Source organism: Mus musculus, chromosome 7, assembly GCF_000001635.26.
Source record: "Mus musculus strain C57BL/6J chromosome 7, GRCm38.p6 C57BL/6J".
NCBI classification, from domain to species: Eukaryota; Metazoa; Chordata; class Mammalia; order Rodentia; family Muridae; genus Mus; species Mus musculus.
This window is the reverse complement of record NC_000073.6, coordinates 38,486,179-38,558,267: the sequence shown is the minus strand read 5'-3', so window position 1 is coordinate 38,558,267 and position 72,089 is coordinate 38,486,179. Positions and strand designations below refer to the sequence as shown.

The 72,089-nt window shown below is 42.0% G+C and overlaps 1 protein-coding gene, 1 long non-coding RNA gene and 1 pseudogene across 3 annotated transcripts; 2 read left to right on the top strand and 1 right to left on the bottom strand.

The window, feature by feature from the left end:
• Nucleotides 1-20,963: 20,963 nt before the first annotated feature.
• Nucleotides 20,964-29,932, bottom strand: Gm29087. 2 transcript variants are annotated; one of them, XR_391301.3, is made up of 3 exons: nt 29,764-29,932; nt 29,304-29,450; nt 20,964-21,399 (listed from the first exon to the last, which is right to left on the bottom strand). It is a non-coding gene; the product is annotated as a predicted gene 29087 (long non-coding RNA). The 2 variants fall into 2 exon arrangements; XR_391302.3 differs by having other exon boundaries at nt 29,775-29,932.
• Nucleotides 29,933-30,074: 142 nt separating this feature from the next.
• On the top strand, nt 30,075-40,129 carry Gm5591 (predicted gene 5591). The gene is made up of 3 exons (NM_001013810.2): nt 30,075-30,213; nt 35,632-36,387; nt 37,584-40,129. The coding sequence occupies exons 1-3, from the start codon at nt 30,207-30,209 to the stop codon at nt 39,386-39,388; spliced, it is 2,568 nt and encodes an 855-aa protein (NP_001013832.1). The 5' UTR covers nt 30,075-30,206; the 3' UTR covers nt 39,389-40,129.
• Nucleotides 40,130-53,071: 12,942 nt separating this feature from the next.
• Nucleotides 53,072-70,296, top strand: Gm6819 (annotated as a pseudogene).
• Nucleotides 70,297-72,089: the final 1,793 nt, after the last annotated feature.

Here is a 72,089-nt window from a genome sequence, read left to right as displayed (position 1 = left end):
CATACATTACAGGATAACCATGCTACAAAGCACAGAACTGAAGAAACTAAGGAATACCGTCCAAAGAAAAATTCCAATGAATCTCACTCAGAAGGGGAACAAAATAATCATCAAAGATGGATGGATGGGTGACTGGGTAGAAGAGAAGGTGAGGTGGGAATGTGGACAGGGATCAGCTGTGAGGAGAGAGGGTGTGGGGGAGGGCTATGTGTGAGAACTGCAATTGATGGACATCTCTGGGAGCAGCTGGAGACCTGGGATGGAGGAGGTTCAGGGAGTCTATGGAGGTGATCCTAGATGAGACTTACCAACAGGGGATATGGGGACTGAAGTGGCCACCTCCTATAGCCTGGTAGGAAATCCAGTGAAGGTATTGGGACATAAACCTACCCACAAAAGCTTCATCCCAAAATTTTCCCTGCATACAAATATATATGAATTAAATTGGAGCAGAGATTGAGGGAATTGATGAACATTACTGACTCAAATTGAGATCCATCCCATTAAAAAAAGCCAATCAGTTATACTATGAATGATACTCTACTATGCTTGCAGGCAAGAGCATAGCACAACTGTCTCCTGAGAGGCTTCATCCAGCACCAGACTGTAGCAGAATCAAAGAACAAATCCAAATATAGGAAGGTGCACCAGGAGTCTTGTGTCAGAGTGGAGGATAGAATTGATTGAACCAGAGGGGTCAAAACCACCACAAGAATACCAACAAAGTTAAATAACCTGGACCCATGGGGGCTCAAAGCATCTAAACAATTAAAAAAAAAAGAACATGCAGGAACTAGACTTAGGCTACATACACATTTGTAGTAGATGTACAAGTTGGTCTTTATGTAGATCCCCTAACAATTGGAGCAGAGCCTGTTTGTGACTCTCTTGCCTGCCACCGAATATCCTTCCCCTAGCTAGACTGCCTACTCAGGTCTCATTGAGAGAGGATTCTTTTTGTCCTATTGGGATTAGATGCCCCAAGATTCATGGTACACAGGAGGAGCTTCCCCTTCTCTGAGTTGATGGATAGAGAGATCTTTAAGGGTGGGACTTGAAAGAGGGAAGGGACAAGGAGCCATAATCCAAATGTAAAAGGAAGGAAGGAAGGAAGGAAGGAAGGAAGGAAGGAAGGAAGGAAGGAAGGAAGGAAGGAAGGAAGGAAGGAAGGAAGGAAGGAAGGAAGGAAGGGAAAAAAGAAAAGGAGGGAAGGAAGAAGGTAGAAAGGGAGGGAGGGTGTGAGGGAGGGAGGGAGGAAGGAAGGAAGGAAGGAAGGAAGGAAGGAAGGAAGGAAGGAAGGAAGGAAGGAAGGAAGGAAGGAAGGAAGGAAGGAAGGAAAGAAGGAAGGAAGACTAGTGCAGCTTATATCAAATATTGACCCTCACATACTAATAGTGGGGTGTTTAATTCCCCACTCATCACTACACAAGTCACCCAGACAAAAACTAAATAGAGAAATGTTGGAGATAAGAAATATGATAAAAGAAATGGATCCAACATATATTTATGGGACATTTCACCAAAACACAAAAGGATATACTTTCTTCTCTGTACCTCATGGAATATTTTTCAAACTTAACCACATACTCTGACTCAGAGCAACTCAAAGAACCCTATGTATCCCATCAGACTGCCACAGATTAAACTTAGAAATAAAGAACAACAGAAACAACAGAGAACTTAAAAACTTATGGAACCTCAACACCTCTCAACTGAATGAAAAAATTCATCAAAACAGGAAGAAAGGAATGTAGCAGGGATGGCAGGTCTGCTCCTATGTAAACTCTGGGGACTCTGCAGCTCAAACGCCATCTCCTGCAGGAGGACCCAATCAAGGACTGTCTGTGACACCAGCATTCCTGCAGGAGGACCTAATTGAGGACTGCCTGAGAGAACAAGGATTTCTGGGGAAAATAATGCCAGGCAATTAGGAACTGCTGTTTAGAATAGATACTTTCTTTGGACCAAAGGGGGCTAGGGTGGAGGGTATTAAAGGAGCTTGCAACAGTGCTCAGATGAACTTGTTGCAGCATTTCTCATCTTCTCCTGTAATCTGTGTTGTTGACTCTGTGCCAATCGTCCTGAAACCCCAAGAGCAGGTAGGGTCTGTCAGAGAGCTGTCCAGAGCACAGGCCATATCTGGCGCCCAACGTGGTCGATGGACTACTTCATTATTCTCATTTTGTGGCTGCCTGCAAACCTCCTTTTTCTGGTGGCTCGTTTTTGCCTGTTGCTGCAAGGATTGTGCTCTTGGTTTGGCCTGATCTGCTCTTCTCGCTGTGCTGGTGTTGTGCTCCCTTCAGTTGCTTCTTCCGTGAGTTGTACCCTTAGTGTTTTATGTTCTGGGTTCTGTGAAGGTGAGAGCTTGGACCTCATTTCTGACTTCTTTGTCTTTTCTGTCCACCCAAGTAATCTTGCCTTTGTTCTCAGTTCTGTTCAAGAGTGAGCATGAGGTAAGCATGCAACTAGTGTGACACAAGAGTGAGGTGAGCATGAGAGGAGCATGAGGTGCACGTGAGGTGAGCGTGCAGTAAGCTTTGCAGTAGCCATCTTTTTGTTTTTCTTCATTTTTGAGTGAGCATGCTGTGGCAAGCATGTAGCCAGCATGCAATGAGTGTGCAGTGGCCATTATTTTCCTTCTTTGTCTTTGCGTGGTCTTACTGCGGTGCCATCTTTTCTGTCTTCTTTGTCTTTGAATGTTTTTCACTTTTGGTCTGGATTTGTCTTGGTATCTGATATAGGAACTGGTTTTCCATGTTTTGGTACCAGGGATTGGCTCCCAAATGCCTTTTCCTTCCTTGGGTACACCATCTAGGCATAAGACCTGTGAGCTACACCGGAGAGAGTCCCCTGCTTAGTACACCATGGCTTTCATCACTTCTGTCATATTTGTCACATATGTTCATCATTTGTTTCTTTTGTGCTTTTCATCATGGGTTCTCCCCCTCTACCACCAAGGAACCCCTGATTGGGGCTCTGAAAACTCTTCTGGTTACTTGTGGTCTCAAGGTAAAGACTTACAACCTGGACCAATTTTGGGAGGAGGCTGCCATATTGTCCGCTTGGATATCTCTGGAGAACATGTGGAACCCTGGTTTCCTGGATTCGGGTTCTCTTCCTTGCCTGTAAGCATGAGGTACAGTCTGGGATTATCCCTCCTTTGTTCTTTGTTCCCATCCTTCTTACAGTCATCACCAGTCTTAAGAATTCTTCCCAGAAAAGCAATGGCTTCCTATAGCAAACACTGCCAGGATCAGGATAATATTCACCTTTTCATTACTGATCCCATCCCACTTTCTCGAGCAAACAGGTTGATTTTAGCAACGAGGATGAGGGTGCCTCTGCTCCAGCTCTCCAGCTGTCAGGATTCAAGCCATTCCCTAGTGCTACTGTCCAAAGTCCCTCACTCACTAGTCCTTCCACTCTGGTCCCATTAGAAGTACCCCCAGCTTACCCATGGCGTGATTCATGGGTACTTTCATGGTAATCTAATTTATGGTACCATATTAGGCATGGAACTTCACATTGCCCTTAATGATTACAAATCCCCAAAGGATCCCCCAAGCATATCACATCCACCCCTGCCTTGCTGTTCAAGGGTCGCTCAAATGACCACTGTCATCGGACTTCCTATCCCTTGGGAGCACTGTCAGGCTGAACTTGGTATAAAATTTGCTGGGGACTATGCAATATTGTCATCTATCTTCACACTTGGTATGTGGAGGTTTACCTTACATGATGCTTCCAATATTACTCCCAATGTTAAGAGGGATTCCACTAGATTCTGATATGATTGATTTATGCTTCCTTAGTCTCCTACAAAGTCTAGTAGGACTTTAGTGGGACATATTTCCACTTAAACTGGTTGGTGAAAATGTGGACTGGGGCAACCCCACTGAATGTTATCATTGGGAATGAGGTTGGCTGGAAAGAAACCCCAGTCTGTGTCTGACCCTCCCCCTTTACATTCTGGCCATTAATACTTCCATTGTCAGAGACAGCCTTGACTAATTCGATGAGAAATATCTCCTGACTGCCTGTTGGATGGGGTATTCAACAATAGCTATCCTGATGAGGGAACAAGCCACTATTTGGATGCATGTGGTAAATATCACCCACTTTCATGCCATCACTCTGATGACACAGACTCACTTATAACTGCTATACCAGGGAAAGTGGGATTTTGATATTACAGCTATTATCATTGCAGCCATCATTGCAGGTATTTCTGGGGCCACAACAGCTCCTGTTGCTTTGACCCAGACAGCCACTATAGCAGAGACTACCAATGCTATAGTCTCTAAATCAGCTGAGGCACTGCAGGCATAAGAGTTACTAAATCAACATCTTTATCAAGCCATCCACATTTTAAAACAACATATTGACTCACTGGCAGAAGAGTTGGCCCTTTTTAGGGACATGTTTCTATTGGCATGTGACCCCAGGTTTCACACAATCTGCCTAACCCCTTACTAGGTACATAATACCACTGAAGTCCTAAAACAATATCTTAAAGATACTTGGTCAAATGAATTCCTTAACTATTCTGTGCTGTTAAGGGAGAACATAGCCAGTTTCAATATGGCCAGTGTATCTCTGCTTTCACTTGATGCCAGATTCTTGGAAAAGTGTGAGACAATAGCTGTTTGATTCCCTCTTGGATAGCCACTTATGTTATGGTGGGAGGAATGGTGTAATAATTATTATTTTAAGTGTTTCACACAGCATATCTCCAGACAGCATTCAATAAATAAGGTGACATTCCAGGTGCTGATGGCTCCTGAAAATCCTTATTGCACAACCCCTCCCCCAAGGAAGTGATGAAAGCATGAATGGCAGAGATCCATGAGACCATCCTGTAGGCCGTTCCTCATCTCCCCCTTGTATGACATGCCTCTGGAGTGATATCTCTTTGAGGGCTGGAAGTCAATCCTGGAAAATAGGACAACCTAAGACAGGTACAGTCCAGTATGCTGGGAGTCCTGTGAGGTAGGGTCAGTAATGTCAAGGCAGTGGCACCCCAGCTCCCACTAGGCTGTCAAAATCTAAAAACAAAAGGGTGATATGTATCAGGAATGGCAAGACTGCTTCTATGTAAATGGTGTGGTCCATGCAGCTGAAAAAGCTATCTCCTGCAGGAGGACCTAATTGAGGACTGACTGTGGCACCAGCATTCCTGTAGAAGGACCCAATTAAAGACTACCTGAGAGAGTAAACACTGCTAGTGCAAATAATGCCAGGTAATCAGGTACTTCTGTTTGGAATAGATACTTTCTAGGGACCAAAGGGGGCATGGGTGGAGGGTATTAAAGGAGCTTACAGCAGTGCTCAGATGAGCTTCCTGCAGCATTTCTCATCTTCTCCTGGAGTCTGTGTTGTTGGCTCTCTGCCAATCGCCCTCAACCCCCAAGAGCAGTTAGAGTTGGATGGAGAGCTGTCCAGGGCACAGGCAATGAGGAAAGATATTAAAGGGTTACTAGAATTCAAGGAAAAAAAAATGAAGACATAGCATCCCCAAACTTGTGGCAGAAAATTCACACCAGTAAAACCAAAAGAGGAGAATCTCTGTCTCTGTCTCTCTCTCTCTCTCTCTCTCTCTGTCTCTCTCTCTCTCTCTCTCTCACACACACACACAAAGAGATAGAGAGAGAAAGAGACACAGAGACAGAGACATAGACACAGAGAGAGACAGAAATACAGAGAGAGTGACAGGGAAAGAGACAGACACTATGACAACCAGCACCAAAATAACATGAGGAAACAATCATTGGTTATTAATATCCCTCAACATCAATGGAGATGATTCCCCAGTAGAAAAAAACAGGCTAACAAAGTAGATGCATAGACAGGATCCAACATTCTGTTGCACAAAAGAAACAGGCCTTAGCAACAAAGATGGACATTACCTCAGTGTAAAGAGTGGAAAGCAATTTTCAATCAAACAGACCCAAGAAATGAGCTGGAGAGCCATTCTAGCATCTGATAAAGTAGACTTCCAATCAAAAGTAATCAAAAGATACAGGGAAGGATGCTTCATACTCATCCAATTCTGAAAACACATGCCCCAAATGTAAGGGCATTTACATTCATAAAAGAAACATTGCTAAAGCTTAAATCACACCACCACACAATAATAGTGAGGGACTTCAACACCCCACTCTTAACAATTAACAGGTTATCATGAAAACAAAGTCAACAGAGAATAATGAAGCTAACAGGTTATGAATCATGTGGACCTAACAGATATTTAATAGAACATTTTACCCCAGTACGAAACAATGGACCTTATTCTCAGCACCTCATGGATCCTTCTCCAAAACTGACAACATACTTAGTCATAAAGCAAGACTTTGTCAACAGATAAAGAAGATTGAAATAATCCCTTATATCATATTAGATCACCATGGATTTAAGCTGGACTCCAACAAGAAAAGAAACAGCAGAAAGCCTACAAACTCATGGAAACTGAACAACTTTCTACTCAGTGACCACTGGGACAGGAAGAAGTAAAGAAAACATTAACGGGTTCCTAAAATTGAATGAATATGAAGGCACAACATAACCAAGAGGAAAGCTATAGCACCAAGTGCTCTCAAAGTGAAAAAGACTTGTAGCAGGGAGGACTACCTGTGAATGGACAATCATACCAACCCACTGACAAAACATCTGTCCCAAAATTTGTCTTGCATACAAAAAGTATAGGGACAAAGATGGAGCAGAGAGTGGAGGAATGGCCAGTCTATAATTGAACCAACTTGCAATCCATTCTATGAGGAACAACCAATCCCCAATGGACAGAGAGAGAGAAGGGACTGAAGGAGTTGAAGACTTTTGCAACCCCATAGGAAGAACACGAATATCAACCAACCAGACACCCCAGAACTCCCAGGGAATAAGCCATTAAAAAAGGAGTACACATGGGTCCAGCTGCATATGTAGCAGAGGATGGCCTTGTCATGCATAAATGGAAGGAGAGGTCCTTTGTCCTATGAAGGCTTGATAGATGCCCCAGTGCAAAGGAATCGAGGGTGAGGAGGTGGGTGGGTGTAGGAACACCATCATAGAAGCAGGGGAAGGGACGATGTGATAGGGTGTTTCCAGGAGGAAGGGAAACTGGGAAAGGAGATAACATTTGAAATATAAATAAAGAAAATATCCAATAAAAATAAATTTAGCATTTACAAAGTAAAATAAAGAAATAAAAATGCAAAAACAATACAGTGCTATGCTTGCAGAGAATAACCTAGCATCACTGCCTTCTTAGAGACTCCACTCATCAGTTGATGGAACAGACACAAAAACCAACAGCCAAACGTTAGAGGGAGCATGGGAAATCTTGTGAAAGAGTTGGTTGGGGGAGGGATGGAGGAATCCAAAGGGCATATACTCGGTAAGAAGACCAACAAAGTCAATTATGTGAACCCTTTGGGGCTCCCAGGGACTGACCTAGTGGTTCAAAAGGCATACAAGACCTGGAGCTGGAAAAATAAACTGGAGAGATCTCATAATAGCAAACCTGAATGCCATAGAACAAAAGGAATCAAGCACAGGCAAGAGGAGTAGATAGCACAAAATAATCAAACTCAGGGCTTAAATCAATATATTAGAAACAAAAACAACAATTCAAAGAAGCAACAAAACCAACAGCTGAATCCTTGAGAAAAACAGCAAATGAACAAACCATTAGCCAAACTAACTAAAAGGCAGAGAGACAATAACCAAATTAACAAAATCGAAAAGGAGAACATATCAACAGAGACTTAGGAAATCCAAAGTATCACTATGCCTTTCTCAAAACTTGTACTCCACAAAACTGGAAAATCTAAATGAAATGGACAATTTTCTGGAATGATTCCACTTACCAAAGTTAAATTAAGACCAGGTAAACAATCTGAACAGTCTTATAATCCCTACAATAATAGAAGCAGCCAATAAAAGTCTCCTAATCACAAAAAGTCAAGGCCCAGATGGTTTTAGTGCAGAATTAATCCAGATTTTCAAAGAAGACCTAACATTAATACTCCTCACCTATTCCATAAAATAGAAACAGAAGGAACATTGCTACACCCTTTCTATGGGGCCACAGTCAGCCTGATACTAAATCACACAAGGATTCAACAAGGAAAAATATTTTCAGGTCAATTTCTCTTATGAACATTGATGCAAAAATACTCAGTAAAATACTAGCAAACCAAATCTGAGCACACACAAAAACATCATCCAACATGTTCAAGTTAGCTTCATCTCAGGAATACAGGGATTGTTCAATATACATGAAACCATCAATATAACCTACTATATAAACAAACAGAAAGAAATACAAGTGTTTGAGCATCTTAGAAGATGCTGACACAACCTTTGATTTATGACTCCTTTCCTACCATCAGTTAAGCATGTTCAACTTGGAAATAACAGATTTGCTTCATCTCAGTATATTTTAATTGGTTCTATTTGGTTCCTTTCTATTGGAAGCTTGTTGTTTTCTACTGAAAGACAGAAAGGGAATAGATACTGATGACTGGATGGCCAAGAGAGAGTAGAACAAGGGAAACTAAACTCGGGATATAGGCTATGAAAAAAGAAGTTATTTTCTTTTTTATACAACATTAATTTACTTATATACATAAGTACACTGACACTATCTTCAGACACACCAGAAAAAGGCATTGGATCCCATTACAGATAGTTGTGAACCACCTTGTGGTTGCTGGGAATTGAACTCAGGACCTCTGCTTGAACACTGAGCCAGTCTCCAGCCCAACAAGCCTTTTTCAACAAAAGGAAAAGTAAATAAACAAATGTGCAAAAATTTAAAACAATGCACAAAAGGTATAAGATGACAAAATAAAATGCAAATCACACCCTATTATCTTTCCCTTTTCCCCTCTCTTTCTGTCTCCTTTTTCCTTTTCCCATACTTCTCTCTATCCCTCTCATCTCAGAGTGGTCCATCCAGTCCTGGTGATGGTCTACTCATTTTGGGTGCTGCAATAGGACTGTACTAGTTAGTTTTGTGTCAACTTGACACAGCTGGAGTTATCACAGAGAAAGGGGTTTCAGTTGAGGAAATGCCTCCATGAGATAAACTGTAAGGCATTTTCTCAATTAGTGATCAAGGGGGAAAGGCTCCCCGTGGGTGGGACCATCTCTGGGCTGGTAGTCTTGAGTTCTATAAGAGAGTAGGCTGTGCAAGCCAGGGTAAGCAAGCCAGTAAGGAACATCCCTCCATGGCCTCTGCATCTGCTCCTGTTTCCTGACCTGCTTGAGTTCCACTCCTAACTTCCTTTCTGATGAACAGCAGTATGGAACTATAAGCTGAATAAACCCTTTCCTCCCCAACTTGCTTCTTGGTCATGATGTTTGTGCAGGAATAGAAACCCTGACGAAGACAAGGACAATGTTAGTTTCTTAAATATAACAAACTGTGAGCCTACATTCAGGCAGGCATGCTCTTGGCAAATGTGGCACATTATCTGACAAGTGATGTGTCAGGAAGAAATCTCATTTCTGGTGACATATGGTAATGGAAACTTAGTACTGAGATTTCTCCCAAAACTACAAGACATTATACTATCTGCATAGATGGGCATCTCTACTGAGCTGGTCATACAGCTACATGCAACAGCACTAGCTCAGTGTGAAAGCTCCGGACAAAAAGTTCTCATGTAATTGCTGGAGGAAAGATTAAGTGGCTCTAGTGTCATTTTAATAATCACTAATGGACCCTGCCATGTGAGTTAGTGCTTTATGACTTAGTAGGAATACGAAGTATACGTGAATGCATACTAGACCCATTCTGTGAACCATAGTCTAAGAACACACAGGGGAGTCATAGAAATTAGAGATATAACACAAGACAAAATGAGGAAAGATAGATTTCCGCACATTTCCTCAAAATGCTAAACACATTCCTATCTGTGAAAATACACTGAGATAGGGAAAGAGTTTGTCTTTTACTCACAAATAAGCTAAAATACCCACAATGAATTTTTCATATAAGACAGCACCCTGTACCAGCTAATACCTTCTTTGTTTTTCCAGCTGTTCTATTCTCTGTCTGGTGCTAGACAGCCATTTTTGGATGAGCTAAGCCATAGCCAGGTAGTTCAATATAATTATCCTCCTGTCTATAGACAGACACACAGTCAGATTCATTCTATCAGTTTTTTCCTCTAGAAAACCCTGAATAGATTCTGGTTATGCAATATGAGAGCCAAATACAAGTGTGCTGCAATCAAAACTGACAGGGAAATATGTCTCTAATAGAGCAAATTAAAATCCTTTTTGTAAATACCCAGGAGTGGTATTGCCTTGGTCATATGGTAGATTCAATTTTAGTTGTTTGAAGAACCAACATTATGATCCTACTGTGTGGTAATTCTAGCAATGAAAACACATGGTGTCTCTTAAAGGTGAATAAAAACTATACTACTAACCAGCTGCTGCATGGGGAACTTGTGCAAATGGCACAGCCCTAAATCTCACTGTCTTTAGACTTTTAAGTACAACAGCTATATCCTGAGTGACACTTCAGTTAGCTAGAATAGTTATCAAGAAGCAGAGCTATAGAAGCCGAAAGGCAAGGCTGGCACATTCAGGTACTTTCCTGGATCCTGGAACTGTGGACTGGGTGTTTAATAGGTTAGGTCTTTGCTGCCATTTTGCAGATGTTGGGGGGGTGGCTACCTGCCCGGTTCTAAGGTTCACATGGGGTCCAGCATGGAATCAGGTATGTAAATGTGTAAGGACTTATTTGAACTTCTATACATGATGAAAAAGTTTATATCCTCAGCAGTGATGCAAGAGACTTTTTTTCAGTTTATTTTCTTGACAGAGTTTGTCATGTCTTCATTTAAGTAGTGCCACTCTGACTTGGGTAAAATGAATCTCAATTTAGCCTTTATTTGTACTTTGATGAACAGTGAGGTTGAACATGCTTTTCATTTTATTTTGGCCAGTCGATTTTCATCTTTTTTAAACAAGCTTTTAATTAGTGATCTGAGTTACTAATGAGGTCATTGTTTGTTACTTTTTTAGTTCCCTCCACTCTAGATATTAATCCTCTCTATAAGATGTAACAGTATATAGTCTTTCTTCCATTCTGTGGCCAGCCACTTCACTGATATTTCTCTTGGCTGGCAGAACCTTTTTGAGTTCATGAGATTGCATTTGTTAATGGCTGGCATCATCTCCTGAATGCAGAAGGACCTTTCAGTCTTTGCTTTGCTCTGTATTTGAAGAGCATCCTCGATTTTTTTTCTTCAAATTTTCAAGTATCATATTAAAATCTTAGGTGCATTTGTATTTGAGTATTATACTCGGTAAGGGACAGAAATCTACTTCATAAAATTTAGAAGTTCATTTTCTAGCTTAATATTCTGAAGGTTCTATTTCCAGATGATGTGGTCCTGCACTTTGGGTTTATGATAGGTGTGCCGAGTGGCAGAGACAGAAGGCACTGCTTACCTCATAGGCCATTCCCCCAGCAGTGCCCTCCCAACAAGCCTTTAAAATGGGGCTTAGAGGGCCATTTAAGACCAGGTCATTGCACCTGAACATTCAGCATTCCCACCCACTTCCCAACCAGCTGTCAAAACATTGCTCGTATCCCTTCAACTTATAAGTATTTCTCATGAAAGTGACAATTCCTCAAGCCTCTCTTAGACGAGAGAGAGAGAGAGAGAGAGAGAGAGAGAGAGAGAGAGAGAGAGAGAGAGAGAGAGAGAGAGAGAACCACAGTTGGTCAGCACTCAGACTAAAACCCTGTTGGTACCTTTAATGTTGAACTATCTCTGACTTTGTATACTTGATACTTCAATTGTCACCTCTCAACTTTTTTTTCTCACAATGAGGACAAAATGTAGGGCTTGAGAAAGAAAAGGCACACTGGGCGTTGGGGTGAGGTGGCTTCCATCTGAAACAGAAGGGGCAGTGGCTGCTGTCAGCTTTGCTCTCATTTTCTTGTCACTACAGCCGAAAGATCATAAATGGGCATTCATGTGTCATCGGGGAATGTCAGGTATGGCATGGTTGCAAATGTGACTGCATGGCACAGTGTTAGCTGATGGAGCACCGTCAACCTGAATAATTCATCTCTGTCTTTCTGGTGAAAGACGGTGTTGCTCTGTCTTGTATGCTTGTTTGTTTTGCCTTTTTCTTTACCATATTTCTCCTCAAATACAACGCTGGTAAAAATTTCTGGGAAAGTGATTGAGGGTGTTATGAGAAAGGAAATGGCTCCGACGTCTATAAAGAACAGACTTATTTGGTGCTGGCCATTCAAGCAGTCAACCCAGGCATATCGGGACAAGCAGCCCTTGATGCTGAGGCTGACTGTGTTAACTGTTCTCTGTGAAACTTCAGCCAACTCATGATGATTGCATAGTTTCCAGGAAATATCTGAAGCGGGAAATGTTTTTTAAGAAATCTGAAGCTTTAGTAGTTTAGAAAATTGAACATCGAAAATGAAAGAAAATGAACATTGGGCCTTGTCACTAAGGACAGGGATGTCCACAGAAATTTCAAGGCACAAGATAGAAGAAGGAATAGCTGGGTCTCCTGAATTAGTGAGCAATGGTGGAACCCCTACAAGGAGTGATCTCTAATAACAGAAAGTTTGATCCAGAAATATTGGGGAAAATGGGAAGATATATGTATGATAGATGGATAAAAGGGTTTAGACACTGCACGGGAGCTGTTGGATTAGGGAACTGACCTTCCTGGAAAGATGAGAACACACTGATTTGAACCCCTGGCATCCCCTGCCTAAGGAAATTAGGGTGCAAGTTCTAAGAGATTGAATTCAGTCTTGTGAGGAAGCCCTGGGGGAAGCTGCCAGAGGAATTAACATTGCACATGGAAAAGAGTTCGAAAAGCACTATACAAATAGATATTTGGATGAGCTTAACAAACTGGCAGGAGAGATTTTGCAAATTTAGACATGCTAAAAATATGAATATTTCTCTGAACTGTTTAGCAACTTTCTGTTTTCATGCCAATGCCATAATGGCAAGCTTATGCCCAGATGATCTATGATTTGCAGGCTTTTCTGAGAGTTAAAATTAATGTACAACTTGCTTTTGCAGACACTGAACTATGAATTTATGTATGCACTGTGCTTTCTGGTGACATATTTACATAGGGATTTTTGGGGGTAAAGTATTTAAAAAGCCTTTTGATTTTGTTTTATTTTATAACAAGGAAGTGTGTCATCAATAAAAGACTGAGGTGAACTCAGAGAGAAAACCTGAAAGCTGTCTCCAAGCACAGGTTCAGAACAATGAGTCCCCTGTCAACATACACCTGCATCGTTGCCCAAAACTACGATGTCACACAGATCCAACTTGATACCCCCAAAATGACTGAGGCTGGTCCTCAGCAGGGGAGCAATTTTTAAACATCAGTGTTCAGCGACAAGCTACCAGGGATGAGTGCCCACTTCAGTATCTGTTAACTAGATAGGTAAAAGAAAAAAATCTCCTGGACACCTGTTAACGATGTGTCTGCTTTAGATTTCACACTGTGATCCATCACACAGCTTTATCCCTTCCTAATAGTGCCCATCACAGAGCTCATATACTAAAAATTAATATCACCCATTGAAATCCAGGAATATGGTCAACAAGGCATAACTTTTTCTACTCAATGGTACTCATCAGTTACCTAATTAAAGAGAACAGCCTCTCTGATCAACAGAATGAATTTTGGTGCAGCACTCGTACCCCTTGAGGCTGGTTCTCTGCTTGACATTCAGCAATAACAGTGGGTCACCTTGAAAGAACAGTGAGAAATTCGTTTGTACTATGCGACTCCAGAAGAGAGTGCTTGCATCTCCAGGGAAGGGAGGGAAACACTCTGAAAAGTACAGTGCTTGGAACAGAGAACTCAGCCAAGAGCAAACAAAACTCAGCAGGCCTGCCTCAGTCTGGCAAGTGAAAGAGGCCATTTCAGGGAGGTGGTAAGCAGGGGTGAGCTCTCCACACAGTGTCCCCCCCACACACATTGCCTTCCTGCAGCCCTTTAAGGAGACCCCTGGTAGGCAGAGTCCAGTCCACTGGCACCATTGCCAAAATGAAAGGAAATAAACAATTTGTCCCTAGTTAGATCCAGCTGAGCTAAGTCAAGCCCCCATGTACTGACCTAGTAAGAGGGGATGCTAACTCATCTACAGTTAAGAGGGAAGAAGTGGGAGCAGCATATAGAGTTAGTCTAGTTGTCGACCAATTTGCATCTTTACCACCTCCCTTATTCCCCTTCACACTCAGACTCTTTCACTGACACAGACTACAGATTTGCCTTGTGATATGGCAGGGTTTATTTATTACCCTCTCCAGATAATTTGCTTTTCAGAATACAGCCCTGAAGAAAGCCTGGCAATTCTCCTGATGGAAGGAATCTCCTCCGTGCTGTTGGAATCTTGGATCCCGCAATTCCCTGACACCATAGCTTACTTGTCAACACACTGATAAAGACATGGAATCTAGCACTGTATGTTGTTCCCTGGAAGTGCACCACTTAGGAAGCTACCTGAGCTTGGGCCAGCTGCTCAGTCATTGTATGAACACAGCCCCCTGCATCAGCACTGAGGGGCCCAGACATCCCTCCTGCCTTAATCCCCACTTACATGAACTTGTCACCCATATTGAGGACAAGGGAAGAGTGCAATCACAGCCTAGATGGCACCAGGAAATGTCATCATACGGGCGTTAAGTGCCAAAATAGATAAATCATCTCAGTTTGGTATCAATGTCCCTAAATGACTTCAGCTCCCTCTGTCTGATCTGTCTGCCTGTTATAGGATAATGATGCGTGCTGTTTAAATTCATGAACTCATGGTCATATATAGTGCTCAATGGTAAACACACATACTGTTCAATGCAAAGATGCTGCAGATAGGAATAGAAAAGAGGGGAAAGGTTCCTTTCAAAAATAAGAAAAATAAACACGACAGAGACAGAGTGACAAGCCAATCCCCTTACATTCATAGGAGCAGCCCAATGTTGGAAATCTACCTGCCATCCTGTCCTCTAGGAGAGGTAAACTCCTGCCTTTCTACCCCCTTGAGCAGCCACCAGTTCATGAGTATCATCTGCAACCATGCCTCTTCTCCTCCTTTCTCTCTTCTCTTAACCTCTGTCTCCTTGAAGCTACCTGGCTCTGTTGAGGTGGTAAATCCCAATCCAGCTTCATTGTTTACAGAGAAAAAGCTGATCCTGACTGCTCCAGGTTCCTACTCATAAGGACCAGCTGGGATCCTCAGATATACTGGGGAAACCTGATTTTTACCGGGCAGAGAGGGAAATCACTCCCTGACTCTGGAAGACCCAGCTCTTTTTCATTCCTGAAGCTCACTGACATCTAGTGGACACCTAACTGCAGAAGACTCCTGCAGAATTGATTGCTAGTATTTTTCCAAGCTGACCACTTCCATGTCAAAGCTCTCCAGGGAGAGATCTCAGAGCAGGCAGAATTATTGCTAGGCCTGATAGTGCAAACCTGTTGTCTCACTAGAGATGCTAAGCCAGGGAGATCACAGCTTCAAAGCTAGCCTAGGCAAGGGGCCCTGGGCTCAAAATAAAACACACACACATAAAAAAAGGAAGGTACGATCCGGGTGTGGTGGCATACACCTTTAATCCCAGCACTTCGAGGAGGAGGCGGGTGGATTTCTGAGTTCCAGGCCAGCCTGGTCTACAGAGTGAGTTCCAGGACGGCTAGTGCTACACAGAGAAACCCTGTCCAGAAAAACCAAAAAAAAAAAAAAAAACCAAAAAAAAAATAGAAGGTACAAACAGTTGCAGAACAGTTGCTTAGCACATTGTAAGCTGTATTGTGTCCTGATTTTGAGGTTGATTTATGCTTGCTAATTATTACTGTGTTAACTTTACACACTCAGCCACCATCATGAACAATGAGCAGTCTTTAGCATTTTTGTGTATCAGTTGTTCATTTATTCATTCCATCTTTTCCTGTAATCTACTTTATGTATTTGTCATAGTATCTGATGGTTCTTTCTTCCAGGTCAGGTATCTGGTCTACAGAGTGAGTTCCAGGAGAGCCAGGGCTACAGAGAGAAACGCTGTCTTGACAAAAACGAATGTCCGTATTGATCTCAGTTGCAGAACAGTTGCCTAGCATGTGTTCACACAAGTGAGGACATCCACAGCTCTGCCCTCTCCTGATCTCACATGCAGTTTCCAGTGTCTGATGGGTCTGTTCTCTCCTGGTCTCACCTGCAATTTCTTGCTTCTGCATATTTTCCTTCTACATATCTTTTGCACATATTCCTCTATACTGTGTTTAAATTTTTAAGCTGCATGTTGCACATTAAAGGACAGATGAGGCAGGAGAAGCTAAAAGTATTTCCACCTCACAGAAAGCACACGCCTTTTACACTGTTGGAAGCAGCTATGCTGAAGGGGGCTCTCTTCTTCACAGGACTAGGCTTAAGTAGCCCCAGGTCCATGGTGGCTGGAAAGGAAGCCTCTTCTCTTCCTCTAACCAGGGCTTAGGACACCATCAACACAGCCAAACTCTACGTTTTGCTTTCACTTCTCTCTCACTTCCCAGAATTATAAACCAGCATGGAAGCTGCACAGGGAAATCTGAGACCCACAGTCAGCAGCTACTTCTCTAAGACTGGATTTCTCAGAAAGGCCAGTGCAAGTGTGAACTGAGTGAGTGCCCATGCAGCCTACAGAGAGGGCCTTGGAAAACCCTCCAGGGTCTAGAAGCCCTCCCAATCCAAACAAGCTCAAATTGCTGTGAACCTATAATAGGTAGGTAGATAGATAGATAGATAGATAGATAGATAGATAGATAGATAGATAGATAGATAGATAGATAGATTGATAGATAGATAGATAGATAGATAGATAGATAGATAGATAGATAGATAGATAGATAGATAGATAGACTCTGTTGTGGATTCTACTGATGCTGTTTGTATTTTGATGCTAATTCTGAATCCCCAGGAGAGGCTGCCTCAGAACAGAAGTGAATCTCACACTCAGTGACTTCATGTGAACCTCCTCCCCATTTTAACTTGTAAAATAAAAGGCTAGAGCCAGTGATTGGGCAGTGGAAGCAAAAAGTTTCAGAGAGAGAGAGGGAGAGAAAAGAGGAGAGAGAGACAAGGAGAGGAAAACTGAAGACGAGAAGATGGAAGGGAAATGGAGCAAAAGCAGGTGGTCTAGAGAAACGTCAAGTTATAAGCGATCTCATAGCTGGGGAACAGTGCAGTGGTAAATCTGCCCAATCTAGGTGCCCAGCTTACATTCATATTAATTGAGTTGTGTTTTCATTGCATGGGCTTATGGGACTTGGAGCTTTACTGCAACAAATTGGCACCCATCATATTGATTAGAACTCAACTAACCTGAGATAAAAGCTCACTGCCCCCCAACCACACCCCTGAATACACAGCTGGACCAGCGATCTAGGCTGCAGCAGTGTGTGGATTGAAAGCTGACTGGGTCTGTCTGAGGGGCCTACAGAGAACTGCAGAGAGGCTCTTTACCCTAACCCCTAGGCAGAGAGCTATGTCCAGGGGCAACACCCCAGGCTGGAACTGGACCTAGGCACTGCCCTGTAAGAATCGCAGGGAGGGACAGGAGTCCCTTGAGCTTAACTGCCTGGGAGGTAGTTTTTGGACAGACACAGTGAACTGATTGGGGCATCTATGCCCGGGAGAGTCTTTGTTCAATTCCCCCTACCCACCCTCCTACCCAGTCTACACAGGAAAGGGATAGCCAAACTGGATCTCCCGACTGCTTGTTTGACCTGCAGGCTTCCTGAGACCCACACACAAGCACACACTGCCAGCTGCAACCCAAACAGAAGCATAGAAGGCTCAGTCTTTCTACAGTCATCCCCTCCCTGTGAATAAAGAATCAGACGGAACTGCACTGTTCCAAATTGAACAGCAGAGGGAGACACTGGTACTAAGGGCTTCAGATCAGGTAATACATCGATAACAAAGAGAGAAATATAACTTTTTTGATACTTAAAGATGAGAAACAAAATAAATAACTTTTATGGGATGATATTTTGAATGATTTGACATGGACAAATTTAAAGGAAATAGCCCTTTTGTCATTTACCAGTATTGCAATATATATTCTCTTGATTTATTATGTCTTCTCAAAAGACAGAGCCCTAGATAAGAAATTCTTTGCCTTGAAAAAGAGATTACAGCCTAGCAAATCAAAACAAGGCAGATGCTGCAATATCAGAATGACAACTTAAAGAGAAGTAAGATACTGAAATCAAGGCCTAGAACAGAAAATACAGGAAATTATAGAGCAGCATGAACAACAGAAAGAGAAATTTAAGACTTGGCAAAGTGGCCTAGAGGAAACACTAGAGTTGAAGACATGGAAAATTATGGATCAGAAAAAGAGACAGAAAGATGAAGATGGGAGACAGGAGCTGGAAAAGATGCTAGATCAAAAGATACAACAGCTCCAAGATCATACTGAAAAGCAAAGGGAAGATAATAAGGATTGGAAGCAAAACTTGGAGAACAACACTTTAAAATTAATCAATCAAAATAAAGTGGACAGCAGAGTATCAGAATTGCAATATAAAGACAAAATCAAACTATGGAGGCAGAACCTTGAGCAGAGAATACAGGAGCCCAAGGAACAGGAGGAGACAAAGGGAGAGCTATGAAGCATGTGCACAGACCTTAAGGGGAGAATATGAAACTTCAATTAAGGAAAATACTCAGGTAGAAACATAAGATAAATTTAGAGAAAGCCAACCAAAGGCTGTTAGAAAGCAAACTTTAGTCTATCCAGTTCATGTACAATAACGACCTCCAGACAATGATCATCCAGAAGTTTATCAGGAATTTGAATGGCAACCTGTGGGTCTGTTAGAACTGAGGAAATCTAAGGAAAGTGTCACTAATTTTGGAATGCATTTGCCAACTGTAAAACAAATCCTGACTTCTTGGACTATTAAAAATAGTCAAATCCCCCAAGACTGGGAAGATATGGCAAGAGAAATACAAGAACCTGCCACACATTTTCAATGGTTCTCCTGGTGGAGAGAAGAGGCGAGGAAGAGAGCATGACAAAATAGAGAGATTTCCACAGACCAGCTACTCGTTGAAGGATTCTGCCTCAACTACATCGAAGCTGCTTCTTTTAAAGACTTGCTTTCAGAACTTTTCTAAAGCAGCTAGCTTGCCTATCCAGCCTTTCAGACTGTCATAGTCAGGATGCCACCTAAGCAATGAACTTTCTCAGCACAGAGCAACTGGAAGACAAATGATGCCAGCGAGCTCTCCTTGGACAAAGCCAACTTTCCTATTTCCCTTTGAACCCCCAGAAAAAGATTCTTCTCCCCAATTCAGCTGGAAGCAGACAAAAGCAGATTGCTGTCCCAGTTCCTTATGTTGGGGGGCATGGTTCTGCCTTTTTTATGAATTATAGATATGTTGTCCTTTTAAGGGGTACTTTATAAATGTAGATTTGGACAGGGAGGGAACTAGAGAGCTTAAAATCAGGGATTTCTACCTTTCCTTTCCTCTTCTCTATCCTTCCTTCTCAGGTAAAGGGGAAGTGGATAGAAGAGAAAAGGGGAATAGAGAAATGTCATCGAAGTTAGAGAAATAGAAAAATAGGGATAGGTTATCAAATTTACTCTTAAAACATTACATACCTATATCTTACATTGGTAGAAATCTTTATAATTGATAGAAAGTTGAAGTTTATAATCTCTTTCCATTGGTATAGAATTTATTTGACACAAATGTAAGGTTTTCAATGGTATGAATTTATTGACATAAAAATTGGGATTAATATTGTTACTCTCATGTAGGCATTTTGCTGTACAACACATAGCTGGGTAATACAGTAGTATAATGATAGATCTACCCAATCTATGTGTGCAGCTTGAACTCATATTAATTGAGTAGTGTTTTATTGCACGGGCTTATTGGGTTTGAAGCTTTACCAAAACATTCCTCAATGAGGTCAGCCCACAGCAAGACAATTCAGTTATCCTAAAGAACCTACTGAAAACCCGGAATGTGGTTCACATCTTTAATCCCAGCACTCAAAAGTTAGAGGCAGACATAACTCTTGGAGGTCAAGACCAGCCTGGTCTACATAATGAGTTCCAGGACATCCAGAGGTACAGAGTCCCTGTCCTGGAAAAGAAAATTTACTAAAGTGTTACTGTATAGAGTACAGGGTGAAAATAGCCTTCAAAAGTTACTCTCATGTAGGCATTGTGCTGTAAAACACATAGCTGGGTAATATAGTAGTATAGTGATAGATCTACCCAATCTATGTGTACAGCTTGAACTCATATTAATTGAGTAGTGTTTTATTGCACGGGCTTATTGGGTTTGAAGCATTACCAAAAACATTCCTCAATGAGGTCAGCCCACAGCAAGACCCTTCAGTTATCCTAAAGAACCTACTGAAAACCCGGAATGTGGTTCACATCTTTAATCCCAGCACTCAAAAGTTAGAGGCAGACATAACTCTTGGAGGTCAAGACCAGCCTGGTCTACATAATGAGTTCCAGGACATCCAGAGGTACAGAGTCCCTGTCCTGGAATAGAAAATTTACTAAAGTGTCACTGTATAGAGTACAGGGTGAAAATAGCCTTCAAGAGTAATTTTCATAGGTTGAAAGGTTCAGGATTACAATTGAAAAACTGATGTTGGGCTATACATGTATGTGTCAAGGTCTTTACTGTTGACAATTCTAAGTATTAAACTATGGTGCCACCTCTGGAGCATGGGTGCACATGTGATCAGTCCTGCAATTTCTACTGACAATGTATCTGCTTATTCAATGTGGGAAAGGGGTTCCTAGGAAAAATGCCCAGTGTTGAGCTGGGGCAAGTGCCACAGTGGAACTGTTGATTAGTAAGTGGGAAACCTGGGATCTATCCCCACCATTGTGGAACATAACAACAAGAATGGAGGGATTTAAGGTCGGGTGATAGTCTCTTGATTTTCTTGTGGCTTTGGGAGACACTATTAAGGTGAAGAATGGGGCCAGCAAAATGGATCAGTGAGCTGGCTCTAAAGCCTGACAACCTGAGTTCAATATTCTAAACTCACATAATTTCCATGATGTAGCTACTGTTGTCCTCTGACATCCACACACACGGCATGTTGAACACACACACGTGCATACACACAAACACAACACATAGTCAACCAACCTGAGGAATGCTGGCACCACCGAGTCCATGTTCTCCTCTACCCGAGACCTCCAGCTCCACTTGCAAGGCCTCTCTACTGAGACCAGGATTGCATCAAGTGCAAAGCAGCTCCAGGAAGTTCATACTCTTGGGCGTTGTACTTTTGAGGACATTAGGATTGCAGGGTATCTTCTGTCAAGCAGTGCTGTCTCTGAGTATTCCAAGCCAACCTATGGAGCAAGCACAGAATACGCAGTCCAACATACAAAGTAACCCAGAGTCTAAAATATCTTGAAAAACATTTATATTTCATATCAATTTCCAGCTTTAAGTTTTCAGATTAGGGTTGTCCAATCAAAAAAATCCATGCTGATATTCAAAGCATCTAGAAGACTCCGAAGTGCGAGACACTTCTTGTTCCATACATTTTGAATAAGAAATACTCATATGCTGTTGTTCAAAAGCTGTTCACACAAGGATTTCTTGAATGAAGACACAAAAATCTCCCTCTCTCTCTCTCTCTCTCTCTCTCTCTCTTTCTCTCTCTCTCTTTCTCACTCTCTCTCTCACACACACACAAACACACAGAGAAACACACATACATACATACAACCATTAAAACGAAACAGAATGGGGTATGGTGGTGATGATTCATTGCCTGTCAGTAGGCAGGCTGAGGCACGAGTACACACGTGTGTATATCCATATTTCATATAAGCAACGAAATAAAAGAGGAGTAAAACTTAGTAGATTGCAATTCTCATGATAACAAGGCATTCTGATTATTATTGCATGCTTGGAGATAATTTCTTTTAAATACTGAATTTTTTTAAAGTCTAGATCAGGAATCCCGAAGAAATGATTTTTCTTGTCCAAAAGTGAAAAGTGGGCTTCTGAAAGTAACGCGCACTGTCAGTAGTGACAATAGGAGTCATTAGATAAATTGACCTCACTCACTTGTGGAACCCATGGTTTGAATCTGCAAGGTCTCCCAGAGGCTGCTGTTTTGAACAACTGTTCCCTAGCTGGTGATGCTATTTGGGAATACTATGGACACTTTAGGAAGTGTCCTCCCTGACAGAAGTGGATAATTAGGAGTGGCCTTTTAGGTTATAGTCCAGACATGGTTCTCCCCATTCTGTTTTTCCTGGTAAGCCATGATATGAGCACCCACTGCCACATACCAAGCTTCCACCAACTCAACTCAGCAGTGCCTGCCTGCTGCTATACAATGCAGATCTCTGAACACCAACCAAAATATTCATTTCCTCACTTGTCTCTGCCAGGTATGGTGTCTCAGGAGCAAGAGAAAAACTAAGGGGCTGGCAAAATGGTTCTTTGGCTGTGTGTGCTACTTTTGTATCAACTTGAAACAAGCTGAAGTCATCTGAGAGCAGGGAGTCTCAATTGAGTAAATGCCTCCAGAAGATCCAACTGAAGGAAAACCTGCAGGGCATTTTCTTAATTAATGATTGATATGGGAGGGCCCAGTCCATTTTAGATGGTCCAGTCCCTGGGCAGGTGGACCTAGGGTCTATAAGAAAGCAGGCTGAACTTGGCTGGAGAGATGGCTCAGCAGTTAAGAGCACTGGCTGCTCTTCCAGAGGTCCTGAGCTAAGATCTCAGCCATATGGTGGCTCACAACAATCTGTAATAGGATCTGATGCCCTCCTCTGGTGTGTCTGAAGAGACTGACAATGTACCTCATATACATAAAATAAACAAATCTTTTTTAAAAAGCACTCAAATATAAAAAATATATAAATAACTCTTAATAAGAATAGAAAATGGGCTAGGAAAGCAGTGGTCTCTGCATCAGCTCTTGCCTCCAGATTCTTTCCCAATTTTGAGTCCCTGCATTGGCTTCCTTGCATAAACTGTGACTCAGGATACTTAAGAGTAATAAATCCCTTTCTTCCTATGTTGTGTTTGGTCATGGTGTTTCATCACAGCACAGAAACCTTAACTAAAACAGTGGGTAAATGTGCTTGCGCCCAGGCCTGATGACAAGGGTTCAGTATCAGGGACACACATTGTAAAGGGAGAGAACTTGCACAAATGTAGCAACATGTTAGATCTAGAAGCATACTCCTACTGACTGGAGTGGGCATGCACGTGTAAATGCTGGCACACACATGCTACAGCATGAGTCTGGAGGTCGGAGGTCAACTCTCTGAAGTCAGCCCTTCTCTGTCACGGTGGAACGAGGTGATGAGATTCAGGTGGTCAGATTTGGGTGGCAAACACCATTACCTGCTGAGCCATATCATCAAATGCTACTTCAAGTTTCCCACAGATAAGTTGCTAGACATAGGTGGAGTCATCACTGTGTCATTTTACTTCAAATTATCAAAGAACTTTCAGATTCACTCATAGAAAAATACATGCATTTCATGAAGTGAAATTTACTGTTGATTGCTATAAAAAAATTGAGGTGTAATTGTCCTCAAAAAGTTTTTTTTTAAATAAGCAAAACAAAATTATTTCCCCACCCATTTTTAAAAGCTTTTAATGTATTTGCATATTTTCTATTCAAATTTGAGTTCCTTTACTAATATTTTTATAATCATCCTATAAATTGTGACTACCTAACAAGTAAGGGGACCCCACACTTACATAAAAACACCTCACCTGAGAACATTCTTCAAAACATTGTTACCTTCTCTGCCTGATTTATAATTGTTTTGCTTGGTTTGTTAGTGTCTAATTTCTTGAATTCTTTACATATTTTAGATGTAATAAGAGATATATAGATATGTAGATATATTCCTCCCTAGTATATTGGGTTGGTAAAGATCTTTTCCCATTCTGTAGGCTTCTCAACAAAGAAATCCTAATGGCCAAGAAGCACTTAAAGAAACTTTCAATGTCCTTAGTCATCAGCTGCAAATCAAAACCACTCTGACTCAAGTGACAACACATGCTGTCGAGGGTGTAGAACAAGGGGAACACTCGTTCCTTGCTGGTGAGAGTGGATACTAGTACAAACACTTGAGAAATTAATTTGGTGGTTTCTCAGAAAATTGGGAAGAGTTCTAACCTCAAGACCCAACTATACTACTCCTGGGCATATACCCAAAAATGCTCCACTATATCACATGTACACTTGTTCACCTATGCTCATAGCAACGTTACTCATAATATCCAGACACTGGGAATGACCTAGATGTCCCTCAAATGAAGAATGAATAGAGAAAATGTGGTACATTTAAAAATGAAATTCTACTCAGCTATTAAAAACAAAGACATCATGAAAGTTGCAGGTAAATGTATAGAACTAGGAACTTCCATCTTGAATGAGGTGACCCAGAGACAGAAAGATACACATGGTATCACTTCTAAGTAAATATTAGCCACAAAGTACAGGATAATCATGCTGAAATCCACAGAACCAGAGAAACTTGGAAATAAGAAGGACCCAAGGGAGGATGTGGAGTCTCACTCAAAAGTGGAATTAAAATAGAATTCAGATGTGGATGGAGGGAGGAGATTGGGTAGGAGGGGTGTGTGGAGGGGAATAGGGATGGGGATAAGATATGGGAATGGGGCAGGAGAGGGCCAGGAGAGAGAACAGATATTGATGGGGGACATCTGTGGGACTATCTGGAGACATGGGAAAAGGGATAATCCAGGGAGTTTATGAGGTTGACTCTAGCTGAGACTCCTACCAGTGAGGTATAGGGAGACTGAAGTGGCCACATTCTGTAGACAGGCAGGACTTCCAGTGAAGAGAGTGGGACTCCAATATAATCACAAAACCTTGAACCCAAAATTTGTACTACTTACAAGATGTTCAGGGATAAAGATGGAGCAGAGAATGAGGGAATGACCAACCATTGGCTGGCTCAACCTGAGCCAATTCCATGGGAGAAAGCCAACCCCTGACATTATTAATGATATTCTGCTATGCTTGTGGACAGGAACCTAGCATAACTGCTTCCTAAGAGACTTCATCCATCAGTGGATGAAAACAGATGTAGAAACCCACAGCCAAACATCAGGCAGAGCTTAGGGAGTCTTGTGGGAAAGTTGTGAATGGGCTTGAGCAAGCTGGAGGGATCAAGGACACCACAAAAATACCAACAGAGTTAACAACCTAGGCCCATGGGGACTGACAGAGACTAAACCAACAAAAGAACACACAGGGGCTGGACGTAGGCCCTCTACATATTTGTAGCAGTTGTGTAGCTTGGTCTTCATGTGGGTCCCCTAGCAATTGGAGTGGAGGCTGTTTCTGACACTGTTGACTGTCACTGGAAGTGCCCCCACCCCGTCCCTTAGCTGGACTGCCTGGCTGGGCCTTAGTGGGAGAGAATACACTTAGTCCTGCTGTGGCTTGATGTCCCAGGGAAGGCAGGGTAGGGGGGTGGGGAGGGGCTTTCCCTCTGCTGAGAGGAAGACAGGGTGATGGGGGAGGGATATATGAGGATATATGAGGGTGGGACTGGGGAAGGAGAGGGGCAGCAGCAGACAGGATTTAAAGTGAATAAATAAATGAAAAATGTGATATGATCAAAAAAATAGATTCTCAGAGCTGGGAAGATGTTCAGGTATCAAGAGCGCTTGTTGCATTTCCAAAGTTTCCAGCTCCCACACTAGGTGGCTCCTAACTACCAATAACTTCAGGTCCAATGGAGTTCTCTTCTGACGCCTATGGATAATTCATTACACACAGAGGTGGGAGGGTGGGGAGGGGAAGAAAGGGAGAGGTGCATTCAAAGAAATCTTTTTAAAAGTATATATAGATAGATAGATTCTTGGGGCTGGAAAGACTCACCGTGGAAGAGCACCTGCTGTTGCTACTCTTCCAGAGAACCTGTGTTCTATCTCCCACCACCCACATGGCAGTTCACACCTGTCTGTAACTCTCCTTACAGGTCTTCTTGACACCTCACATTGACATAACTGCAGGGAAAACACCAATGAACATACACTAAAATTTAAAAGTATAGAGATTCTGGGCACCCTTCTGCTAGGTAACTCTGATTTTTGAAACCCTTCACTTGTCTGTTTATTCAGACAAGGTCTCCATGTGTATGCTAAGAGGGCCTCAACCTCTCTATCCTCTGGTCCCAGCCTGCTGACTGTGCACTCTTGTGATAAACTTAATTGACCAAATAAATCAGTACACACTTCATTTGCTCAGTCGATCACTGTCAACTACTCCCTCCAGTACTTTACTATCATAAACAACAATCACAAAAACTCTAGTAGGTATCTTTTTTCATGTGGTTTTCTGAGGATGACAAAGTTAGAATCGCTCCTTCTTAAAAAGAAAAAAAAATTAGTAAGCATGCCATCTGTGGTGTCACTGTTACTCTGAAAAAACAAAACACAAAAAACAAAAAACAATAAAACCCCACACCCTACTGTAATCTGAGAATCACAGGGAACACTGGCATATATCCAAAGCTATGCTAGATATTTGAAATGTTCAAATTCCTTAGTCATCAGGGAAATATTAATCAAATGACCCTGAGATTCTACCTTACACCACATGTCCCTCAACTGAAGAATGGATACAGAAAATGTGGTTCATTTACACAATGGAATACCACTAAACCAATAAGAACAAGGACATCATGAATTTTTCTGACAAATGGAACTAGAAAATATTATGAATGAGGTAACCCAGATCCAAAAGGACATCCACTCACTTATAAATGGATATAACCCATAAATACAGGATACCTGCATTATAGTCCACAGATTCGAAAATAGATAAACAAGAAGGAAGGCCCAAGTAAGAATGCTGAAAATTCTCTTAGAAAAGATGTAGAGACCTGGGTAGGATCGGTAAGGAGAATGGGACCTGTGTGGGGTTCGGGGTCCAAAACTGACCATATCACAAAGCAAGCCTCACCAGATACAAGATATTTGAAACAACTCCTTGCATCTTATATGATCACCATTAATTAAAACTGAACTTCAACAATAGAGAAAAGAGAAAGCCTATGAACTCTTGAAAACCAAACAATTTGCACCTCAATGAATGACTACGGGGCCAGAAAGGAATAAAGAAAGAAATTAAAGACTTTCTAATATTGGATGAAGATGAAGGCACAACATATGTAGTGGAAACAATGAAAGCACTGCTAAGAGGAAAGATCATAGTGTGAGTGCATTCATAAAGAAACTAGAAAGATCTTTGCCAGAAAGGATTCAAAAAAGAAAGAATTTCAGACCAATATCCCTTATAAACATTGATGCAAAAATAATCAATAAACTGGTTCAAACCAAATCAACTAGTATATCAAAAACAAAATTCCACCATGATCATGTAGACTTCAGCTCAGGGCTGCAGTGATGGTTCAATATACAAAAATCTATCAATGTAATCAACCACATAAGTAAACTGGTACAAAACATTCAATCAACTCAGTGGATGCTAAAACAAAACAAAAAAACAAACAAACAAACAAAAAAAAACGTTTACTTTTGGATGTTTTCCTCCCATCAGTAACCATCGTCAACTTGGGGATGAGAGATTTGCTTCATCTCTCTTTATTTTCTTTGGAATTGTTTGGTTGTTGTCTCTCAGAAGTATGTTCTTTTCTACTGAAAGACAGGGAATAGATACTGATGACAGGGGGATTGGGGATGGGCAAGACAGACGAGAGGGTGGGGGGGAACTAACATCATGATATATCTATGAAAACATAATCTAGTTTCAATAAAAAAGTAAATAAATTAATTGAAAAATACTAAAACAATATACAGAAATTATGGGATTACAAAAGAAAATACAAATAACAGTCATTTTCTTCTCTCTCTCTCCTCTCTCTATCTCTCTCTCTCTCAATCTCTCTCTCTCTCTCTCTCTCTCTCTCTCTCTCTCTCTCTCTCTCTCTCTCTCTCTCTCTCTCTCTCTCTCTCTCTCTCTCTCTCTCTCTCTCCAGAGGGATCCTCCTCTCAGTCCTGGCAATCAATGGTCTACTCACCTTGGGTCTATAGTGCCACAGTAGGACAGTGTTGGTTTCTGAAACATCCACTAGTAGGAGTTTACTTTCAGGCATAGCCTTGGCAAATGTGTGCCAGTATCTGAAAACTGATGTGTCAGGAGGGCTCCTATTTTGGTTGCCATGTGAAAAAGGACATTTTTCCAGCAGAGATTTGCCCAGAACTACACAACATGGCACTGTCTGCATGGAGGGACAATTCTATGGAGCCAGATGTATGGCTATAAGCTAGAGCACTAGCTCAGTATGAAAGCTCCACAGTGATTGTTGTAATACCTCATAGGGTTGCTGGAGGACAGCGTAAGTGGCTCTAGGGTCATTTTGAGTAAAGACGTCTAGGTACAGTCACATGAGTTAGTGCTTTAAGGCATACTTAGACTATAGATGGCATATGAACATGTACAAGACCCATGCCATGATCCATATATAGTCTATGAACCTACCAGGGAATCACAGAAATTGGAGATACAACACAAAATAAGAGAAAAGTAGCAAAGGAAGAAAGAAAGAAAGAGAGAGAGAGTGAGAGAGAGGGAGGGAGAGAGGGAGGGAGGGGGAAGGGAGAGAGAGAGAGAGAGAGAAAAAGAGAGAGAGAGAGAGAGAGAGAGAGAGAGAGAGAGAGACGAGATTTGCATATATTTCTAAAAAAAGGTTAAAAACCCATTCAGGTTTGTGAGGATACACCAAAAAAGGGAAAAAATTGGTCCTTTATTCACAAATAAACAAAAATACCTACATTTTTTTAATGTAACCCAACATCTTGTACCAATTAAGGACTTCTTTCTTTTTCCACCTCTTTCTTTCTCCTCTCCCTCTCTATTTATGTGGGTCTTAGACTCAAGCATGGCAGAAACCCAGAATTCTACAGAGGCTGTTACGAGAAGGACAATGGTACAGGAACTGTCACACTCCTTTAGGGTGGGGACAAAGAGAGAAGGCAGCCAGCCTGGGTAGTACACAACCATGATACTAAAAACAGGGAGACAAAGACAACAAGAATGTCCATTGAGTCCGAGGGCAGAGAGTGATGTACAGTGAGATCCAGAACATGAGCTAGAGAGGAAATCCTAACTCGGAAAAACAAAAGAAGAGGAGAGAAAAATACCCAGAAATAGCAGAATATGGGCAGAAGAGCACGAAAGTCTGAATAAGGGAACGCATGCAGCCAGCCTTACCTTTGGCTCCTCTGTTCTTTACTTATAAGGGCAGAACCCACTTTACAAGCATTTGCCAGATGAAATGAAGACCACTGCTTCTGGAAGTTCAGTGCTATCACCCACTAATGTAAGAATGCAGGATCAAGCTGGTCCAAGGATCAAAGCCTACAGAGGAGAGAAGAGAGATGTGAGGTCAACCAGGGTCAGCACAACAGAAGAAAGGACTCCTGGAGAAGAAACTGAAGCATTCATAATCTCTACAACCCTGCCCTTCAACACAGCTAAAATGGAGCTCTTGATCTCTTCCTTTGGTCACAGAGAGATGCTAACAGCTCACAACTCAGATTAACTGAAATGGTTTCTCAACTAAGTTGCCCCAACCTATATGCTCCTCTCCTTCCTGCTGAAGGGTTCTGTCTGAGTATACAATGGCCACTGAAGGGATAAAATCTTTTGGAATGTTTTATATCATATGTACATTAGAAAGACCTTCATCAATGAGCCTTATCAAAAGCACTGCCATAAACTCAGAGGCTAAAAGTCATGTCAAGGAGGGCTGCCATGCCAAGATTAACTCTTTGATCAGCACACAACTCAGACTTCATGGATGAAGCTGATCTTCTGGCATGCATCTTCTCCACCCAATCCTGTCTTAGAGCTCAGAATATGACCTTCCAATTGGCTACTGCTTGATTTATGACATCATTCTCCCTCCCAGCCTACCAGCACCTAGTAGAATCCTGGGGTTTCCATGGAGCTGCCTGTAAACAAATTTGGATCATCACAGGTAACCTGTGACCAGTGACCAGTGAGCTGTCTGGTACTGAACACACTCTCTGGTTTGTTCAGCAGATCAGAGAAAGACAAACATTTTTCCTGATTCGTTCGTGTGTGAATTACTGTTACTCTCTCTCATACATCATGTCAGGTAAGTAAGAAAACTTTAAAATTGGTTTTGATCCAACTTTTGTGATTTTTAATATATGTTTCAAATCCATACGGGACTAGTGAGGGATACCATAGGTATTGATATTCATACAAATTGAATGTCAATTTGAATGAATATCTCAAATTGAATGTTTAGCTTTGGTTTTTACTAAGAATGTGACTCTGGACACAACAGTTTACTCTCAAGTGCTTCTTCATCCATCTCAGGGGGATTAGAGTGTCACTATGCTCTGGGCTCTGAACTGTTGAGTCTTAAGAGGCAAGTAAATGTGGTAGAGACTAAGAGGGGACTTGACTCTGAGGAAGCAGTTACTGTAGAAATATTGAGGCTGTTACATTAAAGACAGAGCAGTGGGAACTGGGAAAAGGAAAAAAAATCCAAAATATAAAGATGAGGGGCTAGAAAATAAAGAAATAAAAGAAGTCAAAAGTGTACAGTTGATTGACAGGTAGTTTAGGATCGAATGCTGCAGAGAGGTACAGGTTTCAAATCAAAGGGCCTAAGGATTTGTCCTTTCCTGAGCCTTATTTTGGCAACTGCACTGTTGAGATTAGCCTGGGCACAGGTTCCCTGTCATAAAGAGAGGGCACTACCCCAGTCTGTACCCTGACTCGTACCATCTGTCACATTCATTTTGTGCAGAGTTCCTCTATTTTTATATTTTTTTAAAGAATAGCTTTTGAATATATTTCTATTACTAAATATATAAAATCACATGAATTAAAAAATAGCTTTTGCTATATTTATACATTTCAATATTTATACCAAGTCACTAAATATGTTGAGGCCAAGTCTTTGAAGTAGCAGTTTAATGTCTACATTCAGTTCAGAGTGGCTTAGCTGAGGCTGCCCCGTCAGAGCTGTGAGTTGTACATGGTTATCCACGTGTACAGACATTGCTGGACTTCTACAGTCAATGTAATGCATGAGAAAGAAATCACAGATGCATACTGATAGCCGGAAGTTCATAATCCAGAAAAAAAAAATCACTACTAACTTAAACGATTACAAGAGACATTTCACCCCTGAAAACCTAGCTGTAAAGCAATCATGGGCACATCTAGCACACATATGTAACTACCTTGCCTGTGGTGTGGGGAGGGCAGTGTCCATCCAGGTCCACAAGAAGATCAAACAAAGGGCTGTATTCATTGATCAACACTCGAAAGTCTTGCATATCATTGTGTTGTTTCTGTTGGTATTTAAGACCAGCCTGAGTCCACGGTGATCTTATAGGGTGCATGGGATTATTTCAATCTTCTTGTATTTGTTGAGGCCTGTTTTGTGACCCATTATATGGTCAATTTTGGAGAAGGTAACATGAGGTCCTGAGAAGAAGGTATATCCTTTTGTTTTAGGATGAAATGTTCTATGGATATCTGTTAAATCCGTTTGTTGTTTCATAATTTCTATTAGTTACACTGTGTCTCTGTTTAGTTTCTGTTTTCAGGATCTGTCCATTGATGAGAGTGGGCTGTTGAAGTCTCCCACTATTATTGTGTGAGGTACAATGTGTCCTTTGAGCTTTAGTAAAGTTTCTTTAATGAATGTGGTTTGCCTTGCACTTGGAGCATAGATGTTGATAATTGAGAGTTCATCTTAGTAGATTTTTCCTTTGACCAATATGAAGTGTCCTTCCTTATCTTTTTTGAGAAGTTTAGGTTGAAACTCAATTTTATTCGATATCAGAATGACTACTCCAGCTTGTTTCTTGGGACCATTTGATTGGAAAATTGTTGCCCAACCTTTTTCTCTGAGGTAGTATCTGTCTTTGTCACTGAGGCACATTTCCTGTATGCAGCAAAATGTTTGGTCCATTCTGTTAGTCTATGTCTCTTGGGAATTGAGTCCACTGATGTAAAGAGATATTAAGGAAAAGTAATTGTTTTCTGTTATTTTGGTTGTTAGAGGTGGAATTATGTTTGTGTGGCTATCTTCTTTTAGGTTTGTTGACAGATTAATCTCTTGATTTTTCTGAAGTAAAATTTCCTTCATTGTGTTGGTCTTTTCTGTCTATTATCCTTTGTAGGGCTGGATTTTATGGAAAGATACTGTGTAAATTTGGCTTTGTCATGGAATATCTTGGTTTCTCCGTCTATAGTAATTGAGAGTTTTGCTAGGTATAATAGCCTAGGCTGGTATTTGTGTTCTCTTAAGGTCCGTATGACATCTGCCTAGGATCTTCTAACTTTCATAGTCTCTGGTGAAAAGTCTGGTGTAATTTTGATAGGTCTGCTTTTATTTGTTACTTGACCTTTTTCCCTTACTGCTTTTAATATTCTTTGTTTAGTGCATTTGTTGTTTTGATTATTAGGTGACAGGAGGAATTTCTTTTCTGGTCCAGTCTATTTGGAGTTCTGTAGGCTTCTTGTTTGTTCATGGGTTCTTTAGGTTAGGGGAGTTTTCTTCTATAATTTTTAGGTTAGGTTAGGTCAGGTTAGGTTAGGTTAGGTTAGGTTAGGTTAGGTTAGGTTAGGTTAGGTTAGGTTAGGTTAGGTTAGGTTAGGTTAGGTTAGGTTAGGGAAGTTTTCTTCTATAATTTTGTTGAAGATATTTAATGGCCCTTTAAGTTGAAAATCTTCATTCTCATCTATACCAATTTTCCTTAGATTTGTTTTTCTCATTGGGTCCTAGATTTCCTGGATGTTTTGAGTTAGGATCTTTTTGAATTTTGCTTTTCTTTGACTATTGTGTCAATGATTGCTATGGTATCTTCTGTACCTGAGATTCTCTCTTCTATCTCTTGTATTCTCTTGGTGATGCTTGCATCTATGACGCCTGATCTCTTTCCTAGGTTTTCTAACTCCAGGGCTGTCTCCCTTTGTGATTTCTTTACTGTTTCTATTTCCACTTTTAGATCTTGGATGGTTTTGTTCATTTCCTTCTCCTGTTTGATTGTGTTTTCCTGTAATTCTTTAAGGGATTTTTGTGTTTCCTTTTAAAGGGCTTCTAGCTGTTCACTTGAGTTCTCCTGTATTTCTTTAAGGGAGTTATTTATGTCCTTCTCAAAGTCCTCAATCACCATTATGAGAATTGATTTTAGATCAGAATCTTGCTTTTTTCCAGTGTGATGGTGTATCCAGGACTTGCTATGGTCTGAGAATTGGGTTCTGATAATGCCATGTCTCTTTGGCTGTCCTGAAACTCACTTGGTAGGCCAGGCTGGCCTCGAACTCAGAAATCTGCCTGTCTTTGCCTCCCAAGTGCTGGGATTAAAAGAGTGTACCACCACTGCCCGGCTTGTTGCGCATATATATATATATATATATATATATATATATATATATATATATACACACACACACACACATTTGGTTTTTTGAGACAGGGTTTCTCTGTATAGCCCTGGCTGTTATGGAACCCACTTTGTAGACCAAGCTGGCCTTGACTCAGAAATCCGATTGCCTGCTGGGATTGCCTCCCATCATCTGGTTATCTGTAGAGCTGCCTGTCCTCAAAATATTTGACTGGAACCTGTCCTTCTTTTGTTCCTGGTTGTGTCAGAAGTCCTCAGAGTTCAGCTGTCTCTGTGGTCCTGTGATCCTGTGATCCTGTGATCCTGTGATCCTGTGATCCTAAGATCCTGGGTGTGTCAGAGCTCTTGGGATTCAAGCTGCCCCTGGCACCCTGAGATCCTGTTGTGACCAAGCTCCTAGGATCCTGGGATCCTGGGATCTTCTGGTCCTGGGTGTGTTAGAGCACCTGGTAGTGGAGCTTCTTCTGGGCGTTGTGGTTCTGGCTGCAGAATTCACACCCAATGTCTGCTCAGGGCACTGGCCCAGACAGGAAAGAGTTCCTTGGTTCTTGTATACACTGGCTATGTTGGATATTATCAAGGCTCCCACTATATAAGAGTTACAATTAACACAGGGAACAAGGGAAGAAACAATCTTATTCATGGAAAATCAAGGGTCCCATTCTGTAAGAATTACAATTAACAAAGGTAACAAAGGTAGAAACAATCTTATTCATGAAAAAGCCTTCTAATAAGTTTGCAAATCCTAATAAGTCAGGCTTAAATATGTACAACCTACATGAAAATTTATCACCAGGTAGTATTTATAAAGTGATATACACATAGTATTTAAGACTTATACTTAAATCATAAGAAGGCCTCAATCATAAAAGAAGTGTGAGGGACACAGGAGGATTTAGAAGGGAAAAGAATTAGCTAAATACAGTATTCATACACAAAATCCTGTATGCATCATTTTTATTTGATATTTTATTTATTTACATTTCAAATGTTACCTCCTTTCCAAATCCCTCCCCAGAAACTGCCTACCCCACCCCCTCTCCTCCTGCTTCTATAATGGTACTGCTCCCAACCACCCACACACTCCTGCATCTATGCCCTTGCATTCTACTTTACTGGGGCACTGAGCTTTCATGGGACCAAGGGCCTCTTCTCCCATTGATGCCTGACAAGGCCATCCTCTGCTAAATATGCAGTATGAGCCATGGATCCCTCCATGTCTACTCCTTGGTTGGTGGTTTAGAACCTGGAAGCTCTGGTTGTTTGACATTGTTGTTCTTCCAATGGGGCTCCAAACCCCTTCAGCTACTTCAGTCCTCTCTCTAACTCCTCCATTGGAGACCCCGTGATCAGTGCAATGGTTGGCTGTGAGCATCTCTATCTTTCTCTTTCTTTCTTTCTTTCTTTCTTTCTTTCTTTCTTTCTTTCTTTCTATCTTTCTTTCTTTCTTTCTTTCTTTATGTGTTTTGTTTTTTCAAGACAAGGTTTCTCTGTGTAGCCCTGCCTGTTCTGGAACTCACTCTGTAGAACAGGCTAGACTCAAACTCAGAAATCCTCCTGCCTCTGCCTCCCAAGCACTGGGATTAAAGGCCTGTGCCACAACCCCCCGGCCATTATTTTTTTAATCATAGATTATAGACAATCCTAGTGGAGCTGGGACTCCCTTAAGACAGCAGCACTCCAGAGGCAGGGGCAGGTCCATCGTTATATAATAGAGAGACCCTGTTTCTCTACAGAAAGTGAGATCTGCATAGGACAGGGCAAAGCAAGAGGCTTAAGAAGTCTATGGCTCTCTTGCCTCTAAACATTTCTGATCTGGGACACAGTAATGAGATAGTATCATAGGTATGGGAGCAAGACAAACCAGGGCAAAGAAGGACTGTGCTCAGATTGGAGCAAAAGTTGAATGAGATCAATTAGGAATTCTCTGCCCACAGAGAAAGAACAGGCAGCTCATCAAATGAGTGTCATCCTGAAGATTACCAAGAATCAAGTACTATTGATTCATTTGCAACTTTGGATGTTGGAGAGAACTTCAGTCTTAGACAATCCCAGCCAGTAAAAACTAGAGATAGCATTGCTCCCCACAGGAACCTAGAAAGCATCAACCTATTTTCCTGCTGTCCTCTTCCTCCCAACAGAAAACTTCCAAAGTTCACCTTTCTTTGGGACAGAAAGTGCTCTTCAGCCCTCTCTGCCTGTGATGAACAACTCTACACACTCAGGAAGGGTGTGCAACACCTCCAGTGTTTCCACCCCAGCTGTGAGTTTAGCATGGATCCTACCACCAAGCACCAACACTTCTGTCCAGGTGATCACAGGCAGAGCCTACCTTAACCCACATGCTGGCAAGACCATGCTGGTGGAGCTTACTGAACAGAGCCAGAACTCAACCTCTGCACTCTTCTATCCAGGTGTTCTCAAGTGGGAACTCGCAGAAAGCAAAGATAGGGGAGATGCAATCCAGGAATTCAATATGACCATCACTAACCAAGACACTGGACTCTCCTCCCTGTCTGTGACATCCCAGTGTGATAAAATTTTAGATCCCAATACCATAGCCCCTTTCCATCCATCACTTTTAACCAGTTTTGTCCAAGTTACACCACCACAGGTACCAGATCAAGGATACAGCCTGGCACCTTCCTACCAGGATGGCAGCCAGGTGTACTACTACAACCACAATTGCCTGGACCGTCTGATACCCGGAGAACTAGGACAGTGTTTGCAGTCCTACAGCTCTGTGTCCTACCCTGTGAGCAAGGGGTCTGCCCCTCAACCAGAGATGCTGATGGTGGGAAAGGAGATTCAGCCAAGGAATGTCCAAATACCAATCTCCACCTCTGGCTTCTCCTATTCCACATCTGGTCAAAATATGCCAGACATCAGTCTTCAGGGTAAGTACAAACTCAGGAGGGAAAGGCACATGATCAAGAGACCAAGGATGCTCAAGTCTACTTTTCATAGTGGATATTCCACACAGCCAGAGATTATGAGTCTTTACAGGTTAAATAGAGATCTGCTTTTCATCCCCATCTTCAGACTGAATAATGATAGAGAACGCAAGGCCACAGTGAGTGGTATCCATCCTGCATTCAGTGGTGTCAGGAACATACCACACTCACATATGTGACAGCATAAGTTAGTCACTATCACATCCCTGCACACTGTTACTAACTCCTTGAACTATTGCTCTGGGGTACAGATGACAATGAGGACTTTTTGTTTTGGAAACCTGGGATTTTTCTGTCAGTTGAAAACTCTCTCCAGAGCAATGCAACTCAGAATCTGTTCTGGAGGAAGAATTCCTCCCAGATCCCAGCAACTGTTCTGGCATTTTCTTACACTTAAAATTATAGAGTAGGGTACAGACCATGTACCATTGCTAAGGAAGCCAAGGCTACTTTCCTTCTTTTTCCTTCTGTTGTAGTACTTCAGAGGTGACCCATTGACAACAATATAAGATCATGTAGATGTTTTCTCTAATAGAGAATCATAACCAAGCCCAAATATTTCATTTTTCTATGTCAATTTGCATATTGCTTACAGTAGGTCTGTGAGATACAGGGGTAGAAGAAAGCTCTTTTGTTCAAATGCTTGTCTCAAAGGAGGGCCCAGCTAGGTTTGGATACATAAACCAACATAAAAAGCCAGGCTTCTGGGGTTTTGAGTAATTCCTTAAACTGAAAGAAGTTGTCAGAGTCAGGTGGTTTCTTAAAAATTATGGCCCAGATAACCTACCTAATAACAAAGCCCCAAAAATGGGAATCACTATATCATTGGAAAAGAGAAGGCAAATGAGGAGCATATATCAAGAAAATTTTGTAGCCTAACCATAAACTCTAAGCCTCAAGTACCACACAAACCCGAAGGAACACAAAAGTATCTAAGAAACCATGACATGGCATGGGCAGCAAAAACAGAGCAGTCACCATCTGTCTATCAAAAGAGCTGCTGTCTGGGATGCTCAAGCACAGCTCATAGGAATAGCCTACCCTCCTGTAGAGGCTGGGTGCTGTACTGCTATGAAATTGGGGTAGGGTAAGGAGCATCTCACTCATCAGCACTGACTTCTTCCTTGACTCTTTTCCAGTGGTGCACATGGAGACATCCCAAGGATTGCTACCCTCGGGCCAGACAGTCAGTCTGTTGCACAGTCCAGAACTCTGCAATATTTCCACCGAGGTTTTCCAGATGAGGAAAACACCTGTCAATGGGGACAGGTTATTAACAGCCCCCGTGTACAGTTCTTCAAAATTCATGACCTTGCCTCTAGCTCCAATCCTGGAAGAAAGAGAGAATGAAAACATGCTTGAGATGAAAGCTGAGCTGTCAATGCCTCGGGATGCCTATGAGGGCACTAAAGAAAACCAAGGACCATCACACCTTCCTTTACTGCACCCTGACTGCACTGATACAAGAAGTCTAAGACCGAAATCTGCTTCTGACAATGCCACCATGGAAGGCATTAGTGTAGGTCTGGAAGAGCAAGAGAAGCTGGAGAATGAGACTGGATCCAGAAACAACTTTGACGACATCACTACACTGGGAACAGGTGATCACCTTCCTCAGTTCTTCAAAACCCTCAAAGACATAGACTGGGGCCCTCCCCTTCAGAGCTGGAGAGTCATGAGCAGCTCCTCTGAAAAGGTGACAGAGAATGACCTAAAAACCTCTGACCTGCTCGATGGAGCTCCTCAGGCTAAAATCCAGCACCAAGACCTGGTCAGGGTAGAGGGCAGTGGGGGCTGTGCAAAGGACAAGGAAAGAGCTATTGACAACATCTCAAAGCATCTGGAGGGCAAAGCTCCCAAAGAGGCACCCAGCAGGCACAGAAGAGGTAGAAAACAGGGGCAAGAAAGACCAAGTGGGCCAGAGAACAACTCCAAGAAAACACAGGAGCTTAAGCAGTCAAGGGACAGAGTCAAAGCAGAAGAGAAGCCCACCATCCCCAAGACCAAGAGGAAGACGAACCCACCTGAGCTCAGTCAAAACAGCTTCAAGAAGCCTCGAACCCACCTTGGCATGCACATGCTGGAGTCCGTGCAGGTCTTCCACCCACTCGGGAAGAAGATTGAGAAGAAAACTGGCATCTCTTCCTTCGGGGGTCTGAGAACCTCCACCAACAACAAAGATCGAGGCCCAGGCCCAGCCACCCCAGCACTGCTAGATATGCCACCTGAGGGCCGGGGTCCTGACAGAATCCCAGGTAAAGCTCAGAGAGTGAAGATCAGTGCTCACAAGGAGTGTACATCTCCATCCCAGTACGAGCTGCCCCTGCCTGGGAAGGTCAAGTTAGTACCTTTGCCTTTCCCAACACTGGACCAGCCTCAAGCCAGACCTGCTTCTAGAAAGCCTCTCCCCCTGGCTTCACACAGGCCCACTGCAGCTTACCCTGTGAGGCTTCATCCCCACTCAGCTCATCCATCCCAACCAGCTCCTGTCAGCACATCTCTGATGGCCTCTGCCAATTCAGCTCCTCCAATTTCCCCCAGTGCTACACAACCTAATGCAGCCAACACCAGTCAGTCTAGTGCTATGCCTCAGTTGGCCCACATGAGGCTTGTACCCTACAGAGCATCCTCTCACACTTCATTCCAGAGAGAGCTTATTTCTTCTGGCAGGAAGAAGGCACCATCACTACCCAAACCTCAAACCCAACATCGACTGCAAGACTTCAGCTGCCAATCAATTCCATGGAGGAAAGTCGACATTCTGGGACCAGTCATCTCACAGCCCATCACAAAAGAGCAGAGGCCAGAGAGGGAGGCCATGAAGAGTTGTGCTCAACAGGAGCGTGAGAATGCTGCCAAGTGTAGCTCTCCTGGGAAACTACAGATTTTCCTTCACAGGGAAACTGATATGGAAACTTCTCTTTATTATGGCTATGCAATGTAGGAGCTGGCCAGATCTTTGTAACATAGTACTTGTGATGTGTATAATGACAGGTACACAGATACAGATATATACATTGAACTTCAAGGGTCATATAAGTGTGTAGATGCATAAGTAAATATGTAGCTATGTAGATGAATATGTAGATATTTGTGCTTATATAAATGAACAGACAAATTTTCTATAATAATTGTAAATATTTGAAGTCAGTAAAACTAACTGGAGTAATTTAAGTCAGTTCTTTAATCCATAGTTTATACAGGGCTTTGTTATTTAAGTCAGTTCTTTAATCCATACATATACAGAGGCCTTTGTTATTTAAGTCATTTCTTTAATCCATACATATACAGAGGCCTTTGTTATTTAAGTCATTTCTTTAATCCATAGCATATACAGAGGCCTTTGTTATTTATGTCAGTTCTTTAATCCATAGCATATACAGAGGCCTTTGGTATTTTTGTCAGTTCTTTAATCCATAGTATATACAGAGGCCTTTGTTATTTATGTCAGTTCTTTAATCCATAGCATATACAGAGGCCTTTGTTATTTATTTCTTTAATCCATAGCATATACAGAGGCCTTTGTTATTTATGTCAGTTCTTTAATCCATATATGAGAGGTCTTTCTTATTGCTCTCATAACTTTAATATTGCTAATTTTGATCGACAAAATAGTATATGTTACATAACTACATCATATTATATAAACTCTAGTAATATATATTTACTATTAAATCAATTCATCATAGCTCTGGTGGTAATAAAATTATTCTCCTTGGCTTTTATTTTCACTGTACTGGTCACTGATTATGGGCTGTTTCCTAAAGGTTTTCCTGTCAACTTAACACACTCCTGTTCTTCCCATGGTTCTTCCCATTTCACACCTCTCACCCCAGCCCTTAATTATAATTTGCATGGGACAGAGCACTTCCTAATGCTTCATGAAATGAAAAACAGGCTTTCATGTACACATGTATACATACATGATCTAGAACCCAGATATGACAGAAAACACATCAGGATGACTAACTTTCTGAGATGTTTTTAATTTGATTAGTATGCATATCTCACGTTGGATCCATTTCAGAAAATATTCATTTAATATTTATTTTGCATGTATGTCTCCCCTGTATACATTCTGGAACAACACGTGTGTGCAGTGCCCACACAGGCCAGAGAATGACATCAGACATGTGGATGTGGAATTGAGGAAGGTTGACAGGCTGCTAGGAACTCAGCCTGAGGACTCTGTAAGAACAAGTGTTCTCTATAGAGCTATCTCACATGGCCCAGAATGAGTCCAGGTCCTGTAACAGCATAGCTTCACTTTCTTTATGACTTAATGCTTTCCTCCCTATGTCCATCACGTTTTTCTCACCCATGAAAATGCTGTTGGATACCAACTTGTTTCCCTAATGTACTGGAGACACTGCTAAAATCAACACTGATGGCAAGTGTCTTTCTAATATGTCCAGTTATGGAATGGTTTGCTTTAGCCATGTGGTAGGCCAGGTTTTGGCTTTAGGAGGTCCCATTATTGGGACACCCAAACGGGCAGAAACATGTCACACCCCACCAGCATAGCACAGCATTCCTTCTTGTGCACTCCCACAGAGATGTTTGTCATTCCTTCTCTGATTGACTTTGGCATCTCCTGAAGTTTCACTACGCATTGCTCCAACTCCTGGATACACATGCTTTTGTAATGTATTCATGCTCTGTATTAAAACTTTGAGGACTGCCAGTTTATTTATCATTTACAAACTGGGTTGTCTTGTTTCACAATGACTTAGATATTTTGTTTAATTGCAAATAATCTACACATTAATCCATCTGCAGTAATAATAGCAACGACTGCCTCTTGCTCTCTAAGCCATACCCTCAAGTAACTGCTTCCTTTGCTGGGAAGGGCCACTTTGCTTACCTGAGAAACGATCTGTCAACTTCTACCAGGATGCCTTGGGTGGCTCTATACCTTTGCCTGTCCCTGTACCTTGAACTGTATTTGTTGATCTGTTTGCTTGATTGTGTGTGTGTGTGTGTGTGTGTGTGTGTGTGTGTATACCCTTTAGTGTCTTGACACAGGGTCTCACTACATAGCCCTGGTTGTCCTAGATCTAACACTATAGACAGAGATATTCTTGAACTCACAGGGATCTGCCTCCATCTGCCCCTGCCTCTCCCTCTGTGCCTCTCTTCATCTCTATCTCTACCTTTCTGCCTCTCTGCCCCTCTGAGCCTCTGTCCCACTGCTCTTCTTTCTCTGCTCTCTGTTTCTGCCTGTGCTCATGCTTCTGTCCCCCCCACCTCCCAGCCACCACCACCTCTGCCTACCAGCGCCCCTACCCTCATCCTACCCCCTTTCTTAGTCAGGGTATTACTGCTGTGAACAGACACCATGACCAAAGCAATTCTTATAAAAACAACATTTAATTGGGACTGGCTTACAGGTTCAGAGGTTCAGTCCTTTATCATCAACGTGGGAGCATGGCAACATCCAGGGAGGCATGGTGCAGGAGGAGCTGAGAGTTCTATGTCTTCATCCAAAGTGGAAGATTCACTCCTAGTCAACTAGGGTGAGGATCTTAAGCCCACACCCACAGAGGCACACCTACTCCAACTTGGTCACACCTCCAAATAGTGCCACTCCCAGGCCCAAGAATATACAAACCATTACATTCCATTCCCTGGCCCCCATAGACTTGTTCAAGCACATGAGTCTATGTGGGGGGGGGGGCATACGTAAACATAGCATAATGCAAAATGCATTTAGTCAAACTTTTAAAGTCCTCATAGTCTATAGTAGTCTCAACAATGTTAAAAAATCCAAAGTTCAAGGTCTCTTCTGAGATTCATCCAACTAATTAACTGTAATCCCCAAAGCAAGGCAGGAAACCAGCTGGGCAAATTCCAAACTCTACATCACCATGGCTGATGTCAAAGTGGTCTCCATTCATTTTTCATCTTCGTTGACTGCAACAAACTGCTTTCTCCTGGGCTAGTTCCACTTCCTGTTAGCAGCTTTCCTCAGCATGTATACCATGGCTCTAGCATCTTTAACGTCTTTGAGTCTCCAAAGCAATTTCAATGTTACAAATTCTTGTTCCAGTGACTGGGATTCCACTTAATCTTTTGGACTCTTCCTAAGGGCTGGCATCACTTCTCCATCTCTGCCCTCTGTACAACTCTTTGCTCAGGTTGATCCATGCCACTATGGCTGCTTTTCTTGGTGATCATCCCATGGTACTAACATCTCCAATACACTGGGGTATGCCACTCAAACTAGGCTTCACCAATAGCCTCTCATACCCTCTCTTCATGGTGCCAACCCTCAAATCCTTTGCATGACCCCTTCAGTCCTGGGCCATCAACTACAGCTGAGGCTATACCTTCTCCAATGGCCTTCCATGACCCCTCACAGTGCCAAGCTCAGCTGTTCTTCATGACACCTTCATGCCTTCAAAACCAGTACCACCTGGGTGATTATTACACATTACCAAGTCCAGCTTGCAGCTTGGCTCTCTCTGTAAAACAGCTTCTTTGTGCTCCCAGAAAACACTTCCCAGAAACTTTCACCTCAGTGATGCTGGTTTCTTCATAATCACTGTTTATTTCTTAGCTCCAGCTAACCAGCATCAATTGTCCCAGTCGTTCTTTCCATTCTTAACTCTAGAGCCAGAATCACATGGCTGAAGCTGCTAAGGAGTTCTGCTGTTGGCAGGAATTAGAACATGACCCCCTTCTATTATTACATTGTCAATGGCTTCCTGTTTTCCAAATCCTTCACTGCCTAAGCATGGCTATCCTGGGTCTTGCTCTGTAGATTGGCCTTGAACGCAGAGATCAGCATGCTTATCTCCTGGGATTAAAAGTGTGTTCCACCATGCCTGGATCTAAATTTAGCTGGGTAGGATCTTGCCCCAAGTTCCTACTCCCTTAATCCTTTTTATCTCTTAGAACACAGGATTTTGCTCCATTTCACTTCCTGGTACCCCTTTAATATTCAAACCATCTATTTTTTTCCTTTATACGCTTGCTATGCTTGTTCAAACTTCTCTTGCCTGAGTTTAGGGAGTACAAGCATACTCTGCTACCCCAGGCAGAAAGTTTCTTCTCTACATAAAGATATCCAGGTTTCCCCTCATCATCTGATGAATAGGCCACGTTTTAGTCAGGGTACATTTTTAATCTTTCTAAAACCCAGTGGGATTTAACTGCATATATTTTTTAACTGGAACTCAATTCAGATTCAATTATCTAAACGTCTGTTTAGTGACAGAAGTAGGCTATACTAGACTACATATTACATAGTAGGTAATATGGCTGTGAATCGCTAACCTCATATGAGGTGTGTTTAAGGTATCCAGAGTATTTTGTGCTTCCTTAGTAATGTTAAGATGCATTTCTACTTTTGAAAGGAATGAAAACCCCTTTTCATGGGGTTTTTTGGATGATTGACTCCAGCTTGCAGATAGATATTCATGGTATAGACCAACATCTAGCAAGAGTCAATAATCTCCACCCTCACACGGGCTTTTTGCTGCCCAGGGTCACCCATCTAGACAAAGCTAAAAAGGCAAGCATGAAATACCCCAACCCCTGAAACAAATGAACCACAGAAGGACGAGCTAGTACGAGGAAATGCCATGAAGGAGTAGCTGATGGAGCTCTCTGGTCCTAGCACTTCCCATGGGCTGCATTAACTCCAGAGAGAAGCATGGTGATGGGACCATTGCCGTCACTTTCCATCCTAGGAATGACATGAAAGGTTTGGGTGCATATCTCTTCATTTTGATACTCTAAATTGAATTTTTATTTTTCCATATTAAGAACCACGGACTAATGTAACATAAAATGAAGTTTAGGAAAAGAATTTTGATTACTAAAGCAATTAACAAAACTTTATTCTCATATTACAATTATGTTTATTGATTTTAATTCTCATTGAACTATATTGGATACTAAGAACACTAACTCTGTTACCAAGACCTGTCCATTTCTCAAATCTCACCACAACCCTGAGTCATCTTCTATAAAATGTTGCCTACAAATCATAAATAGCTCTATATGTATTATGGAGGATCAACATATTGCAGAAAACACAAGATTTTTTTTCTGGGCCTAGATACATTTGGCCACAATATTATTGTGTCCAGTTACACACAATCTCCTGCAAACATTGTGACTTTCTTCACCTTTTTAGCTGAAAATAGTTCCCATGTTGTAGATACCACATATTTCTCATCCCCTCTTTCTTCTCTTGTTGGACATCAACATCTAGCCCTAACATAGATATTGTTGACAATGCTACAGTCTACACTGATGTACAAATCACTAATTCATTCAATTAGAAAAGTATGCATGGGATATGTAATAGTCATGGTTTTCTTATTTAAAGAAACTCCATATGGGGGCTGGAGAGATGGCTCAGCGGTTAAGAGCACTTACTGCTCTTCCAGAGTTCCTGAGTTCAATTCCCAGCCACTATATGGTGGCTCACAACCATCTATAATGGGATCTGATTCCCTCTTCTGGTGTGTCTGAAGACAGCTACAGTATACTCATATAAATAAAATAAATCAATCTTTAAAAGGAAAAAACTCCACACGAAGTGCAGACAGGGAAATGTACTTTACTACTTGATAAAATTGTTACATGGGAGTCCCCTACTTTCAGTTAAAGCTCCACTTCTTATATTCTCTAGCATCTAGAAACGTCATGTACTATGAGGGTTTGAATTGAGTAAAGGCTGGGATGCAAAGTCAAAGTTTCAGGCCTCTCCATGGCTCCTTGAACTCTGGACTGTTGTGTCCACTGCCATAGACCTAGGCATTACTGCACAGATCTGTTCAATTACTTCTTACGGTCTCCATTCATCCAAGGTATCTGCTGCTAAAATATGTCAGAGGTATGTCCATTGTATTATGGAGTAGATACGCTAGGCTATATTGCTGTATGCCTTTGCTCCCATTCTCACCATCTTTGGCATTCTGGATTGCCTGACCATCCCTGAGTCTTGCAAGGACTGATTTGAGCATTTCTGGGTAATAGGCTGCCCTCTCACCACAACAGCCACTGAGTCTTAGCAGCCTGAACAATTGCAACTCTCTCCATCAGCAAAGAACACCACTGGAAGGACGTTTCCACCCAATAGGCAGACTGAAGCAGTTACAGCAGCACTAACATCTGCACTAATATGGGCATAAACACAGTGTTTATAAGGGAATGGAGAGGCCCATTCCTTTTGTTCCATGCAGCTTGTTCTATGACATCCATGTCTGTGGTATCCATTCCCCAACAGGACTGCCTTTTCTGGCCTCAGTGGGAGAGGATGCACCTAATTTGGCAGAGACCAGACAGGGTTTCTCTGTGTATCCCTGGCTGTCCTGGAACTCACTCTGTAAACCAGGTCAGCGATACCTCTCCTGGGCATATACCCAGAAGAAGTTCCAACTTGTAATAAGGACACAAGCTCCACTATGTTCCTAACAGCCTTATTTATAATAGCCAGAAGCTGGAAAGAACCCAGATGTCCCTCAACAGTGGAATAGATACAGAAATTGTGGTACATTTTCACAGTGGATTACTACTCAGATATTAAAAACAATGAATTTATGAAATTCTTAGGCAAATGGATAGATCAGGAGCATATCGTCCTGAGTGAGGTAACCAATTACAATAGAATTCACATGGTATGCACTCACTGATATGTGGATATTAGCCCAGAAACTTAGAATACCCAATATATTATTTGCAGAACACATGAAACTCAAGAAGAAGGAAGACCAAAGTGTGGAGACTTTGTTACTCCTTAGAATGAGGAACAAAATACCCATGGAGGGAGTTACAGAGTCAATGTTTGGAGCTGAGACGGAAGGAGGGACCATCCAGAGATTGCTCTACTCAGGAATTCACCCCATAAACAACCAAGTCACTAGGGAGATGCCAACAAAAGACTGTTGACAGGAACCTTATATAGCTGTCTCCTGCAAGGCTCTGACAGTGCCTGGCAAATACAGAAGTGGATGCTCACAGTCATCCATTGGATGGAGCACAAGGTCCCCAGTGAAGGAGCCAGAAATATACCTAGGGAGCTGAAGGGGACTGAAGCCCCATAGGAGGAACATCAATATGAACTAACGAGTACCCCCGAGCTCCTTGGAACTATACCACCAATCATAGAAAACACATGGTGGAACTTGTGGCGCTAGGTGCATATGTAGCAGTGGACAGCCTAGTGGAGGCCCTTGGTCCTATGAAGGTTCTATGCCCCAGTATAGGGGAATGCCAGGACCAGGAATGGGAGTGGGTGGGTTGGTTAGGCAGAGGGAGGGGGAGGGTTAGGGGATTTTCAGATGGAAAACTAGAAAAGGGGATAACATTTAAAATGTAAATAAAGAAAATATCTAATAAAAAATAAAACCCAGGAAAAACAACAAACAAAACTTGGAATAAATCTCTGAAATCACAAACAAAGCCTGGAAGGTGAAAAATAAAACTGTTCAAGACCTAACACAGGAAAGAGAGCAAATGAAGAACAGGCAACCTGACTGTCTAGCCAGCCTCCATCAGGACTGCTGAGCAAGGAACCTCTTAGGCCTTACCGTTCCATCTAGGCCTTGTGCTGGCTCATTTTCTCTGTCAACTTGACACAGGCTGGAGTTATCACAGTGAAATGAAGCTTTCTTGAGGAAATGCCTCCATGAGATCCAGCTGTAAGGCATTTTCTCAATTAGAGATCAAAGCTGGGTGGGTCAATTGTAGGGGGTGCCATCCCTGAGCTGGTAGTCCTGGGTTTTATAAGAAAGCAGGCTGAGCAAGCCAGTAAGTAACATCCCTCCATGGCCTCTGCATCAGCTTCTGTTTCGTGACCTGCTTGAGTTCCAGTCCTGACTTCATTTGGTGATGAACAGCAATGTGAAAGTATAAGCTGAATAAACCCTTTCCTCCCCAACTTGCTTCTTGGTCATGATGTTTGTGCAGGAATAGAAACCTTAACTAAGGGGCTGGAGAGATGGCTCAGCAGTTAAACACACTGACTGTTCTTCTGAAGGTCCTGAGTTCAAATCCCAGCAAACACATGGTGGCTCACAACTATCTGTAAGGAGATCTAGCATACTTTTCTGGAGTGTCTGAAGACAGCTACAGTGTACTTAAATGTAATAACTATATAAATTTTAAAAAATAAAAAAAACCTTAACTAAGACAGTCCTTAATATTTTACCTAGGCCTTAACACTAGAAGACTACCAGATCTCTTATGAAAAGAGACAGCTTTGCCTTGCTAGCAGGCTTCATGATAAAAGATACACAATTTTCAGCGGTAACCTTTTGAAGATAACCTTTTTCTAATCCCTTACCAAAAAATCAGTTTTCAATGACTGTTCTCCAATGATCAACCACCTATGTCCCATGGCAAATGATTAAATAAAAAAGATAGAAACTTCAGGCAAGGTCTGAGGATATAAGCTCAAGTTGTGAATATATAAAAAAAATTTGAGAGTCTAGAAAGATGTTTTGAGATCAGTAATCATAACATATAAAGTTTGGAGGGTATACACATTTGGATGATGATAGAAAATAATTTAAGATAAAAATGCTTCGGATTTATTTCCCTCAATATGCTACTGTTATATCAAAACTTCAAGAGTTCAGATTATTTACAGTAATCATTATAATTCTGATAATTTAGCCTAACTCTAATAAATATACCACTATACAATCCACTTTCCTAATCACAAGTTCAAAATTTGAGTTTCCTTTGGTTTTCTTTAGCTATAGACTTAAGGTATTCTGATGCTAAATCTATATGTTCAACTATCATATTCACAAATTCAAATATGTGAGTTTCCTTTAATTATCCTTTAAATATAAACATAAAATGTTTCTTATTATACTATAATTATGTACATTATATAATTCAGTCTTCTGAATAGAAAAAAAAGCCCCCTTTGCCCCTTCTTCTCTACAAAAGGGTTTGTGTCTTCCCTAAACTCACCTTAAAGACTTCATGCTGTTAAAAAAAAATTATCTCTTTTGTAAACTTAAAAAGATTCTTATGAGCTCCAGAAAACCCACTCAAATCTACCCCATGGACCAAATAGATTCCAAGAGAATAACTATCCCTGCCACCCATTTGCGGCCTATTCCAGAGGGTGGGATTCCTCCCCCATTCCCTGGTTTGGGAACTCCCCTCCCCCCAACCACAAAGACGTAAGGGTTTCAAACGTACACCAGAAAAATTTTTCTCTAAAGTCTACTTAACTGCCTCTAATGTGTGTGTGTGTGTGTGTGTGTGTGTGTGTGTGTGTGTGTGTGTGTGTGTGTGTGTGTGTGTTTCAGCATCTTGCCAAGTCCAGGTGTTTACTCCAGCCTATATCCAGGACAGCTCCGGTCTACTCTCACAGATGCTTCTATTGGACCAGCACTTTCCTACCAGCAGATGGTTCCACAGACCCAGGACAGCAATGAAAGAGCCAGCTCACTCAGTTATTGACCAGCATCCCCATCCCAATCTTCTTAGGTTCCTCAAAGACAAAACCATTGCCCCAAGGTCAGCAGGAAGGAGCTTAAAGAAGAGAAGACTTCATTCCTGCCTCAGCAGGACCTCTTCATAGTCTCCCTCTCTCTCTCTCTCTTTCTCTCCCTCTCTCTCTCTCTCTCCCCCCTCCTCTCTCTCTCTCTCTCTCTCTCTCTTTCTCTCTTGCTCTCCTCTCTCTACTCCCTCTCTCCTCTCTGTCTTTTACTTCGATTTTTTAAAAACATACTTTTAATACGAGTTCTCAAATGTGTCAAATCTACTGTTAACCCACCTTGCAAATGTAGGGGAGAAAAGATGGTATATAGGATGAGGGATGTGCAAATGTTAGTAGTTCTTCCAAATATATATATATATATATTTGATTCTTTTTGATATATATATAAATTATTTAAACACATACACACATAGCCGGGCATGGTGGTGCCCGCCTTTAATCCCAGCACTCAGGAGGCAGCGGCAGGTGGATTTCTGAGCCTGGTCTACAAAGTGCATTCCAGGACAGCCAGGCTACACAGAGAAATCCTGTCTCAAAAAACCATTAAAAAAAAAAGTAGTTCTTTGGGGCGATTCCAATCTCTCCTTTTCAGGAAACTGAGAGTCCAGTTCAGCAGTGTCAGGATAACAAAAAACAAATCAGCAGTGGTGCCCTGATGCAGCAGAAACAGCCTCCACTGAGGTGACATGAGTAAGCAGAAGAGGCCAGGACCAGCCTGGACACCAGGAGAAGTTCTCTTCCATGCTTCTCTCAATGAAGAGAAGATCAGTGAAGACGAAGACTTGAGACAAAGCATTGCAAAGCTAGCTATGCAAGCATCCATCACTGTCCTTTGAGTTCAGTTATGCTCTGTCCAAACATCACATGTCTCCCATAGGTCAACAAAACAACATGTGAGTTTGCCTTAGCAATACTAGGTGAATCTGTGTCACCTGGCACATCTGCCTCTATTCCCTTCCCCAGAGCCCCCTCCAATGTCCCAAATAAACTTTATTTCATAATAGACCTGTCCTACGGCTGATACCTCAGAGAGGATGCCTCTGCATGGGCCTCGTAAGGCATCCCCTCCCCCTGCAACACTCTGTCATTTTATAAAACATATCCATATGTGACTCCAGAAGAGAGTGTGTGCATCTCCAGGGAAGGGAGGGAAACACTCTGAAAGTACAGTGCTTGGAACAGAGAACTCAGCTAAGACCAGACAGAACTCAGCAGGACTGCCTCAGTCTGGCAAGTGAAAGAGGCCATTTCATGGAGGTGGTAAGCAGGGGTGAGCTCCCCACACTGTGTCCCCCACACACACACTGCCTTCCTGCAGCCCTTTAAGGACACCCTTGGTGGGCACTGTCCAGTCCACTGACACCATTGCCAAAATGAAAGGAAATAAACAACTTGTCCCTAGTTAGATCCAGCTGAGCTAAGTCAAGCCCCCATGTACTGACCTAGTCAGAGGGGATGCTAACTCATCTAGAGTTAAGAGGCAAGAAGTGGGAGCAACATATGGAGTTAGTCTAGTTGTCGACCAATTTGCAAAGTCAATGGGCAGAAAATTCTATTATAGAAAAGGGGGGAGGGTTCCCTTTAAAAATAAAATGAAAATAAACAAGACAAAGACAGAGTGACAAGCCAATCCCCTTACATTCATAGGAGCAGCCCCGTGTTGGAAATCTACCTGCCATCCTGTCCTCTAGGAGGGGTAAACTCCTACCTTTCTAACCCCTTGAGCAGCCACCAGTTCATGAGTATCATCTGCACCCATGACTCTTCTCCTCCTTTCTCTTCTCTTAACCTCTGTCTCCTTGAAGCTACCTGGCTCTGTTGAGGTGGTAAATCCCATTCCAGATTCATTGTTTACAGAGAAATAACTGATCCTGACTGCTCCAGGTTCCTACTCACAAGGACCAGCTGGGATCCTCAGACATCCTGGGGAAACCTGATTTTTACCAGGCAGGGAGGGAAATCACTCCCTGACTCTGGAAGACCCAGCTCTATTTCATTCCTGAAGCTCACTGACATCTAGTGGACACCTAACTGCAGAAGACTCCCGCAGTATTGAGTGCTGGTATTTTTCCAAGCTGACCACTTCCATGTCCAAGATCTCCAGGGAGAGATCTCAGAGCATGCCGAATTGTTGCTAGGCCTCATGGTTCAAACCTGTTGTCCTACTTCAGAAGCTAAACCAGGGAGATCACAGCTTCAAAGCTAGGCTCAGCAAGGGGCCCTGGGCTCAAAATAAAACACACACATATAAAAAAAGGAAGGTACAAGGCAGGCATGGTGGCACAGGCCTTGAATCTCAGCACTTGATAGGCAGATTTCTGAGTTTGAGTCCAGCCTGGTCTACAAAGTAAGTTCCAGGACAGCCAGGGCTACAGAGAAACCTCGGTACGGATTTATCTCGGTTGCAGAACACTTGCCTAGCAGGTGTAAGCTGTAGTGTGTCTATGATCTTGAGGTACATTTATGCTTGCTAATTATTACTGTGTTAACTTTACACACTCAGCCACCATCATGAACAATGAGCAGTCTTTAGCATTTTTGTGTATCAGTTGTTCATTTATTCAATTCATCTTTTCCTCTAATCTACTTTATGTTTGTCATAGTATCTGATGGCTCTTTCTTCCAGTTCAGGTGTCTGGGACATCCACAGCTCTGTCCCCTTCTGGCCTCACATGCAGTTTCCTGTGTCTGATGGGTCTATTCTCTCCTGGTTTCACCTGCAGTTTCTTGCTTCTGCATATTTTCCTTCTACATTTCTTTTGCAAATATTCCTCTATACTGTTTTTAAATTTTGAGCTGCATGCTGCACAGTAAAGGACAAATGAGGCAGGATAAGCTAAAAGTATTTCCACCTCTCAGAAGTTACATGCCTTTTAATAAACTGTTGTAAGCAGCTATGCTGGGGGGGGCACTCTTCTTCAAAGAACTAGACTTAAATAGCCCCAGGTCCATGGTGGCTTGATTGGAAGTTTGGTCTCTTCCTTCCAACCAGGGCTTAGGACACCATCAACACAGCCAAACTCTATGTTTTGACTTCACTTCTCTCTCACTTCCCAGCGTTATAAACCAGCATGGAAGCTGCACAGGAAAATCTGAGACCTAAGCCAGCAGCTACTTCTCTGAGACTGGATTTCTCAGAAAGAGGAGTACAAGTGTGAACTGAGTGAGTGCCCATGCAGCCTACAGAGAGGGCCCTGGGAACCCCTCGAGGGTCTAGAATCCCTCCCAATCCAAACAGGCTCAAATTCGTGTGACCCCTTACACACACACACACACACACACACACACACACACACAAACAAGCTTTACTCAAGGGGGTCAGCTCACAGCAAGACAGTTCTGCTAACTTAAAGAACCTACTGACAACCTGGTATAGTGGTTCACGCCTTTAATCACATCACTTAAGAGAAGGCACAAGGATCTCTTTGAGTATAAGAGAAGTCTGATCTACATGACTTTCAGGACAGTCAGACCTAGAGTGAGACCCTGTCCTTGAAAAGAGAATGTATTGAAGCTCTACTGTATACAACATGGAGTCAAAATATCCTTCAATAGTGACTTTCACAGGTTGAAAGACTAGGGAATTGAGCTTAAAAAAACTGATGCTGGGCTACATGTGACATGTGTCATAGCTTCTACTGATACTCAAAATATCATAGTACAGTGCCACCTCCTGAGTAGGAGGATGAATTTGATCAGACGTGAAATTTCTATTGCCTATGTGTTTATTTATTCAATATGGCAAAGGGTTTGCCCAGCAGAAATGCCCAACATTGAACTTTGGGAGAGCTCAGTAGTAGAGCTGTTGCCTAGCAAGTAGTAAATCTGGGTTCTAACCTCAGCATTGTGTGGCATAACAAAATATATATAGATAAGTAAGGTCCAGTGTTAGTCTTTTGATTCTCTTTTGCCTTCAGGAGACACTATTAAGTGGAAGAATGTGGCCATCAAACTGGATCAGTGAGTCAAGGAGCTTGCTCTCAAGTCTGAACGTGAGTTCAGTGATCTAAACTCACATAATGGAAGGAACGACGTAACTACTGTAAGTTGTCTTCTGACCTCCACACACACGGCACGGTGAACACACACATGCATACATACAAACACTATAAATTACCAACCAACCTGAGGAATGCTGGCACCACAGTGTCCATGTTCTCCTCTATCCGAGACCTCCAGCTCCACTTGACAGGCTTCTCTACTGAGGCCAGGATTGCATCAAGTGCAAAGCAGCTCCAGGAAGTTCATACTCTTGGGCCTTATACTTTTGCGGGCATTAGGAAAGCAGGGTATCTTCTGTCAAGCAGTGCTGTCTCCAAGCCAACCTATGGAGCAAGCACAGAATACCCAGTCCAACATACAAAGTAACCCAGAGCCTAAAATATCTTGCAAAACCTTTATATTTCAGATCAATTTCCAGCTTTAAGTTTTCAGATTAAGATTATCCTAACATCAAATTAATGCCTAAGTATCCTCAAAGTACAGGAAATGCCAAAGTATGAAACACTTTTGGTCCAAACTATTTTGAATAAGCAATACACACCTGTTGCTATTCTCAAGCTGTTACACACAAGCCTTTCTTGAGTGAAAGCACAGTAATGCCTCTCTCTCACATACATTTCTCTCACATACATACAACCATTTAAAAGAAACAGAATGCAGAATGGGGCATGCTGGTGAGGATCTGTTGCCTGTCATTGGGCAGCCTGAGGCACATGTATGCATGTGTGTAGACATATTTCATACAAAAAATTAAATAGTAAAGTAATGAAATGTAGCAGATTATAATTCTGATGATTAACAATGCATTCTCGTTGTTATTGCATGCTTGGAGAGAATTTCAAACACACACACATATATGTGTATGTGTGTGTATGTGTGTGTATGTGTGTGTATGTGTGTGTATGTGTGTGTATGTGTGTGTATGTATATGTATATGTTTATGTTTATGTTTATGTATAGCAGTGACAAGGAATCCAGTAGAAATATTTTCCTTATGCAAAAATGAAGGAGAGTGCTACAGAAAGTTACTCCCACCATCACTAGGAGATCCATTGTTACATGAATGGATCTCATTCACTACTGGAACACATGGTTTGAATCTACAATGTTTCCTAGAGGCTCCTGTATAGTGCACTTGTTCCCTAGTTAGTGGTGCTATTTAGGAAGGCTTGTGGAAACTTGATAAAGAACAGCTGTCCTGATAAAAGTGGATAATTAGGAGTGGCCTTTAAGGTTCCAGATATGATTCCAGCCATTCTGTTTTGCCTGGTCAGTCATGACATGAGCAGTCACTCTCACATACAACACTGCCATCCAGTGAGCAGCTCCACCATGCCTGCTGTGCTATGATACACTGCAGGTCTCTGAACATGAGTCAAAATAAACCTTTGCTCCATTTTTTTTTCTGCCAGACATTGAGTCACAGGAGCAAGAAAAAAACTAAGGGGCTGGCAAGATGTTTCAGTGAGCTTTCTGGCTACATTTGTGTCAACTTGGGACAAGCTAAAAGTCTTCTGAGATCAGGGAATAGCAACTGAGAAAATGCCTCAATGAGATTGGGCTGAAGGCAAACTTGCAAGGTATTTTCTTAATTAGTGATGGATGTGGTGGCCCAGTCCATTGTAGGTGGTGCCACTCCTGAGCTGATGGAACTAGGGTCTGTAATCAAACAGGCTGAGTTTGGCTGGTGACATGGCTCCATGGTTAAGAGGACTTCTACAGGTCCTAGGTTCAGATCCCAGCAACCATATAGTGGCTCATAACTATCTGTAATGGGATATGATTCCTTCTTCTCATGTGCATTAAGGAAGAACACTCACACACATAAAATATATAACTAAAACTTTAAAAAGAAAAGAGGATGAAAAAAGCAATGGGCTCTGTATCCACTACTGCCTCCAGATTCTTTTCCAGTTTGAGTCCCTGCCTTGGCTTCCCTCAAAGGACTGTGACTCAGGATATGTGAGAGGGATACTTTTCTCCCCAGGTTGCTTTTGGTCGTGGTGCTTCATCACAGTACAGAAACCCTAGCTAAAGCAGTGGGCAAATGTGCTTGCTGGCAGGCCTAATGACAAAAGCTCAGGTTCAAGGGCATACATACTGAAGAGAGAGCATCGACTGCTGAAGCTGTCCTTAGACCTTCACACATATGCTGTGATACACACAGGCGTACAGACTCCCATAATAACTAGAGGAGCAATAAACTAATCCAAGTTATCTGTTACTCTGCCATACTTGCACACAGGCACCTGGCATAACTGTCTCCTGAGAGGCTTCATTCAGCAGCTGACAGAAACAGATGCAGAGACCACAGCCAAACATCAGGCAGAGTTCAAGGAGTCTTGTGGAAGTCAGGGATAGGAGTGAGCAAGCTGGAGATGTCAAGTATACCACAAGAACACCAGCCTGGATCCATCAGGACTAACAGAGACTGAACCATCAACCAAAGAGTATATATAGGCTGGGCCTAGGCCCTCCCCTACATATTTGTAGCAAATGTGAGCTTGGACTTCATGTGGGTTCCCTAACAATTGGAACAGGGCTGACTCTGACTCTGTTGCCTGCCATTGCATCCCTTCCCTCTAGCTAGACTGCCTGATCAGATCTCGATGAGGAGAATCTACTTAGCAGTGCTTGGACCTGATGTTCCAGAGCAGGCTGATATCCCAGGGAGGCTTTGCCTTATCTGAGGAGAAGAGGAGGTTATAATGGTGGGAGGGATTTGTGAGGGTGGGGCTGGGAGGAGGGAGAAAGGGGGCCTGAGACCAAGATGTAAAATAAATAAATAAATAAATAAATAAATAAATAAATAAATAAATAATAAATAATAAATAAATAAAATTACGTGATTGAAAATTAGAGTTCCTGGGGACTGAGACGATGGTTCAGTGAACTTGTTTATCCAGAGGTTCCAGCCCCTACACTGCGTGGTACCAAACCACTTGTAACTTCAGATCCAACCGAGTTCTCTTTTGACCTCTATGGATACGTGACACACACATGTGCGCTCACACACACACACACACACACACACACACACACACACACTCTCTCTCTCTCTCTCTCTCTCTCTCTCTCTCTCTCAAAGAAAACCATTTCTGAGACTGGAAAGACTTGGAGTTTGAGAATGCTGGTTACTCTTCCACAGGACCCAGGTTCTATTTCCCAGAACTCACATGGCAGTTCACACTTGTGTAACCCAGTTTCAGAGATTCTGACTCCTTATAAATATATACATGCAGGCAAAACAACAAAGACATATAATAAATTTTAAAAATATGTAGATTCTGGGGACTCTTATGCTAGGTAACTCTCCTAAGAGATGCCTAGGAATCAAAAATTTGAAACCTTTCATTTGACTGCCTTTTCAGACAGGGTCTTGATGTGGATGCTAACAGGGCCTCAAACTGTCATCCTGTACAAGCCTCATGAGTGCTGGATTATAGGTGTGCACACTATCACCCTCACGATAAATTTATCAAATAAAGCAGTGCATACTTCATTTGTTCAGTCTATCTCTGTCAAATATTGTTCCCAGTACTTTGCTCTCATAAACAAGAATCACAAAAATTCTAATAGGTATCTTTCTTCATACACTGATTTTTGGGAATGACAAAGTGAGCCTGTATCCTTGTTAAAAAGCAAAGATTTTAGCAAACAGGCAACTGTGGTGTCACTATTGCTCTAAGGAACCCACCTGAGAATCACAGAGCACACTGACAGACACGCAAAGCTAAGCTAGATATTTTAAAAGGGTCCATTAAGAGACTCTAATAACTGGGCTAGAGAAAAGGCTGGCCTTTGTGTCCCAGATGTATAGTTATTAGAATAACTTTTTGCCATTTATCATGATAGAACTAGTGTCCTGAGTCTCAAGAATGCTTTCTGGGTTAGGTGCAGTAGGAAAGACTGTAAATTGTAAAGCTCAGACAGGAATATTACACTTTCAAGCTCAGCCTCAACTACATAGCAGTTGTTGGGGTTGACACAAGGAGACTTTGTCTTTAGAGTGAAAAAAATTAATAAATTTAGAAGAGCTGGAACCATCAATGCCACCTGTAGTGAGCACAGTAAACAAATGCCTTTTAGACATTTGAAAACAGTTTAGTCAAGGACTCCCACTGCACACAACTATGGCTGAAACTGTTAACCAGTATCCAGTTTCATCACTCACTCAAGATAACAAGACATATTCCTAGAATCCCATGACACCCACTGGGCAGTGTATAAGAAGAGACCAAGACATGCTCTGCTTTGCATATCTGGAGAGATGCCTCCTTGATCTGCCCTGAAACTGGAGAATCTCCCTCAGGATCCTGACCCTTGAGTCAAAGACTTCTACTAGAGTCTGGACCTGACCTTCAGCTAAGATAAATGATACAGGCAAGTAGCCTTGGAGAGATGGGCTTAGGACTGTAGTTAAGAATTTAGGGTGTAAACCTTGTGTAAAGACCCTCAGCATAACAAAATAAACTTTTACTAGCTACACTAATAATCCACATCTACCTTCTGGCTAGCAACACCAACTAAACCTACTCTTTCTTTTTACCATTGTAAAGTAAACTTTAAAGAAAATCATAAAAAGTATTTAGTAGAAGAAATAGAACTAAATCCCCTACCACCATAACAAAGTGTGAATAATAATTTCAAAGTAAATTCTAGGCCACCCAGTGTCACACTCTTGCTAAGGGGAAAAAAAAGAATCCGAAGACCTCACTACAGCCGTTACTGCAGATATCGCAGGCCCACTGTTGCCCTCCCTCGTCCCCATCTCCCTTGCGTCCTCCCTATGCCAGCCTGCCTCACTATATTTAATTATTTCTGACCTGCAGCCTTTCTGCTCCAGCAAGAGACAGTTGCAAACTGCCCACATAGAACAGCTGCCACTCGTCAAAGCGCAGGTCTCTATCAGCTCCGGAGGTAACCTCAAGGCGCATGTGCTGCCAGAGACAGACACACATTGATGGCGTCATGTCAATGGCGTCAGTAAGGCGCCATATCTGAAATCCAGTCGCAATACATTGATGCTGTGCGTACCTTGTTTCTTGGACATATTGAATTTTTCCAAAGGAAATGTAAACAAGAAAGTTGCTGACAAAGCAAAGAAAGGGGTAGGGGGACAAAAAAACGAGCGAGCCTTGAAAAAGACGGATGCCATCAGGGTACTCCAGAAGCTAGCCAATAATAAAGGATAAATGGGTTGAGAGATTCAGAATGGGCCCAGATGAGAGTATAGAGCGATGGGAACTAGAAGCTGGTCTGTGAAATGGATCAGAGATCCTGTCTCAACATAGTCCTAAGACATCTTCCACAGGACTTTCGGGATAGCATTTGAAATGTAAATGAAGAAAATACCAAATTTTAAAAAATTATATAAAAAATAAATAACTAAAAAATAAAAAATAAATAAATAAAAAGTTTTTTTAAAAAGTACACAAAAGAAATCAAGGATCAGAGTGTGTAGGGAATGACAGCCTGTGCCCACCTGAAACCAGGTCTTGATGCTGCTTCTCTGTCCTTCTCACTAACAGCCCATTTCATAAATGGATGTTACAAATTATGTTTGGATGTTTCAGCTATGCTTTTTCAGTTGGGAAGAGCCTCTGCCTGTGGCTCATAAGACAACATATTCTTGAAATCTAAATTTTAAAAGGCCACTTTCATCTTTAACTTTACTTCCGCATAAATGAGAGAACACGTATATATTTTTTAAAAACAAATTGTGCTGATATCAGTGATGGTTCTTTCAGCCATCTGTGCCTTCAAACTACCGCAAAGATTATGTTCTGTATTTGGATTCCCTTATATTATCACAGAGAAGGTATCCGTCCACTATTGATACATTATCCTAAAGTTGGCAGTTAGCCTCAGACTTGTCCTTACTATCTGGATAGTGCAAAAAGAACCCAGCAAATGGCCCAGGGAAGAGACTGGGCCTCAGGAAAGAGGGCTGCAGCAGATGAAGGACAATTGAGGTACCTGTTGCCCAGTGAGGTACCTGCTCCAACTCAAGAGGAAGGGAAACTAGAGTGTTTTCAGGACAGGATGCAACTGTGAAGTGTTTTTGTCCAGTCTTCCCTGGAAATCCAGGTAACTTGACATTGCTGTGTCTGTTGCTGAAAGTGAGTAGCTCCCAAGATAAACTTCACACTTTTTGCCTACAAATGGGGTTGGGCAGACCTCTCCAAGAGCAGTCACACAGAGTCCACAGGGCTGAAAACCAAGAAAAGAGGACTTTGAAGCTCACTGCCAGAATTCCTCCTCAAAGGACTTGACTTTCCTGGAAACCCCTTTCCTCTATTGCTGGAGTGGCTCATTTCCCTAAGATCTCCAGCTCCCTTCCCCTTTAAGCTGGTTTTGACTGATTAAATAACCCATATCATCCATATCTCAAGATTCCTTCCTACAAGGCTTAGAAAAATCTTGCATTACAAATGATTTTGAATCCTCAGTAGAGGATCCTCAAGAAGCAGGACAGGATGTCAGTGTTTGACCTGGCTGCAGTGTCGGACACTGTCACAATTAGCATTTGAGTGTTTCTTTTACATCTTGTCAGTTGGGTATAGCAAACACTTGGCAGAAGAGACTTAAGAGCCTCAGTAGGTAGGCAGATGAATCATCAAAAATAGTAGCTCTCTGGAATGGAATATGAGGGCCCTGATCTAAAAGCAGAACTGTGAACCACACTACCACATCTCTTAGCAGGAACTGGGAATCTAGTAGGCTAGGCCCTTTGTTTGAGCATTCCTGAAGCAGCATACTGGACTGGAGCCAACAAGACTGTAAAGCCATATGCAGCACAAGGCTGTGATCTTGGAATTTTATAATTGTCAGAAGCCAATGCAGAAGAAAAATTCCAAAGGCTTCTCTGCCAGAGGAGAGACATGCTGCTCTTTGACATTAAAGCAGAGCAACAGAGGTATGCCAATATTTCCCAAAGGTCTTGCCATCCACTATTGCATAGTCTTCCTGATCAGAATGTGGACTGGGGAGTCCAGGACTCACTGGACATCCATGTCTACTTAGTCTCAGGGGCTCTGCCTTCTGCCACAAAGGAGCAGCCTCTCCCTTCCAATTGCCTTGTATATGGTCTTGGCCTCTAAAAGGCAGACATTGGTGGGACTAAGGACTCTAATCATTTAGCATCTGTCCTAGCCTTTAAAAACATGTGAATCTGTTGCCCATAGCAACAGGATATTTTTCTTTTAGGTTTCTAGAATAGAGGAATCATGTCCTTCCCCCATTTTTTATCTCGAAACTATATATATATTTTTTACTTACTTACATTCCAAATGTTGCCTATGAGGGGGTACTTCTCCACTCACCTACTCACCCACCAACTCCCACCTAACCCACACCTACTTCCCTCTCCCCTGGGACATCAAGTTTCTGCAGGACTGGATGCATCCTCTCCCACTGAGGCCAGACAAGGCAGTCCTCTGCTACATATGTGTCTGGAGCCATGGAACAGCCATGTATGCTCTTTGGTTGGTGGCTTATCTTCTGGGAGCTCTGAGGGTTATATGTGTTAGTTGATACTGTTGGTCTTCCTATGAGGTTACCATTCCCTTCAGCTCCTTAAATCCTTCCATTAACTCTTTCATAGTGGTCTCTGATTTCAGTTTACTTGTTGGTTGTATGCATCTGTCTCAGTCAAATGCTGGTAGAAGCTCTAAGAGGGCAGCCATAGTAGGCTCCTGTGTGAAAGTACAACATGGCATCAGTAACAGTGTCCGGTTTTGGTAATAGCCAATAGGATGGATCCCAATCAGACCTGTCTCACTGGACATTCTTCCTTCCTTTTTTTTTAATATTTTGATTAGGTATTTTCCTTATTTACATTTCCAATGATTTTCCAAAAGTCCCCCATAACCTCCCCCCACTTCCTTACCCACCCACTCCCACTTTTTGGCCCTGGCATTCCCCTGTACTGAGGCATAAAAAGTTTGCATGACCAATGGGCCTCTCATTCCACTGATGGCCGACGAGGCCTTTTTTTGATAGATATGCAGCTAGAGACAAGAGCTCGGGGAACTGGTTAGTTCATATTGTTGTTCCACAAATAGGATTGCAGATTCCTTTAGCTCCTTGGGTACTTTCACTAGTTCCTCCATTGGGGGCCCTGTAATCCATCTAATAGATGACTGTGAGCATCCACTTCTGTCTTTGCTAGGCTCCGGCATCGTCTCACAAGAGACAGTTATATCAGGGTCCTTTCAGCAAAATCTTGCTGGTGTATGCAATGGTGTCAGCATTTGGAGGCTGATTATGGGATGGATCCCTGAATATGGCAGTCTCTAGATGGTCCACCATTTTGTCTCTGCTCCAAACTCTCTCTCTGTAACTCCTTCCATGGGTGCTTTGTCCCAATTCTAAGAAGAGGCAAAGTGTCCTCACTTTGGTCTTCATTCTTCTAGAGTTTCATGTGTTTCATAAATTGTGTCTTATATCTTGGGAATTCTACTTTCTGGGCTAATATCCACTTATCAGTGAGTACATATCATTTGAGTTCTTTTTTGATTGGGTTACCTCACTCAGGATAATGTTCTCCAGGTCCATCCATTTGCCTAGGAATTTCAAAAATTCATTCTTTTTAATAGTTGAGTGGTACTCCATTGTGTAAATGTACCACAATTTCTGTATTCATTCCTCTGTTGAGGGGCATCTGGGTTCTTTCTAGCTTCTGGCTATTATAAATAAGGCTGCTATGAACATAGGGGAGCATGTGTCCTTCTGACCGGTTTGGACATCTGGAAATATGCCAAGGAGAGGTATTGCGGGATCCTCCAGTAGTACTATGTCCAATTTTCTGAGGAACCACCAGACTGATTTCCAGAGTGGTTGTACAAGCTTGGAATCCCACCAACAATGGAGGAGTATTCCTCTTTCTCCACATCCTCACCAGCATCTGCTGTCTCCTGAATTTTTGATCTTAGCCATTCTGACTGGTGTGAGGTGGAATCTCAGGGTTGTTTTGATTTGCATTTCCCTGATGATTAAGGATGTTGAACATTTTTTCAGGTACTTCTCTGCCAGTTGGTATTCCTCAAGTGAGAATTCTTTGTTCAGTTTTGAGCCCCATTTTTAATGGGGTTATTTGATTTTCTGGAGTCGACCTTCTTGAGTTCTTTATATATATTGGATATTAGTCCCGTATCTGATTTATCTTTTAGGTAAAGATCCTTTCCCAATCTGTTGGTGGTCTTTTTGTCTTATTGACGGTGTCTTTTGCCTTGCAGAAGCTTTGGAACTTTATGAAGTCCCATTTATCGATTCTCAATCTTACAGCACAAGCCATTGCTGTTCTATTCAGGAATTTTTCCCCTGTACCCATATCTTCGAGGGTTTTCCCTGCTTTCTCCTCTATAAGTTTCAGTGTCTATGGTTTTATGTGGAGTTCCTTAATCCACGTAGATTTGACCTTAGTACAAGGAGATACGAATGGATCAATTCGCATTCTTCGACATGATAACAACCAGTTGTGCCAGCACCATTTGTTGAAAATGCTGTCTGTTTTCCACTGGATGGTTTTAGCTCCCTTGTCGAAGATCAAGTGACCATAGGTGTGTGGGTTCATTTCTGGGTCTTCAATTCTATTCCATTGGTCTACTTGTCTGTTTCTATACCAGTACCATGCAGTTTTTATCACAATTGGTCTGTAGTACAGCTTTAGGTCAGGCATGGTGATAACACCACAGGTTCTTTTATCCTTGAGAAGAGTTTTTGATATCCTAGGTTTTTTGTTATTCCAGATGAATCTGCTGATTGCCCTTTCTAATTCATTGAAGAATTGAGTTGGAATTTGACGGGGATTGCATTGAATCTGTAGATTGCTTTTGTCAAGATAACCATTTTTACAATGTTGATCCTGCCAATCCATGAGCATGGAAGATCTTTCCATTTTCTGAGATCTTCTTTAATTTCTTTCTTCAGAGACTTGAAGTTTTTATCATACAGATCTTTCACTTCCTTAGTTAGAGTCACGCCAAGGTATTTTATATTATTTGTGACTATTGAGAAGGGTGTTTTTTCCCTAATTTCTTTCTCAGCCTGTTTATCCTTTGTGTACAGAAAGGCCATTGACTTGTTTGAGTTAATTTCATATCCAGCTACTTCATTGAAGCTGTTTATCAGGCTTAGGAGTTCTCTGGTGGAATTTTTAGGGTCATTTATATATACTATCATATCATCTGCAAAAAGGGATATTTTGACTTCTTCCTTTCCAATTTGTATCCCCTTGATCTTCTTTTATTGTCTAATTGTTCTGGCTAAGACTTCAAGCATAATGTTGAATAGGTACAGAGAGAGTGGACAGCCTTGTCTAGTTCCTGATTTTAGAGGGATTCCTTCCAGCTTCTCACCATTTACTTTGATGTTGGCTACTGGTTTGCTGTAGATTGCTTTTATCATGGTTATGTATGGACCTTGTATTCCTGATCTTTCCAAGACTTTTATCATGAATGGGTGTTGGATTTTGTCAAATGCTTTTTCTGCATCTATCGAGATGATCATGTGGTTTTTGTCTTTGAGTTTGTTTATATACTGGATTACGTTGATGGATTTCCGTATATTGAACCACCCCTGCATCCCTGGGATGAAACCTACTTGGTCAGAATGGATGATTATTTGAATGTGTTCTTGGATTCCATTAGTGAGAAGTTTATTGAGGATTTTTGCATTGATATTCATAAGGGAAATTGGTCTGAAGTTCTCTATCTTTGTTGGGTCTTTTTGTGGTTCAGTTATCAGAGTAATTGTGGCATCATAGAACAAGTTGGGTAGAGTATCTTCTGTTTCTATTTTGTGGAATAGTTTGTGAAGAACTGTGATTAGATCTTCTTTGAAGGTCTGATAGAACTCTGCACTAAACCCATCTGGTCCAGGGCTTTTTTTGGTTGGGAGACTATTAATGACTGCTTCTATATCTTTAGGGTATATAGGACTGTTTAGATCATTAAACTGATCTTGATTCAACTTTGGTACCTGGTATCTGTCTAGAAACATGTCCATTTCATGCAGGTTCTCCAGTTTTGTTGAGTATAGCCTTTTGTAGAAGGATCTCATGGTGTTTTAGATTTCTTCATGATCTGTTGTTATGTCTCCCTTTCATTTCTGATTCTGTTAATTAGGATGTCTTCCCAGTGCCCTAAGTGAGTCTGGCTAAGGGTTTATCTATCTTGTTGAACCAGCTCCTCGTTTGGTTGATTCTTTGAGTAGTTCTTCTTGTTTCCACTTGGTTGATTTCGGACCTGAGTTTGATTATTTCCTGCCATCTACTCCACTTGGCTGAATTTGCTTCCTTTTGTTCTAGAGCTTTTAGGTGTGTTGTCAAGCTGCTAATGTGTGTTCTCTCTAGTTTCTTTTTGGAGGCACTCAGAGCTATGAGTTTTCCTCTTAGAAATGCTTTCATTCTGTCCCATAAGTTTGGGTATGTTGTGGCTTCATTTTCATTACACCCCAAAAAGTCCTTAATTTCTTTCTTCATTCGTTCCTTGACCAAGGCATCGTTGAGAAGAGTGTTGTTCCCTTTCCACATGAATGTTGGCTTTCTATTATTTATATTGTTATTGAAGATGAGCTTTAGTCCATGGTGATCTGATAGGATGCACGGAACAATTTTAATATTTTTGTATATGTTGAGGCTTTTTTTGTGACCAATTATGTGGTCAATTTTGGAGACGGTACCATGAGGTGCTAAGAAGAAGGTATATCCTTTTGTTTTAGGATAAAATGTTCTGTAGATATCTGTTGGATCCATTTGGTTCATAACTTCTGTTAGTTTCACTGTGTCCCTGTTTAGTTTCTGTTTCCATGATCTGTCTGTTGGTGAAAGTGGTGTATGGAAGTCTCCCACTATTATTGTGTGAGGTGCAATGTGTGCTTTGAGCTTTACTAAAGTTTCTTTAATGAATGTGGCTGACCTTGTATTTGGAGCATAGATATTCAGAATTGAAAGTTCCGCTTAGAGGATTTTAACTTTGATGAGTATGAAGTGTCACTCCTTGTCTTTTTTGATGACTTGGGGTTGGAAGTCGATTTTATTAGATATTAGAATGGCTACTCCAGCTTGTTTCTTCAGACCATTTGCTTGGAAAATTGTTTTCCAGCCTTTCATTCTAAGGTAGTGTCTATCTTTTTCTCTGAGATGAGTTTCCTGTAAGCAGCAAACTGTTGGGTCCCGTTTGTGTAGCCAGTCTCTTAGTCTATGTCTTTTTATTGGGGACTTGAGTCAATTAATATTAAGAGATATTAAGGAAAAATAATTATTGCTTCCTGTTATTTTTTTTGCTAAAGTTGGCATTCTGTTCTTGTGGCTGTCTTCTCTTAGGTTTTTTTTGAGGGATTACCTTATTGCTTTTTCTAGGACGTGGTTTCTGCCCTTGTATTGGTTTTTTCTGTTATTATCCTTTGAAGGGCTAGATTGGTGGAAAGATAATCTGTGAATTTGGTTTTGTCGTGGAATACTTTGTTTTCTCCATCTATGGTAATTGAGAGTTTGGCTGGGTATAGTGGCCTGGGCTGACATTTGTGTTCTCTTAGTTTCTGTATAAAATCTGTCCAGGCTCTTCTGGCTTTCATAGTCTCTGGTGAAAAATCTGGTGTAATTCTGATAGGCTTGCCTTTATATGTTAATTGACCTTTTTCCCTTACTGCTTTTAATATTCTATCTTTATTTAGTGCGTTTGTTGTTCTGATTATTATGTGTTGGGAGGAATTTCTTTTCTGGTCCAGTCTATTTGGACTTCTGTAGGCTTCTTGTATGTTCATGGGCATCACTTTCTTTAGGTTTAGGAAGTTTTCTTCCATAATTTTGTTGAAGATATTTGCCAGTCTTTTGAATTGAAAATCTTCATTCTCATAAACTCCTATTATCATAAGGTTTGGTCTTCTCATTGTGTCCTGGATTTCCTGATGTTTTGAGTTAGGATCTTTTTGTATTTTCCATTTTTTTTTTTGATTGTTGTGCCAATGTTCTCTATGGAATCTTCTGCACCTGAGATTCTCTCTTCCATCTCTTCTATTCTGTTGCTGATGCTTGCTTCTATGGTTCCAGATTTCTTTCTAGGGTTTCTATCTCCAGCGTTGCCTCACTTTGGGTTTTATTTATTGTGTCTTCTTCCCTTTTTAGGTCTTGGATGGATTTATTCAATTCCCTCACCTGTTTGGTTGTGTTTTCCTGCAATTCTTTAAGGGATTTTTTGCTTCCTCTTTAATGTCTTCTACCTGTTTAGAGGTGTTCTCCTGTATTTCTTTAAGTGAGTTTTTAAAGTCCTTCTTGATGTCCTCTACCATCATCATGAGATATGTTTTAAATCCGGGTCTAGCTTTTTGGGTGTGTTGGGGTGCCCTGGACTGGATAAGTGGGAGTGCTGGGTTCTGATGATGGTGAGTGGTCTTGGTTTCTGTTAGATAGTTTCTACATTTACCTTTCGCCCTCTGTTGATCTCTGGAGTTAGTTGTTATAGTTGTCTCTGTTTAGAGATTGTTCCTCTGGTAATTCTGTTACCCTCTATCAGCAGATTTGCGAGACAAGCTCTCTCCTCTGAGTTTCAGTGGTCAGAGCACTCTCTGCAGGCAAGCTCTCCTCTTACAGGGAAGGTGCACAGATATCTGGCGTTCAGACCTCCCTCCTGGTAGAAGATGAAGGCCCAAAACAGGACCTTTCCCAGAGGCTGTGTTGCTTTGGCCTGTCCCAGAAACTATTAGTTTCTGTAGTGCACACTCTCACATGTGCAGATTACTTTCGGTGGAGTCCCGGAACCAAGATGACTCCCGAAGATGCTGAGGGACAGCCCACCTGGGTCGGGCAGACACCTGTCCTCTGTTCAGGAAAATGGCCAGATGTCTAGAGCCCGATAAGGGCGCTGCCTTAGAACCTCTGTGGCTCCCGCCTGTCCCAGAAGCTGTTAGCTTCTGTAGTGCACACTCTCACCTGTGCAGACTATTTTCAGCGGAGTCTTGGAACCAAGATGCCTTGAGCCAATGATGAGGGAAAGCCCTCCAGGGACGGGCGAACACCTGGAAGGTGACAGGACCAGCTGTTGAAGGTCCTACGAGGCCAGTACAACAACTGCAGCTTAAGGAAGTTTTTCTATTTCCGCAAATACTAGGCACTGGTCTCTCCCCAGGACTTCCCGACCACGAGACAGCAGAGATACAAGGAGAATCGAAAATTTTCATTCTCATCTACTCCTATTATCCTAAGGTTTGGTCTTCTCATTGTGTCCTGGATTTTTTGGATGTTTTGAGTTAGGATCTTTTTTAATTTTCCATTTTCTTTGATTGTGCTGATGTTCTCTATGGAATCTTCTGTACCTGACATTCTCTCTTCCATCTCTTGTATTCTGTTGCTGATGCTCGCATCTATGGTTCTAGATTTCTTTCCTAGGGTTTCTATCTCCAGCGTTGCCTCACTTTGGGTTTTATTTATTGTGTCTACTTCCCTTTTCAGGTCTTGGATGGTATTATTCAATTCCATCACCTGTTTCCTTGTGTTTTCCTGCAATTTTTAAGGGATTTTTGTGCTTCCTCTTTAAGGTCTTCTACCTGTTTTGCAGTGTTTTCCCGTGTTTCTTTAAGTGAGTTATTAAAGTCTTTCTTGATGTCCTCTACCATCATCATGAGATATGCTTTTAAATCCGGGTCTAGCTTTTCTGGTGTGTTGGAGTGCCCAGGACTGGGTGGGGTGGGAGTGCTGCGTTCTGATGATGGTGAGTGGTCTTGGTTTTTGTTAGTAAGATTCTTATGTTTGCCTTTTGCCATCTGGTAATCTCTGGGTTTCGTTGTTGTAGTTGTCTTTGGTTAGATCTTTTTCCTCAGGTGTCTATGTTAGCCTCTATCAGCAGACCTGGGAGACTAGCTCTCTCCTGAGTTTCAGTGTTCAGAGTACTCTCTGCAGATAAGCTCTTCTCTTGCAGGGAAGGTGCCCAGATATCTGGTGTTCGAACCTGCCTATTGGCAGAAGTTGTGATCCACTCACAGAGGTCTTAATATCCCGTGGAGGGTCCTGTGTATACCTTGCGGGTGTCTTCAGACTCGGCGCCCAAGCTACCCCGGTGCTGTCAGGGACCGTAAGGGGCTTGTGCCCGTGATCCGTTGGTCTCCGTTTAATCACCGATAATTTCTTGGCTCCAGCTAACCAGCATCAATACTCCCAGTAACACAAAGATTCACTTTAGTGGTTCTGGTATCTTGTAAATCACAGGTGATTATCCAGTCCCAGGAAATCAAAACTGAAATTTCACAAGTCAGGCCTCCATCTTCTGCATTGTTCTCAACAGTGTCTTCCAAGCTCCTACACGACATCCCACAGAGCTCTTACCACCAAATGGATCTTTTAGCCTAAGTTCCTAAGTCCTTCCACTAATATGGTCAGATTGTCACAGGAATACCCCACTAGGCTGGTACCAATTTTCCTGTAATGCTACAAAAGGAGAAAATCATGTTTACATGTACTGACTTTTTTCCTTGACTCTTTTGCAGTGGTGGAACTGGATTCATCCCTGGGATTGTCATCTAGGGGCCAAATAATTTGTCTGCTGCAGAGTCCAGAATTCTACATCACTTGCAACCCAGTTTCCCAGAGGAAGACACCATCTGTTGATGGGGACGGGCCATTAACAACACCTATCCCTAGCCATGCAAAATTCCTCGCCTTGCCTGCAGCTCCAAGCTCTGAACGAACAGAGATTAAAAACATGCATGAGATGGAAATTGAGCATTTGATGCCTCGGGATGCCTATGAGGGTACTAAAGAAAACCAAGACCCGCCATTCCTCCCTTTATCACACCCTGACTTGCAGCAGACTCTGCACTGCACTGACACTGGGAGAATAAGACAGACATCTGCTTCTGACAATGCCAGCTTGGGAGGCATCCACCTGGGTCTGGAAGAGAAAGGAACACTGGACAGTTTGATGGTGTCCACTATTGACTTTGCAGATATCACTACATTGGTGGCAGATATTCACCTTCCCCAACTCTTCAACTTCCTCACAGGCCTAGATCAATACCAAGATTCAACAGTAACTGAATCCAAAGACTCCACAGTCATCTGGAGGGATCAGGCCCAGGAAAACTCCAGAGTCATCAGTGGGTTCTCTGAATAGCTGAGAAAGAAAGACCATACCACCTCTGAGTTGATTGATGGAGCTCCTCATGCCAAAATCCAAATCTGGGATCTGATGGAGGGAGAAGGGGCTATGGCCAGTGTTTGGGTCATTGACAGGGCTATTGACAACATGGCTAAGGACTTGGAGGGCAAAACTCCCAAATTGTCACCCATAATGCCCAAGCAGAGCTAGGGGACAAGGGCAAGACAAGACCAAATGGACCAGAGAAAATAATTCCAAGAAAACAGAGGAGTTCAAGAAGTCAAGGAACAGAGTCAAAGCTCAAGAGAAGCCCACCATCCCCAAGAACAAGATAAAGAGTGATCTACCTGAGCTTAGCCACAACAGCTTTAAAAAGCCTAGAACCCACCTTGGCATGCACATGCTGGAGTCTGTGCAGGTCTTCCACCCTCTGGGGAAGAAGAGTGAGAAGAAACCTGCCACCACTTCTTCCCAGGCTCTGGGAACTTCTAGCAACAACAAATATCCCAAGCCAGGCCCAGCCACAACAGTACTACAGGATATGCCACATGAGTGCCAGGGCCCTGACAAAACTCCAGGCAAGGTTCAGAGAGCAGAGAGCAGTGCTCTCAAGGACTGTCCATCTCAGTCTCAGTATGAGCTGCCCCCAGCTGGGACGGTCAGGTTAGTAGCTCTGCCTTTCCCAACCCAAGAACAGCCTCAAACCAGACCTGTTTCTAGAAAGCCCCTCAATCTGGCTTCACACAGGCCCACTACAGCTTACTCTGAGAGGTGTCATTTTCACTCAGCTCAGCTTACCACACTCAAGCCATCCCAACCACCTTCTATCAGCAAATCTTTGATGGCTTCTGCCAAGTCAGCTCTGCCAATTTCTTCCAGTGCCACACGATCTAATGTAACCAACATTATCCACTTTAGCACTGTGCCTCAGTCAGGCACCTTGAGGCCTACATCCTATAGAGAACCATCTCAGACTTCCCTCCAGAGGGAGCTTCTTTCTGCTGACAAGAACAACGTGCCAGCACCACTTGAACCTCAAATTCAATATCTGTTGCAAGACTTCAGCCGCCAACCCATTCCATGGAGAAAAGTTGACATTGTGGGACCAGTTGTCTCACAGCCCATCACAAAAGAGCAGAGGCCAGAGAGGGAGGCCATGAAGAGGAGGGCTCAACAGGAGCGAGAGAATGCTGCCAAGTACACCTCTCCTGGGAAACTGCAGCTTTTTCTCCAGAGGGATAAAATATGGAAATTTCCCGACACTATGGCTATGCAATGTAAGAGCTGCCCAGATCTTTCAGTGTGGACAAGGATAAATGTAGACACTGATACATACGTATACATGAGTATTATATGAATGTGTAGTTGTGACATGGGTACATCTGTGTTATGTAAATGTTTGTTTATAGAAATTGACAGACAAATTTTCTATCATACTTGTAAATATTTGAACAGTAAAATTGACTGGAGAAATTTAAGTCAATCCTTTAATTCATGGTATATACTGGATTTGTTTTTATTCTCATGACTTTAATTTTTAAAAATCTAGGTTGCTCAAGTGATATATGTTACATATTATATCATATGATATAAAATTCTGATAAAATTTAATATTAAAGCAATTCATCACTAGCTATAGTGGTAATAAATTTATTCTCCTTGAGCTTATTTTCATTGTACTAATCACTGGACATGGTTTGTTCTCTAAAATTTATACTGTAACCTGAAGACACTCGAGCTGTTACCAGTTCCTCTCACCCCAGCTCTTACTCATTATTCTGTAACAGAACGCTTCCTGGTATTTTGTGAGATGAAATACAGGCTTTCATTTATATATAACCTAGCACTCATACACGAGAAAAATATTATCAGGACGAATATGTTTCTGAAATGTACTGAATTAGATAAATGTATTTGTCTCAAGTTGTATCCATTTCTGAAAATACTTTATTTTAAAGTGTGTGTCTCCTCTGTATATATTCTTTGGCAACATGTGTGTGTAGTTCCAACAAAGGCAAGATAAGCGTGTCAGAACTCTGGTTCTGGAATTGAAGAAGGTTGAAAGGCACCATGAGACAGCTAGTAACTCAGACTGGGGTTTCTCCAAGAACAATATGCGGTTGTGTATGCTGAGACATCTCACCTGGCCCAGGCAGAATGCAGATTTGTGTAAATAACATAATTTCATTTTCTTTATGGCTGAAAATACATCTTTATCTATGCCCAACATGTTTTCCTCACCAATGATGAGGCTTTTGAACACCAAGCTTGGTTTTTTTTTTCTTTTGCAATTTATTGCAGAAATGGCTGCAGTCAGCAATGATGCACAAGGATCTCTCCAGGACACCAAGCTTGATTCCCTAATTTATTGCAGATATGGCTGCAGTCAGCACTGATGCACAAGGACCTCTCCAATATGTTGAGTTCTTTAGAATGGTATACTTTAACCATTTGGTAGGCCAGGTTTTGGCTTTTGGAGAACCCTCCAAATTGACATCCAAACAGGCTGGAATACTTCACATCACCACCAACAGCTCATAGCTTCCTGTGCATTCCCTCAGAGGGACTTTGGATGACATTTCCTGAAGTTTCACTGTACAATTCTGATTCTTCCTGAGTCTGGGGAAATTATTTGCTTTCAACAAAGTGAGTTGCCTTTCTTCTTATGATGCTGATATTTTTCTAATTGTAAATAATATAAATACTAATCTTCTAAGATATCTATAGAAAATATTTGCCTCTGTTCTTGAGGCCATATTAACTCCTTTCTTAGCTGGGAAGGATCCCTTTACTTACCCTGAGGAACAGTTTGTGAACTGTCAGGATTTCTTGCATGGCTGGGGTTCTTCTACATCCTTGCCTATCCCTGTACCTTGAAGTCTATGTGCTACTCTGTGCTCTGACAGTTTCACACTTGTTACATTAAGGGCTCTGATGCATATGGCATTGGCCTTTATCAGGGTGATATTTCATCAAGCTAATTATACCTATATTTATAAAATTTGGTTTCCTTTTAGTTTCTTGAAATATAGTATCTCTCCATAGCACTAGATGTCCTAGAACTAACTATGTAG

Coding starts and splice junctions, on each gene's coding strand:
- Gm5591 (NM_001013810.2), top strand. Junction 36,388..37,583: donor GCCAGACATCAGTCTTCAGG/GTAAGTACAAAC, acceptor ACTCTTTTCCAG/TGGTGCACATGGAGACATCC.